Source organism: Pinus tabuliformis, chromosome 7 (assembly GCF_031772625.1).
Source record: "Pinus tabuliformis cultivar Carrire ecotype Pingquan chromosome 7, CPIR1, whole genome shotgun sequence".
NCBI lineage: Eukaryota > Viridiplantae > Streptophyta > Pinopsida > Pinales > Pinaceae > Pinus > Pinus tabuliformis.
This window is the reverse complement of record NC_142293.1, coordinates 817,665,557-817,737,645: the sequence shown is the minus strand read 5'-3', so window position 1 is coordinate 817,737,645 and position 72,089 is coordinate 817,665,557. Positions and strand designations below refer to the sequence as shown.

Genomic DNA, 72,089 nt, shown 5'->3' with positions numbered 1-72,089 from the left:
GGTAGGGAGTAGAGTCTTACCCAGACAAGCACCGAGGTAAAAGTCTCTCTCTGGCACAAAATTCATCATCCATGGCCGCATATAGAGGCTCGTTGCTACATAGAAGTAGGGTCCTCCTTCAAACACTCTGTCTTTATCCTCAATATTGGTGAAGACCACAGTGAAGAAACCCTTTGATTAATCAAGCAACTGGTCTCACCAATGTAGGGAGTCCCACAAACGCAAGGGATAACATGAAACATGATATAGATCATAGAAACATAAATTCAATAAATATAGTTGAATATCATTTATGATACTCAATGCTAAATAGTACCTTATAGAAAAGACATTAAAATTTTAAAAAGTGAACCAAAAAGATTTGAAAATACACTATTCTAATTTATAAAATAATATGCACAAAATCCTCCACATAAAACTAAAAATAATATTTTAAATACAAATTTTAAGTGACAAAAAATTAACATATACAATCATATCCAATATTTTTATTTTTATTTTTATTTTTTACTAAAATAATTTTAACATAAATTAAACACATACATCATCATACATCATTGAAATAAGGAGTCCCCGTTGAAAGTGGTTGAAGACGCACCATGTGAATCAAACTATATTTTTCTCCTTTTCAATCTCATTATTTGAATTTAAAGACGCATGGACATTGCTTTCGCTTTAATGAGTTGCTGGTTTGAAACGCATCAATAGTTCTTTACAACCAATGACTCATTGCCCGCACGAGGATGAAGGATTGTTTTGTATTCCAACTCCTGCCTTTATAGGACTTTTCTTTTAAGAATGGACGTTTCGAAATCACCAGACGTTAGACGAAATGGAAGACGATTTGCTTTGAAAATTATAGATTTGAAAAATAATTAAAAAAATTCTTCCCAATTATGTATTGATTTGATTTTTGATTCGGTCGAATTTGGTAACTATGATATATACATGGTAGCTGACTTGTGAATATAATGCTATTTATTTATCCTAATTGCATAACAACATTGCGCTGAGAGTCTCATTCTACAATCCAGTATGAGGGGATGTGTAAGTTTGTCCGTTCGTTTGTGCCCTTTAGAATTTTTTTTTTTTTATTATGTTCTAAATAGAAAAATAATGTCAGATTAATTAACAAAAAAATGAATATGCTCTAACGTAATTAGAAGAAAAAAAATGTGTGAACCAAATGTTTAAATCTTATACTTCGTTTTGTGCTCCTTTAATAAAAATAAAAATAAAAATATTATTCTATAAATAGAAAAACAAGAGATTTGAATAAACTATTTGAAGGTCTATGTTAACTTATTTATGTCCATACCAACTTCGAAAATAAGTTTTTTATGGTTAAAATTTTTATTTGGTCCTATATATCTATTTAGCATTGAAAAATACAATTTAAACAATGAAAAATAAGACATTGTATTTTTTACTCTTAAAAAAGTTTGCACATGAAGAAATTTGATCCCTCTCGTCTCATGTTAAATCCATACTTAAGATGAATCTTTTTACAACCTAGTATGATGGCTATGTGTAAGGTTGTCCATCCATTCATGCTCAACATTTGTGAAGTAAAAATAAACTACTCTCTGAATAGAAAAGTAATGTTAGCTATAATAAAAAACAAAGACTAATATGCTATATATGTTTAGTTAGTTTCCATATGACATAATATAATTTCATCTAAATAAATTAGAAGTAGAAAAATCTGAGTTAGATGTTTAAACGTTATATTTTTCAAAAATATTTGAACACAATATTTTTTTAACTAATTTCAATATCTATGTTAGGTAGTTTATGTGGATATCAAGTTATTTACACATTGTATTTTGTACTCTAAAAGAAGTTTTCACTTGAAGAAATTTAATCCCTCTCATGTTAGATCTAGAGTTAAATGGATCTAAGTTACCTTCTTATTTTCACTCTTCAATGTGCCTTACATATAATTTGACTTTGCTCTACTCGAAGGAGCCTTCCCCTCACGATGAACATTTCCATAATCTTTTTATCATGTGTCAATTTAGGCTTGATAACATCCTATGTAAGTTCACCATTTATCTTTATTATAGATTGCTTTTGGATGGTACATTCTCTTTGTTGGTAAAATTAATATTAATGTTAATTTGGTGAATTTATAATATTTGAGTAAGATGGAAGATGTTTAAAGTTAATATATTTAATAGCTTGTAAACTAGATATATTAACAACATATGATTTAGTAAAAATCAAGATGTTATGTGGGTGGGGTTACTTGGCTTGGCAATGTCAATTGGTCGTTGTCAATTGCATGTTCAACAATCTCATTAACAATATCAACAACAGAAGTTTCATGTTCTTGAGTTGGTAGAACGACCTCCACCTTACTACGAATTTGTTCATGATTATATTGTGTTTCACATACAGTTTAATCATCTTCACCATATAAGTTTCCTTGAGAGAGGGAAATCATATTATCAGTTGCGACCACATCATCTTGTTCATATACTTCTTGAACTTCAACAACTATTTGGGCATGCCCTTCTTCCTGACCATCCACATGAAACGCCTAGCTACAACCAGTATCATGCATAAGAGCATCACAATTCAGTGGCCAGATTCATGTCCTCCTAAAGCCAACCTTTATATTTGATGGTGTCATAGCCCTTTTAAACGCTTTACTTGCAAGCTCTGTTAGCTCGAACCTTTTCACCTCAACCCCTGGATTCTTTGCCATCCATGCAACACGCTCTAACCAGAAATAGATCTTGAAAGGGCCAAACACACTAACATCAAGGGGTTGCAATCTGTGAGTGGTATGAGTGAGCAATGTCAGTAGGTCGATGCCAAAATTGTTTTCTTCCTCAATTGTTTGTACAACCATGTGGCTTCCATGGCCATCTAACATCAATAGGTTTCTGTTATTAGGTGAGACACCACTTGGTATAGATGCAGCAAAGTGACAAAGCCAATTTAAAAACAGCTCTTTAGTCATCCATGCATGGGGATGTGCATCCATCCATGCACCTCATTCACAGTGTTGTATATAGTTTTTCATTATATTTTTACCTTTGAATGGATAAAATCCTGGGATTGAAGTACCAATTGCATTGACAAAACATAAAATAGTTACCCACTGCCTACTCTTAGGAAAGATCTTTGGCACATGTCGGCTCCCTCTCTTAGCAATAACCCACATGCCACAATTCCTCCATGCTTGTAAAACTGTTTCATCACAGTTCCATATATGGTCTGCACCATAAGAATGTTTATCGTAATCACTAGAAAGAGTGTCATAGAACTTACATACAATTGCAAGGCACAAATTTAATGCTATGTCTCTATCAAGGTCCTCAACTATACGTAATACAAGCTCTGGATGCCTTTTTTTAAACCCAAACAACCATCATTTACCAGGAAACCCATCTTTGAATGGGTTTGGCCTCCCTTGATAGATTTGAGCAACTGTTGATTTGAGTTGTATCAACTCTAGCCCATGTCCCAATTGGTCCATCTCTTTAAAACACTCAACCACCCGACCTCCTCCTCTTTAGTCATAACTGTAAGAGGTCCTCTACATTTTGTATGAGTTAGACCATTTATCCAATAATGTATTGATGAGGGATGAATACCATGTTTTTTTGCAGATTCTCGAACTGAGTATCAATTAAAGTCTATGTCATGAATTGCAACTAACATTTCTTCTTTTTTCCATCCTCTTATAGCGCTGATATTTTTACTTGAACTTGCCCCTTAGATTGTTATTGACGGTGGCTCTGTGGATGATGGTGTGACAACAGCAGTTTCAGTCGCATGGTCATCCTCAACAATGTTTCTTGGGGCATTTTTGACAGTCACATCACTTGTCCTGTCCTCATCTGATGATGGGCATCACTATTGGGCACCCCTTGTCACTCTCCTGGCACTTCTCCTTGTACGAGAAACATAACTAAATTGTGCCATAGATGCAACAACCTGCATAATTATTTCATGCATTTAGTTAAGAATATTTGAAAGTTATGCTTTCATACAAGGAAAAAATACTTCTACTTTAATACAACCAATTATCAACATGTATGTTAGTATCCTTGAAAAATCAAATCTACAAATTGAATTTGTTGTATGTCTTCAAAATTATCAGTGATTATTGTTTTGATAACTTGTTTTTACACTTAAAATACCATGACTGTATTTGTACTTGGAAAACTACTTTCGGTTTCTACCTTCTTCTGGTACTATGAGAAGACCCATCTACTTATTGTTGACTCTAATGCTTCATAAACTTCTAAGTCAGGCTTGTTTTATATTGGCGCTATCTTGGTTCCTTTTCTGGTTAAGATGTTGATCTGGTAGTTAATGTTGTTTGAATTAATTTGTTTAGCCTCATGTTTGTGTTTATTGTTATTCATAGTGACCACAAACATCCTAGGTTTGGATTGGGAAGACATGGTAACTCTACAAGTTGTTTGGCTATTGAGGGCAGCCTTAGTTATGCTCTTGGACCTAGTTATAAAGTGCATTGGATTACTGTTTTTTGAATTAAATTTAATCCTTAAATGTTGAAAAATGTAAAGTCTGACACTTTTGGAGACACTCACAGACATCCTAGGAATTTCAACTGTTATTTTATAAACAATTAGTTTAGTTCTTTTTTATAAATTGTTATTTAAATTAAATTGTTTAGCCTCATGTTTGTCAATATTGTTTAGTTTCATTAGGTCTCTATGTACCATGTCTGCCTCTACTCACATATTTTCACGCTTTTAGTATTGAATTTTCCCAAAAGATCGTTTGGGTTTTTACATTATTGTCATCTGAGCAGACCCATCTATTTATTGTTTACTGTAATGCTTCATAAACTTCTACATTTCTTGTTTTGCCTAGGTTTCCACCCTCTTCTAGTACTATGAGAAGACCCCTCTACTTATTGTTGACTGTAATTCTTCAAGTACTTCTGCGTTGCTAGTTTTCTTTGGGGCTATCCTTGAATTCTCATTTTTTTTCTTTGGCAACTTAGAGACCTAATGTCAATACTGTTTTTATTCCTATAGCTAACACTCTTCAGACATGAAGGAAGCTCTAAGAGGAATTTCAGCTATAAAAAGTGTCACTTGGTTCCTTTTCTGGTTAAGATGTTGATCTGGTAATTACTATTGTTTGAATTAATTTGTTTAGATTCATGTTTGTCATTATTGTTATTTATAGTGACTACAGACATCCTAGGTTTGGATTGGGAAGAGATGGTAATTTTGCAAGTTGTTCGGCTGTTAAGGGTAGCCTTAGCTATTTTCTTGGACCTGGTTATAAAGGGCATTGACTTACTATTTTTTGAAATATATTTAATCCTTAAATTTTGAAAACTGTAAAATCTAACACTTTTGGAGACATTCACACACATCCTAGGAATTTGAATTGTTATTTTATAAGCAGTTCGTTCAGTTCTTTTTTATAAACTGTTATTTAAATTAAATTGTTTAGCCTCATGTTTGTCAAGATTGTTTAGTTCATTAGGTCTCTAAGTACCATGTCTGCCTCTACTCACATATTTGCACAGTCTTAGTATTGAATTTTCCCAAAAGATTGTTTGGGTTTTTACATTATTGTCATATGAGAAGATCCACTTATTTATTGTTGACTGTAATGCTTCATAAGCTTCTACATTTCTTGTTTTTCCTAGGATTCCACCTTCTTCTAGTACTATGAGAAGACCCCTCTACTTATTATTGACTGTAATTCTTCAAGTACTTCTGCATTACTTGTTTTCTTTGGGGCTATCCTTGAATTCTCATTTTTTTTCTTTGGTAAATTAGAGACATAATGTCAATACTATTATTATTCCTATAGCTAACACTCTTCAGACATGAAGGAAGCTCTAAGAGGACTTTCAACTATAAAAAATGTCACTTAGTTCCTTTTCTGGTTAAGATGTTGATCTACTAGTTACTATTGTTTGAATTAATTTGTTTAGACTCATGTTTGTCATTATTGTTATTCGTAGTGAATACAGACATCCTAGGTTTGGATTGGGAAGAGATGGTAATTTTGCAAGTTGTTTGGCTACTGAGGGTAGCCTTAGCTATGCTCTTGGACCTAGTTATAAAGTGCATTGGCTTACTATTTTTTGAAATAAATGTAATCCTTAAATGTTGAAAACTGTAGAGTCTGACACTTTTGGAGACATTCACAGACATCCTAGGAATTTCAACTGTTATTTTATAAACAATTAGTTAAGTTCTTTTTTTATAAATTTTTATTTAAATTAAATTGTTTAGCCTCATGTTTGTCAATATTGTTTAGTTTTATTACGTCTCTAAGTACCATGTTTGCATCTACTCACTTATTTACATGCTTTTAGTGTCGAATTTTCCCAAAGGATTATTTGGGTTTCTACATTCTTGTCATCTGAGTAGACCCATCTATTTATTGTTGACTCTAATGCTTCATAAACTTTTGCTTGGCTTGTTTTCCCTAGGTCTCCACCTTTTGGTACTATGAGCAAACCCCTCTACTTATTGTTGATTGTAATTCTTTAAGTAGTTCTCCACTGCTTGTTTTCTTTGGGGCTATCCTTGAATTCTCATTTGTGTTCTTTGGCAACTTAGAGACCTAATGTCAACACTGTTGTTATTCCTATAGCTAACACTCTTCAGACATGAAGGAAGATCTAAGAGGAATTTCAACTATAAAAAGTGTCACCTGGTTGCTTTTTTGGTTAAGATGTTTATATGGTAGTTACTATTATTTGAATTAATTTGTTTAGACTCATGTTTGTCATTATTTTTATTCATAGTGACCACAAACATCCTAGGTTTGGATTGGGAAGAGATGGTAATTTTGCAAGTTGTTTGCATGTTGAGGATAACCTTAGCTGTGTTCTTGGAACTAGTTATAAAGTCAAATGGATTACTGTTGTTTCAATTAAATTTAATGTTGAAAACTGTAAAGTCTGACACTTTTGGAGACACTCACAAACAACCTAGGAATTTCAATTAAACAAAGTGATATTTCTGATTAAGATGTTGATCTGGTTTAGTTCTTTTTTATAAATTGTTTTTTTTTTCCTTGCATATTTGTAAATTTAAACCACATAAACATCCATTTCATTGAAATGAAGTAGCGTTGAAAGTGTCAAACAATGTTCCTAGTGGGAATTTTCCACAGAATTCATTAGATGAAACATCCATATAACCAACACATAAAACTCTTAATTCATACAAAGTTACAAGGTAGTTAGGTAGTTGACCCATTAATCTATTTTTTCTTAAATATAGCAGTTGAAGTTGGGTACATTGGTCCAAAGAAGTTATTAGAATAAGCAAAGAGAAATTCTATAGAAATTGGAAATAATATTTCTAGATATCCACTCAGTGTATTTTCTGACACCTTTAACCTTTGTAAAATAGTACATTTACTTAATGTTGGTGGTAATATCTCAGACAAGTTGTTTTGTTGCAATAATAAATTCCTTGTAGATTTACAATTGCTTAAAGATGAAGGAATATTTCCATTCAACTTGTTTTTGGACAAATCTAACATTTCTAATCCCACACATTGGCCAATATGATCTGGGATTGGTCCCTCTAGATTGTTTTCAGATATATCTAATTGTCGAAGTGAAACCAAATCACAAATACTTTCACGAATGCTCCCAAAAATATTGTTTGAATTCAAAAATAGATTTGTAAGAGAATGAGGTTTTCCTATGCATTTCAGAATTGTAGATGTAACATGATTCTCATTTAGAAAAAGATGTTGAATATGGTTCAAAGTGGCAATGCCCTCCGGTATTTTTCCAATTAGATTGTTTGCCCCTAAATTTAAGGTGGCCATCTGTCTCAATTTTGTTATGGCTTGAGGTATTCTATCAGTAAAGTTATTTTGAGAAAGATTTAGGTAGATGGTCCCAATCAAATTGCCAATAGCTTAAGGTATGGTACCCATCATGGTATTTTCTGCTAGATTTAGGGTAGAGAGGGGATTGGACCAGTGAGATCTATGTATCCAATGGACAACACCTGGAGAGAAGTGTAGTTTTTGAGATACGTTAGAATATTTCCACTAAGATTATTGTTGCTCAGGGGGAGCTGTTTTATTCTTTTTCATCTGTAGCTAGCCATACTAGCCAATACTCTTCATTATGGTTGTGTCATATTTTCCAATCAACTTTAAAATGATTTAGAATATAGAAAAATAGAAAAAATATATATTTTCATGAAAATGAAACTATAAGAACTGAAATAAAAACTGTGAGAAATGAAAATAAAATTGTAAGAAAAATGTGTTGTAATTGAAATAACAAACCTGAATAAACTGTCAAATGTTCTATTGATGATTTGTCTCCAGGGCTGGTGAATAGTTTGAATGTTAAAAATGCAACTTTGACAGTGGTTGAACTTCGTTTATAGTTTTTTGCACTTGAATTTAATTGGTGGTAAGGAAGGACATGGATTGCAATGGCTTCCTTTTGAATGTGTGATCTTTAATTAGATGTGATCTAATGACTGGGAATTTGATTTTTTTTTTATCCATGAGCTTTGATCTGTTTTAATGATCAATGTAATGGGTTGGGTGTCATTTATTGAAGTTATTGGGTTGGGTGTCATTTATTGAACAAAGTGGGTTTAAATGTTATTGGGTTGGGTGTCATTTATTGAACAAAGTGGCTTTAAATATGTAAAAACACAATAGTTATGGCTTACCTACATTCACTTTTATTATTTGTAGGTATGAATATTTATTTGGAATAGATAGCTTCAAATTTTGAACAACACAACAGTTATGGCTGACATACATTCACTTTTATTATGTGCAGTTATGGATATTTATTTGGGATACATAGCTTTAGTTATGATGAGTGGGGGTTGAAGTGATTTCTACTTTGTACTTCTGGAATAGACTATGTTGGAAGGATTTATGGTTTTATCTGTTTTCTAGTTGGGTCGATACGATTTGTACTCTTAAGTATTAAGATACTGTTTATGGATATTTGTGGGCCGAATCAATGTTTTGGGAAATTTTGGACGTAAATTAAAACATATTTTCACTTAATGTTAATTATTTTTGTTTAAATAATGGTTGCACAAGTCTCAATTTCTAGTGATTTGGTGGGACTAGTACTAGATCAATTACTGATCCCACAATATTAAACATCTATCCCTTAGTCAGGTGTGATGTGAATCAAGCTTTGATTTATAAACATAAAAGTAGGAAACTTACTTTTTTTAATTGCAACTCGTAATTATTTTACTAGACAATACCAAATGTTGCATCTAAATAGCGTTTTTTCTTAAACGTCACATCTAAATATTTAAAACCAATTGATGGATAACTAGCAATTGCCCCAAAAGGTGCAAAGAGAGGCCGATAGAAATGTTAAATTGAAAAAATTGTATTTTGGTTGAAAATAATAAATATTACAATAATTCAATCATTCAAACTAAACCTAGTCAAAAAATTGCCCAAAATAAAATAAATCTTTAATCAAAATTATATTTTGATGACCTTAAAAATTCTAGATTTATTAAGACACCATGGGTCTGAGGGTCGAATCTCTCCGGGCTCATATTTTGATGACCTTAACAATTCTAGATTTGTTAAAAAATCTTAATGCCAACAAACATAATATTTCGTCCATTGGGTCTCGGGGTCGAATCTCTCGGGGCTCATATTTTGATGACCTTAACAATTTTAGATTTGTTAAAAAATCTTAATGCAAGCAAACATAATATGTTGTCCACTGGATGTGAAAATTGTAATAATAACATTCCATATGGTTCACATGTGACTGTTGAGAAAATTTGAGCCACTAAATTACAATTTAAGTCCAACATAACCTAGAAATTCAATATAATCCAAACATATTGAATCCAAATATAAACACAGAAATTCAATAGGCTGAGTATATATGCCGCTATTGCGAAAATATGGAAGGGCATCTGGAGACATATAAGCAAGGAGAGGGATCTAAGCTATAGTTAGAGAGCTAGAGAATAGGCAGCAGGACCGGTGAAGTAGTTTTGACTAATCGATTCCCGAATCCAACCCCACCTCCTCAACCTACCCATTCTCAATCTCCCGGGGAGGGAATGAAAATGGTAACGAAATAACCGATATAGGATTTTGGATAATAGGTAGGTTTCAGGCTTCAGCTACGAATGATAAAATAATAAATCACTGAAGAGCGTTGCTGGGCCCTTGGATGTAATATGCTTAACCTAGAAAATATAACACAGTGCATCAATAATTCAGTGCAAAACTAAGATAACTAATGTAGAAACAATCCATTATATTATTATTTAGCGAACCGATAGAATGCTAGGAGAGAAGCAATCTACAAGAAATTTTATGGAAGTACAGTGCAATCTGAAAAATCTCTTCATCACACATGAAGAGAGTCAGTCAACAAAATAGTGTTAGTCAACAAAATGTTTACCTCCGAGGGATGAATCCACATTGACAATCCCTTTTTCCTTGCCCTATGCACTCACTGTATACGAAGGTATAATTACGTCGTTTACTACATCTTTAACATCTCCACTTCCCAGGAATTTCTCCTCCAGAAAAATGCTTCGATGCTAGCCATATTCAACAGTGACATTGGCAAGCCCGGTTTCTCTAGCTTTTTGTGCAATGAGGGATCTATGCTGCCACCTCAGCATGGATGAAGAGGATCTAATTTAAAAAAACAAGAAACCACCTATCAGCATGGATGAAAAGGGTCTAATTCAGAGGAATTAATTTAAAAAGCCAAGAAACATGGATTGAGAGGATCTAATTTATTGTAAACCAAGAAACCCCCTCAGTGTGGATGCACATGATTTAATTAAGGTGTCGAGAGTATCCATGAAGGGATCGCCGAATTGGAATGGGCAGTAAAGAACTCATGTTAAGTGCCATATAGTGCAATCTGAAAAAAAATTCATCACATATAAACCGAGTCAGTCAACAAAATGTTCACCTCCGATGGATGAATCCACATTGGCAATCCCTTTTTCCTTGCCCTATGCACTCATTGTATACCAAAGTGTAATTACGCCATTTACTCCATCTTTAACATCTCCACTTTACAGGAATTTCTAGAACCCGTCTAGAAGTGCAATAGAACTACCTTTCGGAATGGAAAAGAACAAGGGCACCGCTGAAACAGCATCCTCCATTTCACGTCTTCTGCCAATTATAGACATGTTACTATGCGGAGGACATGGATCCTTCAACAGAAAACTGATGCTTTCATTGTTAGCCCTGCCTATGGTCTTCAACGGCCTGTTTAAGGGAACACCTTGCTCAGTTGTACGCTGTTTAGACCCCTGTGTGGGAGGAGCAGGAACGTTACATTTACCTGCAGCAGCAGCAGGAGTAGTAACGGTAGGGAGGTCCTTATTGTTAATATTGTCATTTTCTGAAGATGATTTCTCTCTTTGAGGCTTACTGGCAGTAATTGCCTCTTGTTGAATTGAATCTTGATCCACAGGCCCTAAATCGGCTGCAACATTACTGATGTTGTCGTTCTTATTAGAGTTATTATTGTTATTGTTGCTATCGCTATTAAATTTGTTTTTCTCATTGACAGGGGTGCTGCTGATGTTGATGCTGTCTTGTTTGTCAGACGCCCTCGCTCATCCAATATTTCTCCACGCGGCAGGTGCAAAGCAGCCCACTATTCCAACCAATAGGAGTTGACACTGACCTCACCAGTCTTCTGGCAGGATACAGAATATGGGACAAATGTCAATAGGAGAATGAAAATGTTGACTGATGTAAGTGATTCAATAAGAAGGCCTATCAGCTTAATTATTCATTATCGTATTTTTAGTGACTTAAATTCACGAGATTAATTCAATAATAATAATAATATTAATAATAAAATAAAATAAAATAAATAAATAAATTTATTTTACCCTAGACTAATATTATTAATATTAATTGATAATTAATATTATAATATTATTTTGGAGTTAATCTTATAATATTACTAAAGGTTATCACAATAATATTACTATTGATAACAATATTTTAATAATTTGATGTAAAAGAAAAAAAAAAAAAATACTCTAGTTTATTATTGATAATAATATTCATATTATATTAATATAGTAATATTAGCTTGAAGTTAATATAATAATATTATTAATGGTTAATATAGTAATATTACTGTAAATAAATAGATAAATAAATAATTAAATAATAATTATTATTATAATATATATATATATATATATATATATATATATTATAACCGTTAAGGGTCTTTTTAACCCTTGCATGTTCATATAGCCATGGAAGGACCTGCATGCTCTATTTAATGGATCGCTCAGATTTGTTCCTCAACTTGTCCTGAAGATGAACCACACTAGTTGGTTCGAAACACGTCAACAAATTATTCTCCATGTAATTTCGCTGAAATCATTCTCACAAACTTAATTAAGAATTTTCAATTTAAGTTGTTGGACATTGAATACCTTGTAAATTAACAAAAACAAATTCAAGTTACATATGTTAAATCAGCGCGCGGATGACATTAAAGTAGTGTCGGGTACATTGTTCCATGGATGTTGAAGAACGGTTAAGGTTTATTAAAATTAATAATTTAATATATATAATTATGAAATGGGTAGAAATTTTATATTTAATTAAAATTTTAATGTGTAAGTTTTGGAGTTTTCTAGTTGAAATCTAGTCAAATTTTGATTTGTGTTGTTTAAATTTATTTTTAATTATATATATACATTTAATACTCTTAAAAAAATTTGTGAAAATTTTATTGTGAATAGTTCACTTATTAAACTTGAGATTTCAATAAATCACTATTGAATTTTAGACAAAATAGATTGAAAAATAAATAAACTTTCTAAAAATAGAACTTAAAAACTACTCAATCTTAATATAATTGATGATTATATTAATAACTCAATTAAAAAATTTCGATTTAAATTGCAGAGCAATGAATACTTTGTAAAATTGCAGAGCAATGAATACTTTGTAAATGCACAAAAAATTTCGTACGTGAACAGAAAAAATTGAAGTTTCATATATTAAATCAACCAGGGAAGACATTAAAGTAGTGTCTTAGTAAAAATTTGAAGTTACATATGTTAAATCAACCAGGGAAAGACATTAAAGTAGTGTCTCCTGTAAATTGGGACTGGATGTCCCGTGAAGGTGGAGGAATGGTTAAGGTTTATTAAGATTAATAATTTAATGTATTTTAATTAAAATTTTAATATAATTGATAATTATATGGTATTTTAATAATTTATAATTTGTATGTTGAACAAAATATTATTGTAAAATAAGATTTTATTTTAATTAATTAATGTTCAGTTTTAATTTCTAGTTAATATATTATATTTAAAAAAACTATTTAAAAAATTTAATAATAAAATTTATTTAAGGTAAAAAATTTATAAATATTTTTTATTAAGAAATATTTAGTTGAATAAATTTTTTATTATAAAAAATTTTCTTTAAAAAATTAAATAAATATTTATATTTTATAAATATATAATAAATTCTCAATCTATTATTTAAAGTAAAAATATATTTATAATAAAATGAATTTTGATGTGATTATCGCTAAAAACATGTTTCTAAAATATTATAAAATTATTAATGTTATTTTAATTTTCTCCATTTTTTATTTTTTATTAATTTGAATAAATTTTAAAATAAATATTATTAATTAAAATTATGTTTGAGATAATCTCATTGTCAAATGGGATTATTTTGGGTGATTAGATAGAGTGGTTAATTGATCTTTGCATAGTTTTTTTTTTTTTTAATAATTTTAAATTTTTTAAAGTATTTTTCAATTAAAGTTTTAAAATAAATATAAATAACAAAATATTAACATATGACATGCTTGTAACAAAATTTTAACTATATTATCTAAATTTAAACTAAGCAAGAGTACTAGCTGCTCTATAACTCTTGTTCAAATGTGAGAGTTGGTTCATACTTTTCAAAGTTCAATAATTAAACTAAGCCGCAGGGAACACTAGTTAGTGGATCGTTTTTTTAAGTTTATAGTATATTAAAGCAGAAACTAAAAATAAATAACGATGTCACTTATCAATTGCAATCTTTTCTTTTGTTGTCTTTTACTTTAATAAGTATATAATACAAATTAATCTAACTAGCAACCATTAAAACTATGTAAAATCGAAGACCTTCTAATATAACATGAAATTGATTTGTATAATACATTAAAAAACAATTTGATTGTAACTCAAGCATGCTTGTGTGTTGGAAAAGCTTACAAGTAGCATAGGCCCACCTCAACTTGGAACTTGACTTATTTGGGATAAACATGTATGCAATCATCAAATAACTTGTTATTTTAATTTTAACTTTTATTAATGTAAAGCTATATCTTTGTGAGAGATATAACTTTTGGACTCAATTTTAACTGTATTTAAAGAAAGAAAGGGTGGCCACATTGTAGCCCTTGTTCAAATGTCGAATTTGCTTCATACATTTCAAAGTTCAATATTTAAACCAAGCAACAGGAAGGAACGCTAGCTAGCGACCTTGTTAAATTTAAGAAATTATTATACAATTCACGAGCTTCACTTTATTTTTAAAATTTAACTATGCTGCCCTTTGAAAACTCATTTCAAAGCAGAAGGGATTTGTATCGATATCTACCATTCGTCACAACAGTCATTCCAAAAAAACCGAAAAAGGAAATTTTTGATGGCGCTGGACCCTCCAACATGTCAGGGGATCTTCCAAGTCCCAACTACACCTCAGACCATTTGGTGTAGGAGTCCTAACAGTGGGTCGTATGATATCGCCTTAAACCATGGTTGCACGCACATGCAAGTAAGATATTCCTATTGGTATCAAGGGTGTGACATACACAACAAGCCAAGGAAGGTGTATGAACAGTTCTATCACACGGAGAGTGAGGTGAGTGCGCCCCTAGGAAACCTATAAAAGCACGTGGTTAAGATGGGAACACACAATCAAGGATGCATCACAAACTAGAAGGCAAGTAAGCTGACAATCCAAAGTGACGGTTAGACCAAAAACACATTTCAGTAAGATTCATACATACATACACAGAAAGAGTCTATACACACATGCGTAAGAAAATATATACATATATCATTTACAGTAAACAAGATAGTTGAAATACAATACGAAATTTGCATGAAACATGTTGGTTTTGTTATATTAAGAAGGGAAAGTTCCTATCATACAGTACAGCCATGATCGACCACTAGTCCCAACAGCTTAATGTTACAGTCACTGCCATCTTCTCCTCCAAAGAGATGTACTAGCTCTGCACTATGGAGAAGCTAAGGCTCGTTACAATACTCTCCAAGATTTCTCTAAGATACTCCTATTAGAAGCTTGGCTGACCAAAAGCCTCTACAATGAGTTATGAGGTACTATATATAGCAAAGGGTGTGGTGACCCTTGACATTCCCCTTTGTGACTGTTCACCTACCCTCATGACTCTTCAACTACTCTATGACTGTTAAATTCAACTATCGACACTTGAACTTGCACTTGACAAGATGGTGCATACAATCTACACATGTACCCATGTGAGACAAAATAGGCTTGAGCAAGCCATGCAAGATATCACTAACACTCAGAGAGTTGTGGTAAGACCAACTCTTCGACATCCTTGCAATGATTGATGGTGGCAAATTGATGCCAAGCTTGGTTGTTCGTGGTGGTTTCCCTGCATTCAATGGTGACATCTTTCTGGAAGCGAACTCTTGCTTCCGTTGCATTCAGGTACACTATTATGGCCCCTCTGTCCAACTCATCTGATAATATGCACATCACTGTCTTGAGTGCAGCTAGACCAACAACATACTTATGCATAATGTCCGTGCGGATCTCCAAGTGTGTGCTGGTGACCTTGCATATTAACATGTTGAAATACATCTTCAGCTCTAGTCAAACTTGCTTCTTATCTTTGCCTCGTGAGTGTGCCGAATGGGTGGGATCGCAAGCATGCGCATAATGAGATCAATGCTCCTGAATACCCTTGCATGTGATCGACAACACTTCTCACCCTGTCTGCTCCATGCCGGCTGTTGGATGGGTCCATAACCTGTATGGGAGTAGTTTCATCAGTTTGTGCATGTTGCGCCTCATGTTGTACCTGTTCTTGCTGCAACTTCTTATCTTTTCAATGCAACTCCTATTCTTCTTTGAGTTTCTCCTTCAGCACCTGCAACTCCTTCTCAGTTTCTTTCTCTACCTTCATGTGATCCTCTCGTCGCAATGTAACCTCATATCCTCAATCTCCAAACATGCTTTCATCACAAGTGGATCTGCTTGAGCTTGCAACTTTGTTCTGCCTCTGAACTATCAACAACCTTCCTCTTGCATTTGTCACATATAGGTGTGCTACCTTCCACTGCTACTAATGGTGTTGTTCATTGTGATGCCACTTCCATTTCATCTTGATATCCTTGTCCATGAACAACTTGATGTATTCATAGGTAGGCAAGTTCATAGACACTTGATTGATTGCATCCCTAGTTGTGCTTTAAATGATGTCTTTGACTCTGCTCTCCTGGAAGCCATCATACATCTGCTGCTGAGAGGCAGATGAACACCTGCGATACCTCGAGACATATAAACACTCATGACAAGCAATCTGTCAGTCGCAAACCAAAACAAACTAGAGGACTAACATGCAACATACATGTGTGACTATATCTGGGAGACCGACTGCCAAAACTGCACAAGACACAGTCCGGGCTGCCGAGAGGTTTACTAACTGCTGGAACTGCTTAATGCATAGTCTAGCCTAGCCTGCTGAGGACTGAAATTTCACAATGCACAATTTTAGTCACTAGTGGCATGCAAACCAGAAAACTGCATTGTGCAGTTTCTGGGTCGAACAAGGCACTGCCTCCCAGAATTGTGAAATGCAAGCCTAGAGGTCAGTGTTGGGCCAGAATTTCAGAATTTCTTGAGGGAAGGCAGAGCCTTCACTTCTAGAAATGTGTAACGTTAGCGGGAAAAGGCAAGGTTCGGGCTAAGGTAGCTTAGACCCGCCGACAGGCAACTGAAAACATGCGAAGTTTGAACGCATGGTGATAATGAGTGTAAACAAGAGTGAATTCTCATGCATGTAAATAGTAACTACAGGATTCAAAAAATGGTAAAGCATTCATGTGTCTGAAGTGAGTCGCCGCAACGTGACTGTCAGTGCAAAAACAGTGTCATGCATGTGACAGCAGTGAGATGCAAATGAAAACTAAAACGGTGCTTCTACAAGATAAAATATATCAAAATGGCAGCAAGCACTCACTGAAATCAAGTAGACAACACTCACACAAAGCGAAACACAAAAAGCAACTGAAACGAAGCACAAGACATGAAAATTAGACTTGCCCTGAAACAACTAAGTTGAAAGTGTCGAAGACTCCTGGATGTAATGTGGGATGTCAGAGCTACAAGGTCGATGTGAGGAATGATCTCCACAGCATTGAGTTGATGATTTTTGATAAGATCGAGGTTATGACGAACATGCCACAAATCTAGGAAAAAGTGACACTTGGCGAGAGGTTTCTAAAATGATCTATGCAATTTTAGATCTAAGATTTTTGTGATCCATAATGTAGAAGTAAGTCTTTCGGATTAATCACATTGATCTATGCATGTAACCTCCAACTACTAAAAATAGATCCCTAAATCTAGGGATTCCTTTTGCATGCTACGTTTTGCTATTTCGGGAAGATCATCCCATGCATCCAAATTAGTTTTTCTCGGTCTCGGAGGGAACTAGTCAACCTCAAGGCACATGAATCAGTCTGCAAGCATGGGATGAAAATTTGCGCAGTTCTTGGGCTGAGTTGGCATAGTTGTACTAGAGGGATTGCATAATTTCTAGGATCAGTAGGTGACTGCCTCCTAAAATTGCATAATTTGTGGGCTGAGTAGCAGTGGTGGGTCTGATTGTGCAGATTTGTGGAGGAAGACTACCTAACTACTTTGCGCAATTCTGGAGCCCTGCAGGCTGCCAGGCTGATTTGCGCAATCTCTAGAGGGAAGGTTGGTTTCCCTCTAGAATTGCGCAATTTTATGAGGGAAGCCTTACAAAATGATTTGCACAATTCTTGAGCTTAGTGGTCTAGCCAACTAATTTGCGTAATTTCTTGTGGGAAGGTTGGTTCCCCTCTAGAATTGCACAATTTTTTGGCGGAGCTGCTTGGCCAGCACATGGTCTAAGTCCGGAAAGACAACTTGTGAGGGGGGTGAAGCAAACTATCATGCACAAGCTGAAAATACACAGAGAAACAACTGAAGCCTATATGCTTAACGGTGTAAGACATGCTGCTGAGGATGGTTGGTAGGGAGGCTCCAAAACGAAGCTAGGGCAAAATTTTGGAGGGTGTTTGTAGCCGCTACAACAGAAATATAATAATATCATATAACTTTTGGGAAATAGAAAAAATGGAATACAATAATATCACCAATTTGGGTTTGAAGCATGCTTTAAAATTGTTTTTGTTTGGTTAAGAGGATTTTTTTGGACTTAAGGAAATAGGCTAATGGCCCAAGACCTAGAGACATCTAGAATGAGTGAAAGCTTGCACCTTACGAACCACCAACGGGTTATTCCAGGTGGCATGGTTTTCCTTGAATAAAGGTAATGACTGAGTCTGCATTCGGGAATAACAACCAAAAATAGTTGTTCTCACAGGTGATCTGACAACTAAATTATGATAAATTTTCCCACTATAGAAAAGATAATATCAACAACATTACAAAAGCTACGATGCTTATCCAAATTCGTTGTATAAAGTATATCTAAGTGGTGCTGAGCACTGGTCATGTCATGCAATCATTTTGCAAGTCGAGCGGGACTTGTTTTATCTATTTACACACACTATGGTGCTTATCCAAATTTGTTGTATAAGATATATCTAAGTGGTGCTGAGCGAGGTCGTGTCATGCAATCATTTTGCAAATCGATTGGGACTGGTTTTATCTATTTTTAATACGAAATAGATGACTTATAATGATCAAATGTATTTACATTCATTATATATATTCAACTAGATTTAATACGATTAAATTTAGTAGGGTTGAGTACACAAATATAGTCTTATTTGTTATAAGATCATTAAAATAAAAAATATTTAGGGAAATATTTTAGATAGTAATTATATTAAATATTTTCTTAATTACTTAATATGAATCACAAGAACCTAAATTTAGAAAATAAAAAATATTATCTATTTATAAAAAGAAATAATTATTAATAATAAATTATGTATTGATATTATCTTAATATAATCTATTCATATATTTTATATATTAATTAGCAACTCATAAAATGTAAAATCAATACATGTCTTATACTAAACCAACATATGTCTTATACTATAATAATAATAAGTAAATATAATAATATTATTAGATATCATTTTTTGGGATTCAAGTGCATTAAGTAAGTCATTCACGTATGCCCATTTCCATGAGAGGTAGTCGTAACTAACTAATTTCTCATGATTTGAATAGTTCACTTAGCACTCATTGCATCGGGTGATGCTCACAAGAGTGAAGAAGTGGGATTGAAACTAGTAAAATGAATCACATTACGTGAATCATCACTTCCAGAGCTTGCACGCGGTAACCAGGACTTCCCGAGAAATATAATATTATACATAATATATACATTAATTATGTGTCTTACACTCTATTAATAATAAGTAAATATAATATTATTATATTTATAATATATACATTAATTATGTAATGTTGGTAAAACATTAAGAATTTCAATTAAAAAAAATAATGTAAAAAGATTTTAGTTATATATCTCTATCTATATATATATATTTATATATTTAAATTTACAGCTTTTTTTAATTTTAATTTTTTCCAATATCTTTTTAACAATAAAATAATAATAAACAAAATTTTAATTATTTTTCTAATATTTCCAATATCTATAATAAAAACATAATTAACACAAAAATTATTAACAAATAAATAAATATTTATATTCAAAACATAATTAATACAAAAATTATTAACAAATAAATAAATATTTATATTCAAAACATAATTAATACAAAATCCACTAAAATAGTATTTGCATATTCTAAAAACTAATAATATAAAGAAATCATTATTAAACAAGAAAATCCACTAAAATAGTATTTGCATATTCTAAAAACTAATAATATAAAGAAATCATTATTAAACAAGAAAATGTGAATAATAAATTTGAAGAATATTGGGTTTTCAATATACATTTATACAAGTTTAAATAAAAATATTAAACATATTTTTTTAGTTATTTTTTTTTCTCTACAATTTTTTGGTTTAATTTTTTTTTTTCATTTTATTTATTTAAAATCTAATTTAAATTTGTTTCCGTCCCAAATTTAAACTATAAAATCTATATGTGGCTTAAGAATTTTAAACAATTACATCCATATATTTTTTAAAGAAAAAAACCCATGCTAATTGTTAGTACATTGGTGCTGGTTTCAAATATATATTTTAAAGAAAAATTCACATGCTGGTTTCAAATATATTGTTAGTACATTCGTGCTGGTTTCAAGTGGACACTCTTTATATTTTTTATTGGGTACATTACTACAGAGCGGGTAAGATTGATGTATCTTTTCTTCACTGTAATTTTTGTTGGGTACATTAGTACAAAGAAGGTAAGATTGATGTATCTTTTTTTCATGAGTTTGGACTGTGTTTTAGACACTCCCAGCTATAGCGATAGAAAGCTCAGTAACTCTGCCAATTGGTGGAGTCTTGTGAGGATAAAATTTATAGCAGTAGCGATACTTTAGAGGCTTCATAATGAACGGCTTATCCAATGTATTTTTTTTAGATAGTATACATCACGGTTTATCTAATGTGTTTTTTTAGACAGCATACATAACGCCTTCACTGGAAGACGTGGATGATGTATACCAAATACGTTAAATAATGATCTACACTTTGTATTTATTCATCAACAATCGGAAAATTTAGTTAAAAACAAATTTGCATTTAATAAAGACCAGGTAAATTTGGGAACGAAGAAAAAATGCAGAAGAATTTCAAGTATCATTTAATAAGTTTCTTAGAGTCATGCAATCTTACCTGAATGTTATAGTCTATCTATAATAATTGGAGCTAAATGACTAAGTGGGTTACAATTAAATCGCTTTGGATTGAAAACATACACATATATACCATAGTTATCAAATTTGAATTTGATTTGGTACGGAAAGAAAATTGACTATTCAAAATTCAATACCAAAAAAATTTGGGCATATACATTTCTTTTGTTATTCAAAAAAGTTTCATTAGATTTCCAGGAAAGCATTATTTACATAAATCATCTTGACAATCCCTCTTCTCTCATTCTAACTGGACATGTTGAGATTAGGGACTGAAGGGCCAGAACTAACAACAACATATCAAGGAGGGGGGTTGGGGGGAATTAAGGGGGGGCTGCAAAGTATCCAACACGATCATGCATATGGAAATCTATGTGTTCCACTCACACTTCCAGGTTGCGTAGCTAATCATTTGTGTGGCGATGGTTGTGACGAAGGTTGTCCAATCGCTGAAGAATTACACTTTGATTGTATTGGATGTCGTTAATATAGGCCACAATTTCGTTTCGATCTTCATACCTATGGTCCTTGAGAATTCCCATGTTGAGTTGAATGTTCTGAAGCTACTCAACGATGGACTCCATGGTAGCAGGGGCCACTATGTAACCACGAGAGTGAGATGGAGAGATATCTACAACATCCTTTGTCTTTTGACTGGCCAAATTGTCTGAGGACGAGCTATGGTATGGCTAGGGACACCCTACACAGAAGTGCTACCGCCCCCCCTGGCGAGGTCGACCCTGTTGTCAGGGCCTACTGAGATTGGTACAAAAGAACCACCGAATGAAAGGGAGGGTCACAGAGAAGTCTTCACAGAACCTGCAATTAAAAAAACCAATAGCCAAAACCTATAATCTGATGTCCCAAGTGGGTGCATACCAACATACGTATTCCACAAGAGTGAACATAGGGAGAGTCAGCGATGACCCATACCAAAGAGCTATATCAGGCAGGAGCCTTCCACCATCCAATTACCCCACGGAAACCAACAACACAGACCCAGGAGCACGATGCAATAAAAGTAGTGACACCTATCCCTGATGGGCACCCAGACCACCAGTAGAGATTACTAGAGACCAGGGTAGCACCCCCCCACAAACAAGAGCCAGAGGTAATTCCCAGTAGTGAACCAACAGCAAAGCGATTTGAGACACGAAAAGACAAATCGCCCCTCCTATTATGACAAGCAAAAGAAATTTCCAACATATATACCTAACCCTTCACAACAAGAGGTAGTTCCTGGAGCTTCTGCTTCCGTGTTGTAGGTCTAAGGTAAGCTGGCCTGTGACTCACGTGAAGACAAATAACAATGCCCCGGCCACTCAAGTTCCTAGATCGCAAGGACAAGATAAAAAATCAATTTCGACCCAACCCAAACTAGGACGAACATCCCCTTCGTTGCTCAACCAAGGTCGTGACCCCAGAGAGTCTCCATGGAGCTTGTCTCCCTCTGTTCTCCTCCTGACCAAAATTCATTTCCCAACCGTCCAGACTAGAGCACAACACTCGCTTGCCCATGAATTTAACTGTGCAACGTGGGTGTGAGTTCAACACTGACCTGTATTGAATTTGAGGTCGACATGTAAGTTGGTGTTTAATGAACATGTGGAGGCGGGATGAGCCCCAATGGCCACGCATGTGACAAGTGTGTACCTAATAGGTCACCCCCATTGGGGTGGGAGTATACATCTTATCACTATATAAAAAAATGAATTTTCAAAATTTTAAACTATTGAAATTAACAATTTTGATATTCAAAGCTTCAAAGACTCCTCTAAAATTGTTTTCAATGATGTTATAAAAGTGGCGAATAAAATTAGATATCAATATTAATAGAAAAGACGCCTCCTAGGTGAGTCGATGGAATGAGGGGTCATCCTTTTAGTTGTTGGTCAATCATTAGATAGTAGTTAATGAGGCTATTTCCTAGTAATACACTATGAGGTAATTTCATAACAATTAAGTAACAAAAGAATAAATCAAAGGACATTTGAGTAGAATTGGTCTCAATATTGTCAACATTGTCTTTAAAAACCTAAAACTATGTAATCTCTTTTCCCAACAAAATTTTCAAAAACAAAAAAATGGATTTTTTCCAATCTTATAACAAATACATAATTTTTTGAGACATTTTTTCAGAGATAATCACATTAAAAATTCATTTGCCGATGCGTGTTTCGAACCAAACAGTGTGGTTCATTGTGAGGACAAGATGAAGAGGCACATCATGTCACGCGTATAAATAGAAAGCAACGTAGAGACTCGAATTTAATTAACGGTTATAATAAACGGCTAGTATATAAATAATATATTTTTGTTTTTATAATTTCTATAATAAACGACTAGTTTTTAAATAATAATTTTGTAACGGTTAGTTTATAAATAATTATATTTATAGTTTATGTAAAAAGGACTAGTATATAAAAAATAATTGAAAAGTTAGTTTATAAAAAATTATTTTTCAAACTAATCTAGAGAAGGTTAAATATAAATAAAAAGAACACAAACATTCAAAGTCAAAAGTAAAACAAAGAGCGAACATTCAAAGTCAAAAGTAAAAAACAGAGCGAAGTAAAAAATGACCGAAGGGATGACAATATTAATAAGTAATGGAGCCATGACCTTATTAAAAATATAACCTATACGAAAACAATGCCATAAATAAAATTAAAAGTTAAAAATTAAAATTAATCAAAAATAAAATTAATAAAATTCAAACTCAAAGTAATCAAAGAAAGATTCAAGAAACAAGGTCAAAATAAAGGGGCGCAAGCCCAATAGTAAATACGAGGAATTAATAAAAAAAATTATTGTCTAATCTAAAAAACAAGTTAAGAGGGGCTAAGAAAGATCAAGAAGATAAAATACTCAAAACATGAGAGAAAATTAAAAGCAGAAAAATAAATAAATAAAAAGAAACATATAAAGAAGGAATATTTTTTTTTCTTTAAGAAGACACGATAGAGATCCAACTTTTGCTAATATTTAACCATGGTCTCTATTCAAATTATCTGGGCTCCTTTTTATTTCTAACGCCTTCCTAAATTTACGATGATGGAAATTACTAACCATGACAATGATATGGGCATCCTCAATGAAGATGTGATGCTTATATTTTTCAACATGTTCTACGAAGGTAGAGGAGTGGGTCCTACCATGCTTAATGTCAACGACGTGTTCACGAATTCTTTGATTAATCAAGTGACTGGTCTCACCAATGTAAGGAGTCCCACAAGAGCAAGGGATAATGTAAAACTTTATATAGATCACAAAAGCCTAAATTAAATAAATATATAGTTGAATATAATTTATGATACTCAATTCTGAATAATTCCTTATAAAAAAGATATTAAAATTTTAAAAAGTGAACCAAAAAAATTTGAGAATTCACTATTCTAATTTATAAAATAATGTGCACAAAATCCTCCACATAAAACTAAAAATAATAGTAAATAAAAATTTTAAGTGACAAAAAGTTAACATATACAATCATATCCAATATTTTTATTTTTATTTATTTTTTATTTAATTTTTTATTAAAATAATTTTAACATAAATTAAACACATACATCATCATACATCATTGAAATAAAGAATCCCTGCTGAAGGTGGTTGAAGATGCACCATGTGAATCAAACTATATTTTTCTCCTTCTCAATCTCATTATTTGAATTTAAATACGCATGGATATTGTTTTGGCTTTAATGAGTTGCTGGTTTGAAACTCATCAATAGTTCTCTACAACCAATGACTCATTGTTTGCACGAGATGAAGCATTATTTTGTATTCCAACTTCTTCCCTTAGAGGAATTTTCTTTTAAGAATGGACATTTTAAAATCGCCAGATGCTGGACGAAATGGAGGAGGATTTTCTTTGAAAATTCAAGATTTGAAAAAAAATTTAAAAATTTTCTCCCAACTGTGTATTGAATTGAATTTTGACGTATTATTTGGCCTGATTCGGCCGAATTTTATAACTATGATATATTCACAGTAGCTGACTTGTGAATATAATGCTATTTATTTATCCTAATTGCATAACAACATTGAGCCGAGAGGCTCATTCTACAACCCAGTATGAGGGGATGTGTAAGTTTGTCTGTTTATTTCTACCCAAAATCCCGTTTTCATTTCCAATCCGAGTCCAAAGTTCGAATTGAGAAGGGAAGAAGGAATTAAGGGACCTATTGGACATAATGAACCTCTATTCTCGGCTACACTGCTGATGGTGGGGGCTTCAAGATGATGGAATGTTATGAAACCGACTCACAAAAAGATAGAAAAGATAGATGAACGCCTTAGAAATAAGCCTCTTCGAGGGGGCAACCTCCTTTACATTACACAAATGAACAATTCTTGGATGATACAAATGACAAGACCTCCTTTCTATATATACGAGTCTAAGGGGTCATAATATAATTAGAGCTAACATAACAATAATAATCTAAGGGCACACTAATAACAATAGTGGGTTTCTATGGGGCACAATAATAACAATATGGGGACTGCATGGGCACAACAATATAACAAGGGGGTTGTACTATTAACAATAAGAGGTTACACTAGTAGTATAGGAACCTAACATGCTCCTCTCCTTCAAAAAGTGTTGTCCTCAATGCTTGAGTAGTTCTCGATGCTTCTGTATAAAATTCTTGTCCTCCCATGTGGAATCTTCAGCGAGTAAGTTCTTCCACTTGATGAGATACTCTGAAATTGATCGATTTCGTAGCTGTCGGGTTCTTGTTTCTGTGACTGCTCCAGGTTCCAATATGATTTTCCCTTCATCTTCAAGTTCCGGCAAAATTGTTTGAATTGGGATCTTCTGCAACTTTTGAATGAGTGGCCACACTTCTTCGTCCTTCCTCCATTCATACCTTGTTTCGTTTATCAAATCTGGTTGTATAATAGAAATAGCACAAAATGATGCTTCCACGTCCTCATCCTTTCTTGAGAGTGCATCTACAACAAAATTTTTCTTTCCTTTTCTGTAGATGATGTCAAAATCATAACCCGACATATTTGTGACCCATTGTTTTTGTTCTTATAAAGATAATATTTGTTCTAAAAAGTATTTGAGATTATCATGATCCATTTTTACTTTGAAGTGTCTTCCCATTTGGTAAGGTTGCCATTTCTTAAGTGCATGTAGTATTGCCAACATTTCCTTCTCATAAATAGATTTCTTGAGATGTAGCCATGAAAATACCCAATCACCTACATCAAAACTTTTTTCACTGCGTTGTTGATCTACCTGTTGTTTCATTCGATTCTGCACAAAAGTGGCATTATCCTTTAAAAGTTGGGGAACTTGTTGTTGATGCTCGATGTGATCTCTCACTACTTGAACCTTTTTCTTCTTGATATGTCCTTCTATCTTGAGAGTTTGAGGAGTGGTAATTTCTTCCAATGCTTTACAAGATATGGTCGGATTCATTTCATGATGCTCGATGTGATCTTTCACTTCTTGAACATTTTTCTTCTTGATATGTCCTTCTATCTTGATAGTTTGAGGAGTGGTAATTTTGGCCAATGCATTACAGCTATGATTGGATTCATTTATTCTTTCTCGATGTGATCTTTCACTTCTTGAACCTTTTTCTTCTCGATATGTCCTTCTATATTGAGAGTTTGAGGAGTGGTAATTCTTGCCAATGCTTTACAAGATATGGTCAGATTCATTTCTTCTTTTTATAGGGTTGGGTCCCAGTGTATATCCTCTTCTTTTTATGTTTCTTGATCATTTTCTTCCTCCTCTTCATACTTTATGTAAAATAATTTCTTCTCAGCACACTTATGACCTTTAGTGCATTTTCTATCACAATTGTAACACAACCCTTTTTCTCTTTTTTCATCCAATTGTTGTGGTGTAAACCTTGTAGGTTGTGGAAAGCTAGGAGAAAAAACACTTCCATAATTATAGTCATGAGTGGTGGGATTCCTTGTTTCCATAATTTCGCTTTCAATTTTTCTTGCCAACCTGAATGCCTTCTCCAATGAATCAAGTTCCCAAAGACGAACCTCATGTTGAATGTTATCCTTTAAAGTCCCTATGAAGACATCAATCCTTTTTTCTCTGGAATATCATTTACCCTTATATTCAATGTTTGAAATCCTCAATGTGCTCTGCCATTGAACCATTTTGTTTGAGATCTGTCAATTGGCTAAAGAAGGTGTTACTCTTTGTATCCTCATAATGTGCTATCATTTCTTCCGTGAAAATTGAGCAAGTGACAAGTGCTCTATGAGAACACAACCGTTTATACCATAAAAATTGATCCAATTCTAAATATAAAGATGAAATACATACCTTTTGTAACAGTTTCACCTCATGTAGATCAAAATATTGCTCCATATGTAGTATCTGATTTATCGGATCCTTGCCATCGAAATTTCTCACATTTCCTTTTATTGATTTTAGGAGCTTGATCTTGAAACGACTATAACTTTGTAATTTTGGATCTCCAAGTTCTGAAATTTTGTCATGTAGTAGCCCTCTGAGTCCTCTTTCTAACCCTAAAAGTATGATCAAGATTGGATTTTGTAAGGAAGTGTTATGTCAAATCTCCCATGATTACCTGATTATAGACTGGTTCAATAGATTGAACTTGTACGAAGTTCCTTGTGTCAATGTTTCAACCTTAGGACCTAAAACTGATACAAAGAAAACTACAGCCAGTCTTCTTTCTGCAATTTCTTACGAAATTTCAATTTGATGCTCAGAGACAAAGTTATGAAAATTTTCCCAAGGTCACCTGTTTAGGATGTAATTCGGGAGCCTGCAGAAACCCTAAATGTCTCAACTTATATCTCTGAAAATATAGCAAGACAAGATTTGAAATTCGTGCCCGAGCTTCACCAAGGTTTAAGCTCAAATGGGTTTTAATTTCAAAGTCTGAACCTTCATATAATAAATGTTATAGCGAAACTTCCACAATGACCTGTTTTAGATGAAATTCTGGAGCTTCTAAAAACTCTAACTTCCTTAGATCATATCTCTGAAAATATAGCGAGATAAGATATGAAATTCTAACGCAGGGTTTAGACGATTTCTTCTCAAATGGGTTTTCTTTTTTAGCTTCTGAAACTTCGTTGCGAAAATGTTATAGCAAAAATTCCACGATGACCTATTTGGAGTAGCGAAACCCTAGAATCCAAAGCTCTGATACCAAATGTTATGAAACTAGCTCACAAAGAGATTGAAAAGATAGATGAACGCGTTATAAATAAGCCTCTTCGAGGGGAAAACCTCCTTTACATTACACAAATGAATAATTCTTGGATGATACAAATGACAATACCTCCTTTCCATATATAGAAGTCTAAGGGGTCATAATATAATCGGAGCTGACATAACAATAATAATCTAAGGGCACACTAATAACAATAGCGGGCTTCTATGGGGCACAATAATAATAATATGGGGACTACATGGGCACAAGAATATAATAAGGGGGTTCTACTAATAACAATAAGCGGTTACACTAGTAGTATACGGACCTAACATGGAAGGAGTTGCAGATGGCCCAATCTATTTCCCGCACTCTCTCCATGTATCGACTTAAGAAGTGGAAAATGAACACCTATTGGGAGTCATTGAAACCAGGAGCCCATGGAAGATGTGTAGAGAAAAGAGGCGTCATGGAGGGGAGGTATTTCACTATTTTAAAGTCCTTTGGAATGCTTGCAGAGGCTTCAATTAATAAATACAATTTTGGCAATAAATTCACACTCTAATTACAAGATTCATGAATCATAATAATTAACTGTAAGTGTATCATTTGAGGGAATGATTTGGGATGAACCTAGTGATGGAGTATTATAGGGCAGGGCATAGGTAGAAGCAAGAGATGTCTAGAGAGTAGCCTTTGGAATGTGGTGGTGTTGAGAAATCTCTAGTGCATGTGACGCATAATGTCTAGTACCAAGCAAACACTTGAACCATTATCCTCCTCTTTTATTTGGTGAATAAGGTTGTCAAGAAATAAGACAATCACGTTTTCTGTGACATCATAGAGCTTCGCAATGTCAATGCGAGTATCATTGGAAGGAAGGCCATTGGGGACAGCCACAAAGCAGATCATTGTGTGGTTAGTCAAACTGGTCTTGTTAGCCTCTTCTATGCGAGAATGGTTGTAATCTGTATTCACAAAATTGATAAAGAATCCCTCGTCTGCAAGTTTCAAGGCCACCTACATCATGGGATTTATGTGGCCTTCCGTAGGAAAAGGACTATGAGTCAGTTAATTTTTTGGAAAGGCAGAGGAGACGAAACACAAATTCAAACACAAATATATGAATTGTGACTTTTCTATTGATCACACAAAACTTGATAATACAATGAACCTGGTAAAGGGTATTTAACCTTTTCCAACTAGTGACTTGCCTAAAATCTCTTGACATGCAACCACACATTAAAGGTCATCTATCACTTGACTTGACTCAACAATCCACACTCAATGCTCAACACTTAGTTAATTGACCCTATAATTTTAGCTAACTCCTCATGCGGGAGTAATTACAATTTCTAATACTCCCCCTTAATTACGACTGTATGACTCAACATAACTCAAAGATGAATCAACTATGCTTGTTAGGCTTACAATATAAATTGACTCAATTATTGCTGAAACATGCTTCTTGGTCGATGTCTCAGCTAGGCTTACAATGACTCAAGACTTTCACAATTTTGCATCTTCTTTTTCTTTATTTCCAAATTTTATATCTTTGAAATTGCTTCATTCTCTGTTTTGGGTTCTTGTTGTAGGCTCCATATTTCTTTACTTCTTGATAGTTTGAGGAGTGGTAATTCTGGCCAATGCATTACAAGATATGGTTGGATTCATTTCTTCTTTCTCGATGTGATCTTTCACTTCTTGAACCTTTTTCTTCTTGATATGTCCTTCTATCTTGAGAGTTTGAGGAGTGGTAATTCTTGCCAATGCTTTACAAGATATGATCAGATTCATTTCTTCTTTCTCTGGGGTTGGGTCTTCGTGTATATCCTCTTCCTTTTATGTTTCTTGATCCTTTTCTTCCTTCTCTTCATACTCTATTTAAAATAATTTCTTCTCAGCACACTTATGACTTTTAGTGCATTTTCTATCACAATTGTAACACAACACTTTTTGTCTTTTTTTATTCCAATTTTTGTGGTGTAAACCTTGTAGGCTGTGGAAGGCTAGGACAAAAAACACTTCCATAATTATAGTCATGAGTGGTGGGATTCCTTGTTTCCATAATTCCGCTTTCAATTTTTCTTACCAACATGAATGCCTTCTTCAATGAATCAGGTTCCCAAAGACGAACCTCATGTTTAATGTTATCCTTTAAAGTCCCTATGAAGACATCAATCCTTTTTTTCTCTGGAATATTATTTACCCTTATACTCAATTTTTTGAAATCCTCAATGTGCTCTGCCATTGAACCCTTTTGTTTGAGATTTATCAATTGGCTAAAGAAAGTGTTACTCTTTGTATCCTCATAATGTGCTATCATTTCTTCCGTGAAAATTGACCAAGTGACAAGTGCTCTACGAGAACACAACCCTTTATACCATAAAAATTGATCCGGTTCTAAATATGAAGATGCAATACATACCTTTTGTAACAGTTTCACCTCATGTAGATCAAAATATTGCTCCATCTGTAGTATCCAATTTATCGGATCCTTGCCATCAAACTTCCTCATATTGTCTTTTCTTGATTTTAGGAGCTTGATCTTGAAACAACTGTAACTCTGTAATTTCAGATCTCCAAGTTCTGAAATTTCGTCCTGTAGTAGCCCTCTGAGTCCTCTTTCTAACCCCGAAAGTCTGATCAAGATTGGATTCTGTAAGGAAGCGTTATGTCAAATCTCCCACGATGACCCGATTATAGACTGGTTTAGTAGATCGAACTTGTACGAAGTTCCTCATGTCACTGTTTCAACCTTAGGACCTAAAACCGATACACAGAAAACTACAGTCTGTCCTCTTTCTGCAACTTCTTATGAAATTTCAATTTGATGCTCAGAGAGAAAGTTATGACGATTTTCCCAAGGTCACCTGTTTAGGATGTAATTCAGGAGCCTGCAGAAACCCTAAATGTCTCATATTATATCTCTGAAAATATAGCGAGACAAGATCTGAAATTCGGACCTGAGCTTCACCAAGGTTTCGGTTCAAATGGTTTTTAATTTCAGAGTCTGAACCTTCGTAGAATAAATATTATAGCGAAACTTTCACGATGACCTGTTTTAGATGAAATTCTAGAGCTTCCAAAAACTCTAACTTCCTCAGATCATGTCTCCGAAAATGTAGCGAGGCAAGATATGAAATTTGGACGTGAGATTCAAACCGATTTATTCTAAAATTGGTTTTTTTTAGCTTTTGAAACTTCGTTGCGAAAATGTTATAGCGAAAATTCCACGATGACCTGTTTGAAGCAGCGAAACCCTAGAATCCAAATCTCTGTTACCAAATGTTATGAAACTAGCTCACAAAAAAATAGAAATGATAGATGAATGCCTTAGAAATAAGCCTCTTTGAGGGGGAAACGTCCTTTACATTACACAAATGAAAAATTCTTGGATGATACAAATGACAAGACCTGCTTTCTATATATAAGAGTCTAAGGGGTCATAATATATTCAAAGCCGACATAACAATAATAATCTAAGGGCACACTAATAACAATAGTGGGCTTCTATGGGGCACAATAATAACAATATGTGGACTACATGGGCACAAGAATATAATAAGTGGGTTGTACTAATAACAATAATGGGTTACACTAGTAGTATAGGGACCTAACATGGAAGGAGTTGTAGATGGCCCAATCTATTTCGCGCACTCTCTCCATGTATCGACTTAAGAAGTGGAAAATGAAATCCTGTTGGGAGTCATTGAAACCGGGAGCCCATGGAAGATGTGTAGAGCAAAGAGGCGTCATGGAGGGGAGGTATTTCACCATTTCAAAGTCCTTTGGAATGCTTGCAGAGGCTTCAATTAATAAATATAATTTTGGCAATAAATTCACACTCTAATTACAAGATTCATGAAACATAATAATTAACTGTAAGCGTATCGTTTGAGGGAATGATTTGGGATGAAACTAGGGATGGAATATTATAGAGCAGTGCATAGGTAGAAGCAAGAGATGTCTAGAGAGTGGCATTTGGAATGTGGTGGTGTTGAGAAATCTCTAGTGCCTGTGATGCCATAATGTCTAGTACCAAGCAAACACTTGAACCATTATCCTCCTCTTTGATTTGGTGAATAAGGTTGTCATGAAACGAGACAATCACGTTTTCTATGACATCACAGAGCTTCGCAATGTCAGTGCGAGTATCATTGGAGGGAAGGCCATTGGGGACAGCCACAAAGCAGATCATAGTGTGGTTACTCAAACTGGTCTTGTTAGCCTCTTCTATGCGAGAATGGTTGTAATCTGTATTCACAAAATTGATAAAGAATCCCTCATCTGCAAGTTTCAAGGCCACCTGCATCATGGGATTTGTGTGGCCTTGCGTAGGAAAATGACTCTGAGTTAGTTAATTTGTTGGAAACGCAGAGGAGACGAAACACAAATTCAAACACAAATACATGAGTTGCGACTCTTCTATTGATCACACAAAACTTGATAATTACAATAATCCCGGTAAAGGGTATTTAACCTTTTCCAACTAGCGACTTGCTTAAAATATCTTGACATGCAACCACACCCTAAAAGTCGTCTATCACTTAACTCAACTTGACTCAACAATCCACACTCAATGCTCAACACTTAGTTAATTGACTCTCTAATTTTAGCCAACTCCTCATGCTGGAGTAATTACAATTTCTAATAGTCCCCCTTAATTACGACTGTATGACTCAACATAACTCAAAGATGACTTAACTATGCCTGCTAGGATTACAATAGAATTGACTAAATTATTGTTGAAACATGCCTCTTGGTCTATGTCTCAGCTAGGCTTACAATGACTCAAGACTTTCACAATTTTGCATTTTCTTTTTCTTTTTTTCCAAATTTTATACCTTCAAAATTGCTTCATTCTCTATTGTGGATTCTTGTTGTAGGCTTCATATTTCTTTACTTGTTGTTGTTGCAAATTTTCTTTGACTTTTCTTGAATTTTCATTGAAACACAATTTCATCTTGTCTTCTACACCTTCCTCTTCAAATATTCGTTCAACCATGGACTGCTTCCGCAACATCTGATCTTCAAACTTCCTTCTTTTCTTTTCTTCTTGCGCTTCATATTCCTGAATTTCTTTCTACCATATTTCTTAATAGCATAATCTTATATTTTCTTGACTCCATTGCTGAAAAATGGTTTCAATGCATTCATCATTGTCTTCAGAAACATCCATATCATTATTTTCACTTTCATCATTAGGAACTACTACCTTTTTTCTGTAATCTGCACACTCAAGATCATTATTCACCATTTCATTCAATTCTTTTATTCCAGCCACTGCTTTAAGAATCACTTCAATTTGTTCTATTGGTTTCCAAATCCATTCTTCAATGAGCTTCAAATCTGCATCAAACTTATTAAAAACCTTGTTTTCAACTTTTTCGACCATGCTATTCTGAATACGTTCATATTCAAAAACAATGTTAAAAACATATTTAATATGACTCTCTTTGGTGAGAGCTTCCTATTCTATATTTGCCTTCTTTTCAATTGCATGGAGGTTGTCTTCCACTGTTATGCTATTAGTGGATATTCTCATAAAAAATTCTTCAATCACTTTATCCTATTCTTGATCATCAACTCCTGCTAGATGGCATACTACTTCATGAGCAATTCCAACTTCTTCATATCTTGCTGCTACAGTGGCAGCGTCAACCTTCAATTCTTCATCAAACATTGTGCTTACCATATTGTCAAAATCCATCCTTGTTTCAAAAACAAAACCACACATATCATTAACATAATGTTCATCCACACTATGGTGGGATATCTGAGAATGCATGTGTTCATTGTCAATTTCATTGACAATTTCAACTTCACTAAATCCATTAGCTGCGGTTGGATTCACCAATTCACATCTAACTTTGCAGTCATCATCCACATGTGTCTCATCACAGTGGGATTCACCATCATCTGCATCATCCACATTACAGTGGAGTCCGTGAGCATTTATTTGTTCTTGCTCTGCTTCACACACAGAGGCTGTTGCTTCTCTTTCTGCAATCTTTGTTGCATCTTCTTCATCCATATGCATGCTTTCATAATGGGTTTCAATTGTATGGTCTTGACAACCATCATCCAATTGTAAGTAGGATTCTCCAAGTTCTATTTTCCTTTCAGAGTCTTGCTCATCTACTCTCAGATCTGTGGCTGACTTCCTTTCTTGTGACATAACCTGTTATTTCATGTCACTCTCTTTTGTGCCAAACTCTACTTCCAAGATCTTCCATGCTTCCTTGGAAGTTGTAGCTTTTTCTACCTTGCACAAACGTTTCTCATCCAATGTCTATTTTATAAAATTCAATGTTAAAGCAACACATACTTTATCATATGGGTTATTAGACTTGTACAAAATTAACTCTTTAGCTTGAAGAAAAGTTAAAATCTTGATAACCCAATGATCAAAATATTTACCTGTAAACATAGGAGGTGGTAGCAGATTGAAGCTACACCAATCACCCTTGATTTCTTCTTTGTTTTCTGCTAGACTTCTCATTTCCTCAGCTACCACCTGAACCTCTCTAACTACGGAAATCATCTTTGCCTCTTCTTTTCGATTTATTTTCTTAATATGCTTCAGTCGCGCTTTGCGACTCATGACTACGGTCTTTTCCTCTGTTTTATAGTTTCTTTTATGATTGCATGAGGCTATTTTCCATATCGCCCCCGAAATAAAATATGATTTTCAATATGCCCCCTATAAAGCACAATCTTCACCCAAAAAACTGTAATGCTTAACAAAATGCCAAAATATTTTTGTAAACTAATAAACTTTACAAATCCCTAAATTCTCTTCCAAAAACCCTTCCAAACAAAATATTTATACCATGTATCTTTGTTTTTTTTCATATAAAAAAACCTTTAAAAAATTATCTTCCTTCCGCAGAAAACCCTCTTGCTGCAATTTGTTTTTTTTCATATAAAAAAACCTTTAAAAAATTATCTTCCTTCCGCACAAAACCCTCTTGCTGCAATTAATGCTTTCTAATAATTCAAACATTTTTTTCAAGAGTTTTCAAACTGGAATAACGAGGCCTCTTACTTTTCAAACCATCTCTTTTAAATTCCACTTTGACCTTTTAAAAGCACCATTTTTTTAATATTCCACCACTATAAAAAAAAAATCGAACATCATGAACTCTATATGCAACGTGCCTCCAAATAATTTTGTTTTAATACCTTTCAACAATTAATAAAACTCGGCATTTTAAATTAAAAAAATTAATGATGTCACTCACGGCGCTGCTTTGACTTTCTAGAAAACGAATTACTTCCGAATTCTTCAACAGACTGACATTGCTGCTTCTTTGAATTCCCAAAAAACGAATTACTTATGAATTCTTCAACAGGCTGACGGTGCTGGTTCATGGCGGCTGTATTATTGCATCGACTCCTCTGCCTCACGGTTGCACGAGAGGCTCTCCGAAATGGAAGCTCCTTAAACACTTAGCGGTTGTAGCTTTATACTGATATTCTCCGTGGATGGTGGCTGGACCTTTCTTACAGCTCGATGCTGCAGCGACTTTGCACTCTCACGGCGACTCTGCACAGTGACTTATCGCTCACGCATAGGATTGGCGATGTCTATTGCATATGTCGTAGAATATTTAAAAAATTTAATCAATGTGAATATGGTTTAATTTTAACAATGTTGGTTAAAATTATGGAATATTTTAAAATTTGCAATTTAATTTTTTAACTTTGCTTATAATATATAAATATGATTTCTGTTTTTTATTATTAATTTTTCTAAATTTAAATATATTTTAATTGTAAATTCTAAAATATTTTAAAAATATATTTTATATAATCAAAATCAAATCATTGATTTCACTTAATATTAATTAGATTTCCTAAAAATTAAAAAATCTATAAAGTTATCTGTTTCTAACCTTTTGAGCATTAAATCGATTATTAATTTTTCACGAATTAATAATATCCCATGCACATTCGTGATAGTGTTTTTCTTAAATAAAGACAAACCAATTTTGAGGTAGACAAGTGTATAATTCTGTTTCAGAGATTGATCTCCATAACTAAAATAACAAATAACAAAATACAGTAATTTTTTTGGATTGTATATTGACTTGATTTATGATTTTAAAATTATATTATTATTATTAAAATTATAATATTTTGTTTTTTATTATATTAAAATATATTAAATTTTAAAATTGGTTTTTAATTTTGAATTTTATTTAATGAATTATTAAGTTATATGGGATGTAAGGTTTTGTTTTACGCTATACTTTTAAACATTTTATCTCCATCAAATTAAATAAAATTAAAAATAAAATAATAATTATAATTATTAGTAAAACATTTTGATTCTATCCAATTACATACTAAAAAAAATAAATATATATATTAATAATTATTATAATTAATAATTAAATTAGTCTAGATCCATCTTAATCCTAAATTTACCAAGGTGCAAACTTCTTTTAAAATGAAAAAATATTTGATCTCTCTAGAAGTTTGGTAGATCCAAATTTCTTGAGATACAAACCTCTTTTAAATTGGATAAATTGGAAAGAAATTTGATCCCTATAAAAACTTGATAAATCCAAAATTAGTATGTTATATATGTATAAAAATTTAGCTTTTTTTATTTATTAAGAATTTAGTTTCTAAATGTTTTATATATGTATTTTTAAATTTGTTTCTTATTTGTTACATTTATTTATTTTTTAGATTTTTTTTTTTTTGAAATTTTTTGTATTTAATTTTATTATTATTTTTGTTTTAATTTATTTTTATTTTTATTTTTGAATAATAATTTAATAACTTAATTTAAATTTTATATCAGTGATTCTATGAATCGTTAAAGATACCATTTCCATTAATTCATAGTTTTAATTTGAAAACGAACTTATTTCCATTAAAAGGACGTTCTTGTTTTATTATTAACACAATTGCAAATATGTTAAAATTTTTCTATCATAAAAATGTTATTATTACGAATCACATTTATTTATTTATTTGGGAATTGAATTTCATATTCTTTTTTAAATAAAATAAGTCTAAGTATATATATTATTATTTTTTTCTGAATATGCTTAATTCTATTTATCGTACAAGTCAAAAATACAAAATAGTGTACAAAGGGCAAGGCTAAGAGAATTTGCCTGTCAGCCCTTGCCTTGCCCTGTCATCAGCTCCAAAATTGAAAGGATTCAAAATTGGAATTGTAGCTGGAACATTGCCGACACAGAGACATAACATAAAGTGACTGAAACGACTCCAAGACACCAGGGCCTTGGATTGACACATACATGGATGGACAAAGACAAACAGACATGTGGACCCATAGCCAAAGACACTTGAACCATTACGGTTAACACCTGAACATTTACAATCGACACATTGACAAATATAATGCCGCCTCATAGCCGAGAAACACATCAAGATCCCAACAAAAAGAACAGAGAATACCGAGGCGAGTTCAGTCATCCTCAGTAGTCTGGGGCTCCTCTGCAATTCGACACCCAAAACAGAGCACATCCTCTGAATCTGAAAGCTGGTTGACCGCATCATGGCTACCCTCACGGGCTGGGCTGCTCGGACCAGCATGTTCAGCTTGCGTGGAAGGGCCAGCATCCGGTGCATGGTTGATAGTAGGGCGCTCAAGATCCAGCACGCGGTCACGCCCAGACGCCATCCAACTCGGCCCGGGATCTCGACCATAAGTCGACCAACCTGCTCCTGTTCCAACCGGCGGGCATGCAATGGGGGATTGCTCCCTGCTGGAGCGCTGCCCTTCCGGCAGAGGCTCAATCTCCACATTTTGCGTGACTCCAGGCTCGACAGCAATCGAAACGACCAAAGTAGAATTGACTTGCGGGCAGGGGAGCCTATACCTGAGCATGGGGAGCTCCCGCTGCCCCTCTTCAGAATTTGGGCTGCTGCCATGCTGCCCCCTCTCTTCCTCAATGCTGCCCTGAAGTCTTTGTGGCCGCGAAGTGACCTCGAGGGAGGAAGAGGGCGAATAGTAATCATCCTGCGGGGGAGCCCTGCCCTGAATTCCCCCTCTTTGGCAACCCATTCGTGGTCTTGCTCTCGACATGACTGCGCCCTTTCCAGCACAAACACTCTGAACTTCTACAGCTACCAGAATTGAAACCAGCACTATGAACCCGCACCAGCGCCCCGTTCCGACCCCAACGCCCAGAATCGACACCAGTGGCACGAACCAACTCCAGCACCAATAATTCACAACAGGCTTGCAAACCAGCGGCTCTCCTCTCAAATCGTCATTCCCAGTTCTGTCTGAGCGGAGCAAGGTTTCATTGTTGTGCTCCCTCATACTCTTTTGCACCTCCATCTTACGCAGCTTTAACCTCATCGCTGCATCGAAGTCCAAGACCTTCCCTCGAGCCGAATGGACAGGCAATGATGCCTTAATTCCTCTGCCTGCAAGCGGAATAAAGTCCCGCTTCGCGTGGTACCACCGTCTTCCGTGAGCGAGCCACCTGCCCACGTGATGGCGCGTGCCATTCACCGAGCCCCTATGCACCCGCATCCGGGATGTTGAAATCCTTCTTCGCCAGTGAGATGCAGTCATTGTTGAGCTTGTCATCTTCTGAGTTGTCCAGAGAGCCTACAAAGTAAGGTATGCTCTGGGAAGCACCTTGGTTGGCTAATCTATCAGCCACCTTATTCGCTGTTCTTCGTACATGCATGAATGTTATACTTTGGGGAGTATGTAGCATTTCCTCCATTAATTCCATCCTGCTTAATAGTCGCCAGCTTGCGGCTACCTTGATGGCCGACGTACCCGCCTGGATTCTTTGGGCAGCGCTGATAAGGATTAAGGAGTCTCCTTCTACTTCCAAAGGGAAGTAATTATTCTGCTCTGCAAGGCATAAGCCTCTCCATAAGCCTTCCAATTCAGCTACATTATTCGTATCTTTACCTAGCGAGCCATAGAAGATCTGAAGAATTTCCCCTGTGTGATTTCGGAAGAGTCCTCCATAACCTGCGAGCCCCGGATTACCTTTGGCTGCCCCATCAAAGTTTAACTTGAAGGAAGCATAAGCTGGAGGGGACCAGCTTGAAGGAGAGGCGCTGCTGTTGGAAGATCGTGTGCCTTCTTTCTTTATCACTGAGAGGTTTAAGTTCCAGGACTTCAGGATCCGACATTCTAAAGGGGAATCTGGCATATCCTCATCTGTCCAGGATTTGAGAGCTAGAGTTTCTTGCAGCTGTTTGATGAGGATTAGCCATAATGTTTCAGTGGGCCGGGAGGAGTTGTTGAAGATTCTGTGGTTTCTTTCTTTCCAGAGAATCCAGTATATGAATCCTGGTAAGAGTCTCCACAGAAAGTTGAGAAGCTGACTTTTGAAAGGGGAGGGAGCCCATTTCCTTAAGTTTTCCGCTATGTCTTCTGTTCTGGTCTCTGATCTCATGTTACAACTCTCAGCTTTCCTCCAAATTTGCTCAGCGAGTGGGCAAGTTTCCATGAGATGCCCAATTGTCTCAGAGTTAATGTTGCAGTTCGGGCATCTAGAAGGCCCCACGAATCCACGCTTTAGCAGGTTGTCCCAAGTGAGCACTCTTCTCTTACTGAGCAGCCATAGGAAAGTGGAGATTTTGGGCCATATTCCTGGTTGCCATATCTTTTCCCAGATCCTGTCCTTGTTGAGCTGGTCTCCAGTGTATCTGAGCTGATGGGCTTCTTTAGTAGTAAATGTGCCTTTATGCTGATGGCCCCATCTGAGGCGATCCTGTAGAGCAGAGTGTCGAATTTTCCTGAATGATAATTCTCTCTCTATGTCCTCATATGTCTCTCCTTGCCAATTACTTTGCCAGAGATTGGCTTTTTTCCAGATTCTGAAGTCGGTGTTTGCCGTCGGTTGCCAAAATTGATTGACTTGAGTGAGCTGTGCATGCTTCATCTGCTCTTGCCAGAGAGGCTTGTGAAAAACTGTGGCCAGCTTGGGGAGCTGCTGCCACGAGTCCTCCCAAAATCTTGCTGTAGTACCTGAGTGAATCTCCCAGAAGCTATGCTCTTGAATGAATTTGCTGTGAGGTTTGGCTGCGTTCCACATAGGTGATCCCTGAGTGGTGGAGTTGATTCTGATTAGATCATTCCATTGGCTGCCCGGAGCATATTTTGCCTGCCATAGTTTGGCCCATGGAACATTGGGCTTAGTGATCCAATTCCACCACATGCGTGCGCCCATAGTATTATTGCTCTGCAAAGGGTCTCGTAGGCCCAGTCCCCCTTCAGATTTGGGTTTGCAAACATCTTTCCAGTTTACGAGCGCCCATTTTCTGTTCAGGCCTGAAGACCCCCAGAGGAAATTTCGCTGGAGATTGCGAATAGATTTAAGTACCCATTTAGGGGCGGCCAGAAGAGAAAAAAGATACAATGGCATTGCTTGAAGAACCGCTTTGATCAGGACAAGCCGGCTGGCGATGTTGAGAGCGCGGAAGGTCCAAAGTGTGAGCTTGGATTCAAGCTTATCTAAAAGAGACTGCCAGGAGGAATGTTTGATGGCCACAGCAGCCAGAGGAGCCCCTAAGTAGGTCGACGGAAGTTTGGCAATAGTAAACTGCAAAATTCGAGCTATGTTCCTTTGAGTGGAGAGGGGAGTATTAAAGAAATATAGCTGGGATTTCGACGCATTGATGGAGGTGCCTGACGCTTTGGAAAAAATGGAAAGCAGAGACTTGAAGACGGAGGCTTCTTGCGAGGATGGGTGTCCAAAGAGCATGGTGTCGTCAACAAATTGTTGGTGGGATTGGGGAGGAAGGCCATGAACAGAGATGCCTTTGAGCATTTGAGAAGAGACGGCAGCCTTCAACAGTCTGCCTAGCCCCTCTGCCATAAGAACGAAGAGGAAAGGCGACAGGGGGTCCCCTTGTCTTATACCCCTTGAAGGCCTAAAAGGAAGAGATGGAGAACCATTTAACAAAACAGAAAAGCTGGGAGAGGAGATTAAGTTGTAAATCCATCTTGTCCAAGTGTGACTAAAGCCAAAAGCTATGAGCATTTTTTGAATATAATTCCAACTGAGCTTGTCAAAAGCTTTGGATAGATCTAGTTTTAGAAGCATACCTGGCTTTTTTAGTATCTTGAGAGAGTGAATCACCTCATTTGATAAGACGATGCCATCCATAATCTGCCTCCCTTCCACATAACCTGTTTGTTCCGGTGAAATGAGCAAGGGTAAGAGTGGTTTAAGCCGGTTTGCGATGACCTTAGAGATAAGCTTGTATATGACATTGCATAAAGCAATGGGTCGAAAGCTTTCCGGCTTGCTTGGTTCCGCACATTTGGGAACTAGAGCAATGAAAGTGGTATTGAGGGCTGGCAGAATCCAGTGCATGCTTCTTGATTCTTCCACCAACTCCCATACTTCTTCTTTAATTAACTCCCAGAATTCATGGTAGAAATTGGCAGTAAAGCCGTCTGGCCCCGGGGCTTTGCCGTCCTTGAGCTGGTTCATTGCTTCCTCAATTTCTTTCAGGGAGGTGGGCTGAAGTAATTTGATATTGTGCTCATCTGTTACTATTCTGGGAATATGCTGTGTGATAGCTCTGATTTCTGCTTCCTTGTTTCCTTCCGGCTCTTTGAGGATGTCTTGAAAGTAATGTGTGAATTCCTTTTCCATGTCTTCATGGGCTTCAATTCGCTCTCCTTGAGGGTTGTTGATAAATGTGATGTTATTATGCATGCGCCTTTGTATAGCTGTTCTATGAAAAAATTTTGTATTCTTTTCACCCTCTTTCAACCAGCTGATTCGTGATTTCTGTCGCCAAAGTATTTCTTCTTGCTTTCTCCGTTCTTCTAATCTATTCCAGAGTGTTTGCTCATTTTGGGATTGCTCCTCCGTGCGTCCTTCTTTGATGATTTCTTGCTGTAGAGCTTCCATTTGCTTTTCCAACCTTTGTCGATCCTCATGAATGTTGCCAAATTGAGTTTTGTTCCAGTTCTTGAGTACTTGCTTTAGGTTTTTCAGCTTTAGCTGGAATTGATACATTTTGGCTCCTGCGGATGGCCTATAAGACTTCCATGCCTCCTCAACAACCTGCCTGAACTTTGCGTTGGTAAACCAAAACGCTTCAAAGCGGAAGGGCCTATTACTTCTTGTACCGGGCCGAGACCAATGAAGCACGATGGGCCAATGGTCCGAACCTCCGTGGGGCAGAATTGAAGCATTGAAGTCGCCGCCTAGATGTATTGCGTTGTCTGAGAGTAGGAACCTGTCAAGCCGAGAGGCAATATGATTGACCCCATTGCGCTTGTTAGTCCAGGTGAAAATCCCATTGGTGGTCGGAATATCCATTAAGTGGTTGTCCTGTATAAAGTTACTGAGTCCTTTGCTGTCGTTTTCTAGTCTTGTTCTTCCCCCTGTTTTCTCCTCCAGTGACTGAATGATGTTGAAGTCACCTCCACTAATCCAGAGCGGGAATTCTCGGTGCTCATTTAAACTAGAAATCGTGTTTAGCAGATCTAATTTTTGCTGAATGCTTTGTGGAAAGTAAACATTGGAAAGATGCCCGTGGATGTTGGTTCCAATGAGATGAAAGGAGGCTTGAATGAGAAAATGGGTGGCATGGAAGTCGTAAAGATTGAGAATCTGTGGGTTCCACAGAATAGAAAGACCTCCAGAGGCCCCTGAAGAGTCTACTGACATTGAGCTGCTACCAGCCCATATCTTATTTCTTACTTTGTCCATGGCTATTGTGCTTTTTTTGGTTTCTTGAAGAAAAACGATAGAGGGTTTTTCTTGTTGAATCAAGTTCTTGATCATCCTAATTTTTGAGGGGCTGTTGAGCCCTCTCACATTCCAGGAGATGAGCTTCATGGTAAGTGGGATGCAGGTTTGTAAAACTTGGTCAGCTTGGGGAATCTTCCTGATTCCACCAGCAATTCCCCTACTGCAATGGTCCTCTGCAGGTCAGTTTTGCGCCCTCTCCTCTTGTTTTCTTTGAGACTTTTTTTGATATCCCATGGACTGCCTCCCTGTATGCCTAGATGCTTGTTGTGTTGTACCTTGGCTAGGACTCCTTCCAGCCGGTCTATTTGCCATGGAGGAATAATATTGTAATCTTTTTGCTTGCAGGCGACTTCAAGTTTGAAAATGTCTAATCCCTCTAGGATGATGTTCTCCGGATCCTGTTCCATGTTGCTAGGGGCATTTTGTTCCTCTTCCGCTATGGTATTTTGTAAGCTAAGTGCTAATGCTGCATCCATATCCATGTCAGATGCCAGTTGAGTGGGATCTAATTTGGATTTCCCTTTGTCAGCGGATGAATCAATGATATCAGAAACTGCCTTTGGAATATCTTCAGAAGGAGAGAGGGGAGATTGAACAGCGCTGGGTTTGACTGGGGGCTTAGGAGCGTGGAGTTTAAGGGATGAAGATGGCTGAGAGTCAGAGTCGAGAGGCGCTCCACTGGAAGGATCTTGGTTGGCCAGAGGTGAAAACTGGTTCCGAGAGTCTAATCTTACAGAGAAATCAGGGACAGCCTGATTCTTCTTAGAATGCCGGCGGCGGTTGGGGATGAAGGTGAAACCTTCCGAGTCAGTCTGAGTTTCTGAAGTAAAGGCTTTGGTTTGTTGATTAAGAGGGCAATCCCTAAACAGGTGTCCATGAGCATGGCATTTACGACAACGAAAAGGAATGTGCTCATAATCAAGGGTTTGTTCCCATTCAAAATCCTCATGAAAGAGACTTACCGATTCTGCCAGAGTCTTGGCAAGGTGCATTTTGACGCAGATCCGTGCATAGGAAGTATATTTGCGCTTCTTTGTTTCTTCAGCAACTTTGATGAAGGTTCCCAGTCGGTTTCCAATGTCTGCGAGCGTTTCTTCCTTCCAGTATTCCACAGGGAGCCCGTACATTCTGATCCATACTGGAGCCCAACTGAAATCTTCTCTGTTTGGGTCAAATCGTGGCTTCCATTCTGTGAGGTACAGTCCTGATGAGTTGAAAAAATATGGGCCTCCCTCGAATACCTTGGTTTTGTCCTCCAGGCAGTTAAATATGGCTGTGAAGAAGCCTTTTGGGCCCAGTTGCAGTGTGACTTGGCCCTTTGGTTTCCACTTTGATTCAATCCATCCATTCAGAGCTTTTTCTGTCGGCCAGAAACCCAAGAATTTGCCTATCAGTGCATGGTCCTGCATGTACTGTATTTCGCCATTGATTCGATGACTAGGCAGTTCGATCCTGATGCGCTCCGTCGACTTGGGGATGCATGTAGCCGAGGTCGCCTTTGGCTGTGACGAAGAGGCATTTTGCCCCTTTTCATTTGCTGTGTCTGTAGCTGCAGTCTGATCTGCAGGAGTCTCCTGCTCAGTGGTCTTCTGTACTTCGTGCTCATTTTCACTGTTCGTGTCAGGATTAGGCAGCGGAATACTGTTCTTTTTTCCACCAGCGGCGGCAGAGTCTTTCAAAGGAGGGGGGGCAGAGCCCACCCCTCCTGCAGGCGGCATCATGGAGAGCCTTCAGTAGGATACTGACGGCTTGACGGTCTCTGCCAAAGGCGAGCAGGTAGTAGGGTTCAGAGATGGCGGCAGGCGCTCAGTCATTCGTAGGGTTGCAGAGCGTTTTTCGTTAAGAATCAGGTCTATCTAAGTATATATATTATTAAGAAGTTACGAGTTTAAATTTTTGGACACTCTACACTCTCGAGGTTTAGTAAGTCTAGGTATATTTATTATTAAAAAGTTACGAGTTCAAATTTTTGGACACTCTACACTCTTGAGGTTAGGTTCTATGGTTGAGCCGTTGGATATTGTTGAAATTAATGGAGAAATGTATTATTGGAGAGACTCCATTTATTAGTTATGTGTGAGATTTAGATTAGGAATTAGTCCCTACATTCTAGGTGGTTGTTCTAACCCTCCTACTTGCATGCAAATTATTTATTCATGATGATTAATGATGAATGTGTAGAGCATTCTGCTAGAGGCAGTGTCCACGTGAAGCTCCTCACCTATGAGATGCTCAGTTTGATGAATATATTTAATGTCTTCCATTTTTAACATGGTATCAGAGCATTAGGGTTGAGTTGAGTCAAAGCCAATGTGATTTGGTGATTGAGCAGGTGCCTAACCGGAGAAGTGTGGCCCTTAGTGGCTAATACGAAGGAGGCCTCGTGGCGAGGAGGTGAAGTGTTGAGGTATAGGGCGAGAGATATTTTTCTTCTCTGAGGATAAACAGATCAGCGTGTTGTTTGCTTTAACAGATGTGTTGCCCTATGTTGTGATCAATGCATGATTATGAGGGAAAAACGTGTTGTTCAGTCATTCCTTACACCAATTCCCCGCAACGCGAGCCATCAACGCGGAATTAAACGGAGAAGAAGCGTTGCTCTGTGTCCACATGGAGGCTGGCTACATGTTGAGTTGGCCCATTGACCGCGCGTTCTTGGCATGGTGGATGTGAATCTGTGGCGTCAGTGAGCATCGTGGCTCGTAGCAGCATCGATCATCCAGGAGAATTAGAGCGACATGTGTAGAGCGGCTTGCATCAGTGAAGTCTGTTGCTCTTCGGTGGATCTGTGGATATAACACGTCCTCTACAACTTGGATTGTGAGAGATCTTATCAGCTTGGAGAAGTCCAATGCATGAACTTAGATCGTGAGAGATCACTGAGGTAAATCCCCGGCAAAGTCCGTTCAACTGAGAGCAACAGAAACATGGATGGATGCCATGGTGTAACAGTGGTGGTGTGACTGTTGGGATCCAAGCGCAGAAAAAAGTGCTTTTTTTGAAGGCTGATTGGTGGCCCGACATGGAGGAGGATTGACTCCAATGGAAAAATTGGTGCTGAAAACCTGGATCAAGCATCAACGAGATTGAGCTACATATATGTTGGAGAAACGGTGCTTTGTTATCATGTTTTCCCTGGACGTTGAGTTGTGATCTTAACCTGGATCTGGAGATTGGAGTAGAGGGGTTTCAACGTAGCAGATCGGTGCAACAAAGGTTGAGGGCTGGACTGCTGAGCAGGTCGTAGCAATAGATAGGTCGAGCCGACGACGTTGGTAGGCGTTGTTGCTGCTTCGTTGGCAGCAATTTCAGCCCTCAAAACATCCCACAAGTTCTGTGGCCGCGTTTGTTTCCTCTGAGCAACACTTAATGGAGCAGAAGCCTTGAGGCATCTATGTTGAGAAGAGGAGGCATTAAAACTGAAGGTATTGTTGGAATCGTTTTTTTTTTTATTTTAGTGTTTTTTTTAAGGGAAAAGAGGGTTCTGTGTCTCTTTTGGGGCTCCCATATGAAAGGGGCTCATACAAAAAAAAGGCGTTTCTATATCCTTAAAAAGGATTTGTGCATTTGGATCTGGACATAGATCCGTTTTTTTGCTAGAGGATGAAAGTATTTTGAGGTAGATCTGTCAAGATGAATAATCAGATGGCAGAGGCATACTTGAATGAGAGAAATAAGCTCAATGGATCCAATTATTATAATTGGAAATCCAAGTTGTAGACCCCGCTTGAGGGGAGAAACGCATGGGCGATTGCAAATGATGATGAATTGAAGCCGACCATAGCTACAGGCAGAACAACAACAACAATCCAGGACTGAGAAAAGAGGGAGAATAAAGAAAAAGTGTTGTTAAAATTGTCAGTGAAAGATTGTATTATCCCTCACATCCGAGAATGTAAATCAACAAATGACATCTGGACAACTCTCAAGGACCTGTACAAGATCAAAAACACAAATCGCTTGTTGTTTCTAAAGAGCAAGATTCTCTCCATTAAAATGGAGGAGAATGAATGAGTGGTTGTGTTCATCTCTCAAATCAAGGAGCTCAGAGATAAGCTGGACAACATAGGGGAGACAATGTCAAACACTAATCTCGTCATGATTATCATAGGCTTGAATGCGCGAGAGAAAGCCCTCAAATTTGAAGAATTGACAGGGATACTGATGCAAGAGGAAGAAAGGTGGATAACTCTGAAACCCTAGAGTTCAGATCTTGCTTTAATGGCGAAGAAGAAGCTCTTGGAAATATTGAGAGGGGGGGTGAATCAGTGTTTCCTATTAATTGTTCTTTTTATCACCAAGACATATATATATGGAACACAGAAATGGATAGTTGAAATAATTGCTTTTATGAACACAAATAGTGAAATGAAATAAATACAATATATAACTGGTTGTAATCAGTTGCCAAGCACCAACTTGGACTTTTGTGAGGCTCCAACCTCCAGAGCACCAACTCTGTTCTTCCAAGGCAATAGTTCTGCACTTAGGAGCACCAACTCCCAAGGATTCCAGTCCTTTCAGTTCTGAGGCTCCAACCCTGTGGGCTCCAACCCAAACCTGGTATAAACTGGTTTTCTGTAGTTCTCTAGTCCCAAACCTCTTGAGCTTCCGCTTCACTCCTGTCCTCCTGCTTCTCTTGTCTCTCCTGCCTCTGCTCCCTCTGCCTCCACTTCAGCTTCCTCTCAAACTCATTATTCACACACACACTTCCTTGTTTTTCTGTGTTTGTATTCGTGATGCCTCTGACTATTCGTTTCCACTTCCCACTGACTCTTCAACTTCTTCCATGCTTGCTTCAGCTTCCTCTGCGCTGGCTTGTCCTTTGGCTTCCCTCTTCTCCATTGATTTGGCTTTTCGGTTTCCTCTGCGCTCGCTTTCCATTCATCTTCTTGGCTTTTCAGTCGCTATGTTTTAAAACTGTAATAGAGCCTCGTTTTTTCAATGATAACAAGCACACACAGAGGCAACATTGTTTAACGGACATGCCATGTCCCAATTGCAATTGCAATCAACTTTAGTTTAGCCTCCAGAACTATCAGGAGCATTCCTTAATGTATTTTTTCCTCCAAACCCCGTGCACGACAAATATTCAATTACATAGGAAATATGAGAAAAAATGCGACGGAAACTCTAAAGGGCGGACTTCAAATATATTTCACCCGCAACTATTCCTGTATCGGATCTGCTACATAAATCGCAATCGGCGATCAAGGCTTCCGGGGCTTTTCCTTTGTATTTTGGTCTTTACATTGAAACCTGCCAATACATTGAAAAAGCTTTATGCACGGAACTCAAGGTTTATACAGTCGGGTTTATAAAACCCATTGGGTCCAGCTGTGCAATCGCAATCAGCAAAGCGAGGCTTCTGGGGATCCTTTATATATTGACCCCATGACATCGTCGATGGCCGACGGGCCGATCCTCCTACCGATGCGATATATAATTGAGTTATGTTACAATCGGACCATCAGGTCCATGACATACATCGCAGTCGGCGCTCGGGGGAGTGACAGCCCTTTGTGTATTATTGCGATGGGCGGATGCGATATAGCATTAAGCCATAGCACAATGTTGCAGCAGGTTCGCATGTATTGCAGTTGTATAATATACATATAGATATCGCAGTCGGGGGTTTGGGGTAATGGCACATAGCCGAACCACCGATTATCACATTGTTGATACATATGTATATATGCACCTATATACATAACCTTCTCCTCTCCGATAGTGTATTTGCCATATAACTAAGTCTTTCTGCCCCCAATAGTGTTAAGAGCGCATATATAGGGTTTATGCCTCCGATAGTGATAATGCATCCTTTGCTCCTTTGATAGCTCCCGATAGTGTAATCTATGGCATATATGGCTCCCGATAGCTCATTTGCATGCATATGACCCTTTTGTGGCATACATTGCTCCGATAGCTCCCGATAGCTCTGTTTACTTCCTCCATTGCTCCGATGGCTCTGTTTGCTTCCTATGGCTCCTCGAATATTGCCATATTTACATTAATGAAAATTTGTGTCAACAATCTCCCCCTTTGTTGTTGATGGCAATATTCTTCCGCTCTCCCCCTTTGACATCAATGGCAAAGGAATGCACACGGACTCCCACTGTCGAACTGCTCCCCCTGTAGAACTGCTCCCCCTATCCTGCAACCTCTTTATGAATGAACTTGAGTGATATTAAAGAGATAACCCCCATCTTTTGACGCAGATGTTCAAATGCCTCTCTAGGAAGAGGTTTTGTGAAAATATCAGCTATCTGCTCCTTAGTACTGATATATTCCAAGACGATGTTTTGTTCAACTACTTGTTCACGAAGGAAATGATACTTGATTGGTATATGTTTGGTCCTTGAGTGCATCACTGGATTTTTGCTGAGACTGATAGCACTTGTGTTGTCACAATAGATGGTAATCGGTTGATCTGTACCTATGTTGACATCTTTTATAGCTTCCTTCATCCATAGTATTTGAGTACAACAGTCTGTTGCAGCTATATAACCGCTTTGGCTGTGGATAATGATATGGATGACCGTTTTTTGCTAAGGCAGGATACTAAACAGACTCCTAGGAAGAACGCATTTCCACTAGTACTTTTCTAATCATCTACACTTCCAGCCCAATCAGCATCGGTGTATGCAGTTACAGTCAGTGTTGAGCTCTTAGGGTACCAAAGACAGAAATTAGGAGTTCCTTTCAGATATCTGAGAATTCCTTTTACAGCTAATAAGTGGGATTGTTTGGGAGCAGATTGAAATCTTCCCACCATTCCTACTGCCTGCATTATGTCGGGTCTTGTAGTTGTTAAGTATAGAAGGGCTCCAATTATTGACTTGTAATGAGTTGCATCTACTGGAGGGGAGTCATCATCTTTGCTCAATTTGCAATTTGTGGTCATAGGTGTGCTCATGGGTGCACAGTGTTCCATTCCATATCTTTTAAGCATGTCTTTAAGACATCTGGCTTGAGATATAAACAATCCTGCTCTAGTTTGACATACTTGCAATCCAAGGAAGTGAGATAACTCTCCTATCATTGACATCTCGAATTCTCTTGACATGTTTTGAGAAAATTCATGGCTCATTTCAGCATTATTGCTAGCAAAAATCAGATTCATCAACATAAACAAGTGTGACTAGTAGCTTACCTTCACCCGTCTTTATGTAGAGATTACTCCCTGCCACTCCCTTCTTGAAGCCTTGTTGTTGAAGATAGTGATCCAATATTGATACCAAGTTTTAGGAGCTTGTTTCAACCCATATAATGCCTTTTTCAACTTACAGACTAAGTCTTTTCCTTCCGTTAGATGGTTGCTCCATGTAGACTTCTTCCTTGAGTTCCCCATTCAGAAATGCTGATTTTACATTCGTTTGATAGATTTTGAATCCTTTTGAGCAAGCAAATGCTAAGAACATCTTGATAGCTTCCATACGAGCTACTGGTGCAAATGTCTCTTCAAAGTCAATTCCTTGAATTTGTGAATAGCCTTTGCAGACAAGCCTTGCCTTGTTTCTGATAACTTGTCCTTCTTCATTAATTTTATTTTTGAACACCCATTTGGTTCCTATTATATTTTTTTCCTTTGGACAAGGTACCATCTCCCATGTCTCGTTCTTCTCAATTTCGGACATTTCTTCTTCCATGGCTTTTACACAATGAGGATCCTTACTTGCTTGTGCAAATGTTTCTGGTTCTATCATGGATAGAAGAGCAATAACATTTCTCTTTTGTGTAATTATCGTCCTTCTTCGGGTTTGCATCCCTTCATCTCTATTGCCAATAATCTGCTCTTCTGGATGATATTTTTGGAGAAAATTCATCTTTGAAGGGGTATGAGGTGGTTCTTTTTCCTCTTCTTCTTCTTCCTGATCTATTTCTTCTTCTTTAGGTTCTTCTTCTTCGATGAGAAGATCATCTTCATGTTCTTCAGTTTCTTTTTCAGGAAGGTCTTCATCAATATTTACATCAATGCTTTCCACTATTTTCTTTAGAATTGTAGCACTTGTAGGCTTTGCTCTGTGTAGAGTATCCAAGGAATATCCCTTCATCAACCCGAGAATCAAACTTTCCTAGTGAGCCATCATTGACTTTTATGAAGCACTTGCTTCCAAAGATCTTGAAGTACTTTACTGAAGCAGGTCTTCCTTTCCACAATTCATAAGAAGTTTTTTCACAATTTGGTCTTAATTGAGTTCGATTCAAGGTATAGACAGTTGTCCTGACAACTTCTCTCCAGAATTTTGGCTGCAAGTCTGCTGCTAATAACATTGTTCTTGCCATTTCTTGAACTGTCCGGTTTCTTCTTTCAACTACCCCATTTTTCTGGGGTGTTCTGGTAGCAGAGAATTCTCTTTTAATTCCATGTATGTTACATAACTCATTAAATTCTTTTGATGTCAATTCTCCCCCTCTATCTATTCTGTAGCACTTAAATTTTTGAGTCCTTTTCATTTTCTACAAGTGCTTTTAGATTCTCAAAACACTCAAACGTTTTAGATTTATATTTTATAAAATATCCACATCATTCTAGTACAGTCATCAACAAATAAAACAAAGTACCTTTCTCCTTGGAGTGTCTGATTTCTAGTTGGTCCACATAAATCAGCATGGATGATCTCCAAGGGATTTGATGTAGAGAGATCCTTGATCTTATGGTTGGTTCTGGTTTGCTTTCCATGTTGACGAGGACCACATACTCCTTGATTTGGTTTGAATAGCCTTGGGATGTCTCGTACAGCTTTAATCTTGCTGATATTGATCAGATTTTTGAAGCTTGTATGTCCAAGTCTCTTGTGCCACAACCAACTTTCATCTGTCTGACTCAGGTAGCATTTATTTTCTTGAATATTTTTCAGAATGTAAATGTTGTCTGGTGTTCTCACCCCTTTCGCCACTAGTTCCCCTGAGAAGGAGTTCCTTATTTCACATTCTTTGGTGCTAAAGACAACATTATGTCCTTGATCACAGATTTGGCTGACACTCAGAAGGTTGTGTTTGAGCCCATCTACTAGCAGAGCATATTGAGATTTTCCTTTTCCATTGATGAGGGTAACAGTTACTTTTCCCGCAATTCTGCTAGATCCACTTCCAAAGGACACATTTCCTTCCTTTTTGCTCAATGAGACAAACTTCCTTTTATCCCCTGTCGTGTGTCTGGAGCACCCACTATCCACAAACCAATGATTTTCATTATTTTGAGCATATAGAGCTAGGCCACATTTATCCATGTTGGGATTCTCACTACTTTCTTTTCTCCTTTTGAGTGGGCAGTTTTGTTCATAGTGTCCATTATTGTAGCATACTGAGTAAATTAGATCAAATTTGGTCAAGGGATCAAACGAATTGAAGGTTTTGATTTGTCCCTGCCTTTTGGGGACATATGGTTTGATTATTTGATCCTTTAGCTGTGGTGTTTCACTCTTGCGAGCCATGCAATGTCTGGCTTGATGACCAAAGTTCTTACAATGAAAACAATGACCAAGAAAGATAGTTTTGTACCTGTTGTAGTAGCCACGGTTTGAGTCAATTTCCTTCCTTGGAATTACTCCCGCTTCATTCTTTGGATTTGAGATGGGCCTTTGATGGAATACTGGTTTGTGTTTGCTATAGTATCCATGATTCGAATCCATATTCTTCTTTGGAGTTATTCTCTCTTCATTCTTTGAATTTAGAATGCACCTTTGATGACATATTTTTTCTTCATTTGGGTTGCTGGAAAGTGCATCAGCATAGCTTTTCGCACTGTTCTTAGTGCTTTATGATTCTCCTTTAAAGCTTGTTCCAGACTTGTCATGTTGAGGTTTTTGACTTTTCAGGATAGTCTCAAGTATTTGAGAGCTTTTCCAACCCTTTTTGACTTGCTCCAATTCCTTCCTCAGAGATACTATTTCAGCTTCACGTTCTTCGCAAGTCTCTTCTTTTTCTTTTAGCTTTGTTTCTAAGAGATCTTCTCTTCTTCTTGTTTCCTCGTTTTCTACCTTGAGAGAAATGATTTTATTCCGTAATTTCTCATTTTCTTCAATGGCACTTATTAACAGTTCGTCTACATTTCCTTCTAGCCCTGAGTCATCTTCATTTGTGAATGCCATGAATAATGTTTCTTGGCTTTCAACATGGTCACTTTCCTCATCTGATTTCCTTTTGATGACTACAAATTCATCCTCATTAGACTCATCTTTCTTAGAGAAGAAGTTCTTCTTACTGATCCCTTTCTTTTTGTATACCCTTCTTTTAGAATTTCCTTCATCATCATTGTCATGTTTATGAGGACATTTTGCAGCATAATGACCTATTTTTCGACATTTGTAACAGATAAGAGTGTACTTACCTTTTAGCTTAGATCCTCTCTTCAGCTTTTGTACAAATTGAGCCAATTCGGATTCCACATCAGAGTCATCACTACAGTCATTCCTTTCTTTCCCCTTCTTTGATTTTGAAGCCTTGAATGTTGCATCTTTGGAGCCTGGGCCATCTTTCCTCATCTCATAGGCAGTGAGGATTCCATGGAGTTCATCCATCTTGAGAGTATCTAGATCCTTTGCTTCTTCTATGGCGCTTATTTTGGAGTCAAATTTGTCTCGAAGAGATCTTAATACCTTTTGAAAAATGGTACTTTCTCCAATCTTTTCATCCAATTCTTTAAGGGAGTTGACCACTTCAGCTACTCGGAGGAAGTATGATGAAATATCTTCTTCATCTTCCATCTTCAAACTTTCAAATTGCCTTCTATGAGTATGAAGCTTTCCCTTCTTGGCTTTTGAGTCTCCATCATATAAGCCAACTAGCTTATCCCACATTTCTTTGGCAGAGTTACAATTCATAACTTTTCTGAACTCAGAATCAGTGATTCCACTAGTGATGGAGTTCAAGGCTTTGGCATTTGCAATGTAGGTTTTCCTCTCGTCTTGATCTGTTGGAAGAGTGGGAGGAATTTGGTACTCATTTTGAACGAAATTCCATACTTCAGGTCCAAGGGACATTAAGTAGTAGGTCATTCTCTTTTTCCAGAAACCAAAATTAGTGCCATCGAACAGAGGAGGTCTTCCTAATTCTTCGTGATTTCTCATCATGGCTATGAATCCTTCTTCAAGTTGTTAGGCTAATATGAAGAAGCCTGCTTTGATACCAATTGTTGGAAATACTGAGAGGGGGGTGAATCAATGTTTCTTATTAATTGTTCTTTTTATCACCAAGACATATATATATGGAACACAGAAATGGATAGCTGAAATAATTGCTTTTATTAACACAAACAGTGCAATGAAATAAATACAATATATAACTGGTTGTAATCAGTTGCCAAGCACCAACTTGGACTTTTGTGAGGCTCCAACCTCCAGAGCACCAACTTTGTTCTTCCAAGGTAATAGCTCTGCACTTAGGAGCAGCAACTCCCAAGGATTCCAGTACTTTCAGTTCTGAGGCTCCAACCCCGTGGGCTCCAACCCAAACCTAGTATAAACTGGTTTGTTGTAGTTCTCTGCTCCCAAACCTACTGAGCTTCTACTTCACTCCTGTCCTCCTACTTCTCTTGTCTCTCCTGCCTCTACTCCCTTTGCCTCCACTTCAGCTTCTTCTCACACATTATTTGCACACACACTTCCTTATTTTTTCTGTTTTTGTATTCCTGATGCCTCTGACTGTTTGTTTCCACTTCCCACTGACTCTTCGGCTTCTTCCATGCTTGCTTCAGCTTCCTCTGCGCTGGCTTGTCCTTTGGCTTCCCTCTTCTCCATTGATTTGGCTTTTCGGTTTCCTCTGTGCTGGCTTTCCATTCAACTTCCTGACTTTTCAGTCGTTGTGTGTTAAAACTATAATAGAGCCCCGTTTTTCAATGATAACAAGCATACACAGAGGCAGCATTGTTTAACAGACATGCCACGTCCCAATCGCAATCGCAATCGGCTTTAGTTCAGCCTCCAGAACTATCGGGAGCATTCCTTAATGTATTTTTGCCTCCAAACCCCGTGCACGACAAATATTCAATTACACAGGAAATATGAGAAAAAATGTGATGGAAACTCTAAAGGGCAGACTTCAAATATATTTCACCCGCAACTATTCCTGTATCGGATCCACTACATAAATTGCAATCGGCGATCAAGGCTTCCGGGGCTTCTCCTTTGTATTTCGGTCTTTACACTGAAACTCGCCAATACATTGAAAAACCTTTATGTGCGGAACTCAAGGTTTATACAGTCGGGTTTATAAAACCCATCGGGTCCGGCTGTGCAATCGCAATCAGCAAAGCGAGGCTTCCGGGGTCCTTTATATATTGACCCCATGACATCGCCGATGGCCGACGGGCCGATCCTCCTGCGGATGCGATATAGCATTGAGTTGTGTTACAATCAGACCATCGGGTCTGTGACATACATCGTAGTCGACGCTCGGGAGAGTGACAGCCCTTTGTGTATTATTGCGATGGGCAGATGCGATATAGCATTAAGCCATAGCACAATGTTGTAGCGGGTCTGCATGTATTGCAGTTGTATAATATACATATAGATATCGCAGTCGGGGGTTTGGGGTGATGGCACATAGTTGAACCGCCGATTATCACATCGCCGATACATATGTATATATGTGCCTATATACATAACCTTCTCCGCTCCGATAGTGCATTTGCCATATAACTAAGTCTTTCTTCCCTCGATAGTGTATTTGCCAAATATGTAAGTCTTTCTGCCCCCGACAGTGTTAAGCGCGCATCTATATCTGGGTTCATGCCTCCGATAGTGTTAATGCATCCTTTGCTCCTTTGATAGCTCTCGATAGTGTAATCTATGGCATATATGGCTCTCGATAGCTCATTTGCATGCATATGACCATTTTGTGGCATACATTGCTCTAATAGCTCCCGATAGCTGTGTCTGCTTCCACCATTGCTCCGATGGCTCTGTTTGCTTCCTCTAGCTCCTCGAATATTGCCATGTTGACATCAATGAAAATCTGTGTCAACAGAAGCCCTTCAGAGGGAAAGAAAGTGTAGGACAGAAATGCAGAGGTACCCCACAAAGAAAGCCACCTCAAGGCATGTCTTCGAACATAAGTGATTCAGGAACCAAATGTTTTTACTGCGGTAGAGCTGGTCATATTGCTAAGTATTGTTATAAGAAGAGGCTTGATGAAACTCGACATAGACATAAGAAGCATGCAGGGCATTTTGCTGATGACAATTAGAATCAGAATCTCACATTGTTTGTATCTAATTCTGCATTCTCTACTAAGGATGATGAAACAGAAACTTGGTTTGTGGACTCAAAAGCTTCCACTCACATGACAGATAACAAACATTGGTTTGAAAATTTCAAAGAAACCAACTTACCTTTGTATGAAAGGAACAAACCAAGATGAAAATGACAATAGGCCACCTTCTACGACTCATATCCACTATTCCACCCTTTCCATATCCTTAGAACTCAACATTTTCTCGACCCTGAATGCTGGCGGACTTTGATGAAGGGAACACTCGTTGAGGTTCTATGATTGGGAAATATACCTACTTTGTTGTTTCCATATTTCTCTTCCTTTTGTCTTCAACAACAACTCTGTGATGATGAAGTCAAATCATACCTACTTTGTCGTTTCCATAATCCTCTTCCTTCCATCTTCAAAGGCAACTCTGTGATGATCAAGTCGAACTTGTTATCATAGAATTATCATTATTTGAATGAGATGTGCTGAAAGTTAAAAAAGTCTTTCCAGACAGTTCACAGGCTTCACTTTACATTGATGCTTCCGGTTGAAAATTCATTTCATTAAATTTTGGTGAAAAACATTATAATATATTTAAGTTGCAGAGTCGAAGATAAAAAGATCACCCAAGGCATATGCCATTTGTCACACTGTGCAATTATTTAATTAAATTTAGGTGAGAACATTATAATATATTTGTTACAAAGTTGAAGACGAAGAGATCACCCAAAGCATATGCCCTTTGTTCAGTGGCCCCAAATTTTACTATTGTGTAGTGAGTTTCGTTTTTTCCATCTACATTCATGATGTCCCACCACAACTTTTTGTAGTCTGAAAAGTTGTAAATGGTATCCAGGAAGATAATGCTTGGATTACCCTGTGGCCACATTTCTGGAATTTCGTACCATCCTGGCCATCTGGTCTGATTTATGGCAAGATATTTGTGGAAGATTATCCTCTGGTTGCTTCCTTCTGTCCATATCACAGTGATATCTCTAAAATTTTGGCTTAGGGATTCTTCAGCAAAATGTGTGGCCATCATACTCCTCTGATACACCATGTTGTGTATCCATTTGCTACCTTTGGGGTAGACTTTCCTTTCAGGTACTAAGTGTTGAATATCTGAATGAGGTTGCAAATTTGCATCGAGCACTTTTGTGTTTCTTAGCTGCCATGTTGATTTCCATTTGGAACAATATTCTTCCCAGTTCTGTGTTTCAGAAATACTTCTTAGAGTCTCTGTATGTTGGGAAGGGTCCCATTCTGTTACTATCACCATGGCAATGTCTTTCTGATTTAAATATTCTCTGCTTAGGAAGTTAGGCAGATAATTCTTTTCGCCTTTCATGTGTTCGACCTCAAAGTCAAACTTTGCAAATAGAGCCTGCCACCTTGCGAACTTAGCTTCTCATGCTTTCTTTATAGCTTTACTAAGGAATTTCTTTAGTGCAGAGGCATCTATTCTTAAGAGAAACTTTTTGTGTATCAGGTGGATATCAAATTTATCAATGCAGTTCCATGCTGCTTTGACCTCTTTTTCTATAGTAGAATAGTTTTTCTCAGCTCGGCTCCAATTCCCTAAGACAAACTAAACTATTTGTTCTTTTCCTTCTTTATTTTACTTCAAAATTCCTCCCCACCCTTCATTGTTGGCATCTGTTTCAACAATTTTGAAAGAATCTTCATCAACGATATGAAGAATAGGAAGAGTTTTTACCTTCATTTTAATTCTTCTGACAACTTCATTGTGGGCCTGAGACAAAGGTTCTGGATGTTTTTGCAGTCTTTTGTTGAGTAATAATCTATCTTTGGCGAAATCTTTGTAATAGTTTAAACATCCCAAGAATCTCTGTAACTGAGTTTTGTTAGTGATAATATCTGGAAATTTGTCAGCAAATTCTAGAGCATGTTTTTGCAGAGTGATTTGCCCATTTTCAATTGTATGGCCAAGAAACTTAATACTTGTTCGAAATAATTCAATCTTTTTCTTGCTAAGAACCAATACATTGGTTTTGACAAGTTGTACAAATTTATGGATATGTTTAAAGTGATCATGGACGTTTTTAGAAAATATAAGTATATCATCAATGTATACTAGTAACCAATCAAAATATGGCTTGAAAATATTATCCATAACCTTTTGGAATTTGGAGGGGGCATGCTTTAGTTCGAAAGACATGACGTCCCATTCATAGTGTCCTGCTGGGACACTGAAAGAAGTCTTAAACTTATCATCTTCATTAATTGCCACCCGCCAAAATCCTGATTTCATATCAAATTTAGAAAATACTTTAGCCCCTGCTATTATTGCTAAAAGACTTCCTTTGTGAGGAATGCGGTAAGTATCATCTGAGAGGACAATATTCAGAGGTTTATAGTTTATGATGAGTCTTGGGATACCTCTTAACTTTTCTGAATGTTTATTAACATAAAAACCATAGAAATTCCAAGGACTATTGGATTCTCTAATCAATCTTCTTTCGAGGAGGTTTTCTATCTCTTTTTTATGGATATCTCTATATTCTTTGTTCATAGGGATTGCTCTGCTCTTGCAGGGTTTCCCTTCATACTTATCTTTGTAGGGCAATTCTACACAGTGTTGTTTTCTATGCCAAAACACATTTGGTTCTTCAGCACAACATTCTTTTCCTATCTGTGATCTCAAAGTTGAGATCCTTTGTTTAATTATAGGAGTCTGAATATAGTCTCAGATAAGATTTCCAGGGGCCACACCCTTGGGCGACTAATGGTTCTCATGAGCTTGTCCTTAAAGCATCCATAATGTAATAATGATGTCTAGTCACAAGACTGAATGTGACCAGTTTTATCATGGGCTTTTCTGTTTAAAAGCATCCACTATGTAAAATTTATTTATAGTACAATGTTTTCCGTGGGATTTGTTCAAATCTTCCACAGTGTATCAGAGCAAGTAACGTCTGGTTCATTACTGTTAGTACTCAAAATCTATAAGTCTATAAAATGGATAATTCTAGAAGATCAGTGTCTTTTAGAGAGCTTGAAGCCGAAGAGCAAGCTGAAGAAAACCCATTAAGAGATATGTTTTCTTCATCATCTAAAAGGGTTATAAATTCCATAGAACTTGAATATTTTGAAAGTTAGCCTGCACCTAAGTGGTGTCTTCCTAGTATCTCCTCTTCAAAAGTATATGATGACTTATCTATGTTCCATCTTAAAGCTGTAACTAGAATACCTATCAAAGAAAGTATTAGTCAAATACAAGAGAACTCAGATTCTATATAAACACTTTCTCTTCTTAACACTAAGAAACTTCAGGCTGAAGCCAAAAGATAGGGAACCAAATATTTACATAAGGGGTGCATAAGGGTAGGGATCAATCCCTTAGTCAATAGAGGACTGAATACTTTTGTTCTTGTCACAGTCAGAGATCTGACACATAACAAGAATTCAGATTCATTGAAAGGAGGAATGGTTGCTCCATTATCAAATGGACCAGTATACTTTGATTTCTATCCCAACATTTCTATATATACATTTGATGAGCACATCAAGGATATTTTACAACTACATATTCAAACAACAGTGTTTGATATGAAGAAAAAGAGAAATAATATTGCCATTCAAATTTGTGGTTGTTTTAGACACATAAATACCCTCTATCTTGCAGTTCTCCATGCTCCCAGAAAAGAATCCAAATCTAGTGTGGTTGTTCTAATAGATACCCAAAATCAAAAGATAGAACATCGGATTATTAAATGGGAGGACCTAAGTTTCCCAGAACAGTGGGTTATTGATAACCCAAAACCTCCAACATTGCAAAATATTACTTCTACTGATATACAAGAAGGACCATCATCTGTTGTAGTATCCTTTCCTAGAAGATCTACAATAGATCGCAGAAGAATCAATTTAGCTTGCAAAGCATCATCCATGTATATTGATCCACAAGTAGTAGATACTGCCAGTTCTTTTACACCATCTGTAAATTTCCCTCATATAGATCTATTTGAATATGCCCAGATTGTAAATTTTTCATCCCTGCAAGTCATTTGCCCAAGCTGCAATCAAAAGATAAATCTCAGTAGCCTTGCTGATTTTGTCATACATCAGAACCACCATCCAAGGACAGGAGTATCTCCTCCTACAACTTCTGTCACTTCGTGTCCAAATCCTAAGTGTTCTGAAATACCTTTCCCTCATGATACTAATCATGTATTAATGATTCATGAGCTTCCATCTTTGGAAAATGAAGACCCCCGCCTCAAAGACATGTTTAGCAAAATGCGTCCTACTGGTATGCCTCGCTATGGTCTAGGATATCTGGAACAACTTGATGAAATAATCCCTCAATCCAGATTTGACAACTTTGTGGCTTCTGATTGTAAGAATCCATCAAAACCAGAAACACACAAGTTCTTTTGGGTTATGGAAGGATGTAGGAAGCATACAATTGATAATCAATGGATGAAAAATATGCTTAATTGGAATTTATACACTCATCCTGAGGCTGAAAGTTTTGACCTTACCACTCCATACCCAGAAAAAATCAAATTATCCCATGAATGGAAAACATACATGCAAAAGAACAATGTTTGGTTGTCTTTTTATGAATGGAAGAGGAAGCAAGAAAATACAGATGTAAAAATGGCAGATGCTAAATCATCCTTAGCAAAACATTCTTGGACTGCCATAGAGGGCAGTAAAATTGAAACTCCTACCACCTTCCCTCCTTACAAAGGCATTGTATTAGGAGAATCACAGAATAGTGTTAAAGCCATTCTGCTAGTCATAAAAGATGACAGTGCCCTTGGCATTGATGGTAGGATACAGAAAGCCAGTGAACATATAAACTAGAAAAATACAACAGTTAAAGGGCTAGAAATGAATTGTGCAAAGTCTATTGAAGTTAAAAAATATTTTGACAGTATGCAAGTATCTGTAAATAGTATTAACAGAACTCTGAACGGTGTGAACTATTCCACTGCTCTATTGAAAGGTTTTGTTAAATAATCCTTAACAAGGATAGAAGATGTTGAAAGGAAAGTAGATATGAGAAAACAATCTACTCGAGAATCTATTAAAGAACTGTCTGAAAAATTTGATAAACTTCATATAGCCCCCAAAGACAAACCAATTTCTGTTTTTTCTCTATTCAAGAGATCTGTAAATATTCAACATCCTGTTAAGCCTGTTGATAGATTTCCTTCTTTCTTCCCTAAAGAAATGACTGAATAAAAATCTGAGCCAATGACTATCTCCTCACTGTTTAAAGAAGTAGAGCAACATGAATGCTTAGAACCACATTTGTTCCCTATCTATGAGCCTCTCCAAAGTCAATATACCAGGTATCCAGCACCTGATCTCAGTGGAAAAGGGAAACTTCCAGAAACACATAACTTCCATCCTGAATCACACAGAGAATGGAATATTGACAATCTGAGTGTTGCTCAGATTCGAAAAATGATAGATCTTATGTTTACAGAATATAAGCTCATGTGCCTAAGGGGAAAAAATGAAATAGAAGCTTGTAAATCTATTGTTCAGTGCTTTACTGTAACTTTGTTGAGATGGTGGGAAACAGAGTCATCTCCAGCAATAGCGGAAAAAATGGAAAATGAAATCTTGAAAGATGAAGCGGGAGATATCATTCATAATTCCGATGGAGGTCCACAAAGCAATATCATTGGGGCACTAACTTCATTCATTTTAGAACATTGGTGTGGAGAAGAACTTGAACTTGCCAATAAGCATGAGATAATTCTCATGAATATTAAATGTAATAAAATGTCTCATTATGAAGCTTTTCATAGAGACTCGATTCATAGAATATATAATAATATTGTCTAACTTTTAATATTGTGTAATTGGGAATTATTATCGGATAAGAGATATGAATAAGACATTTAATATTGTGCGGTTGTATCCCTATTTCTATAATTTTAAATAACAATGGTAAAATATTTTCAAAGGATAAATATATTATTATTAGAAAAGATTGAAATTGAAAATTGTTTATATTATGGAGTTGTAGGTTTTATTTGAATTTATTTATTTTCTTTATTTATATGGTATTGTTTTTGTCTTAGTCATAAAAGTTTCACCAACCAAATTAATTCTCTTTACTTAGGGTTTGCCTATAACTATGCTTTAAGCTATAACTTGTTAAATTTGAAATTAAACTTTACAAACAATATAAGGGATAGTCGAAATCTGTCTTTCAAACATCTAAAACTTTAACACTTAGCCAATATTCTTCAATACTTAGTCATTCAAAATAATGCAAGAATAGTGACATTTAACAATGTAAAGGGACCACAACGTAAAAGTACATGGGTTACACCCAATGTGGATGCCTTAACTTATTAATCTAAGAAATGTTACAAGAGTACAACAAGAAAGTTGTACCACTATCTATGACTCATTTCACAAAGGTACAATACATAACTACCTATTGCCACAATACTTGCATATTCTAACTCTTGAAGCATCCATGAAATTCCCTTTCCTCACTAATAACTCAATTTTAGTCCAACTTTGTCATGTCTTAAACACTTGCTAATTTGTCCAATTCCATTATATAGAGTCCCTAAGACTTTGCCAACATTTGGGTTGTTCATTGTATTAAAATCCATACTTAGCACCTAAAAACTCCATATCCACTTGATGAATCACGATTCTTTTGTAAATTAATGCCTTTGCACTTACTTGCATCCTCTTTAAAGGTGGAATATGACTTGTTTTTTTCCTTCTTTTGAGGTGCCTTTCATTGTGCCCAAGGTCAAAGTGGACCAAAACATGCAATAAATTCCATGAGCATCCACTAATTTAGTCTACATTGGATCATGTATTATTATCCAACATTTCCTAGTCTCATGCATCCAACAACTCCAACAATCCCACTTAAACAATTCCCAAGGCATTCTTACGGTTCCATTGAACTTTCCACCCTCTTCATTTGTCATCTAAGATCTTGAATTCCTTGCTTGCACAAGCAATCATCCACCACTTTGGCCACTATTATCACTATCGAGTCCATTATGGCTTCAATCTCAACAAACTTCTCTTCCAACGCCCTCATTGAACCGCTATCATGGAAGGTTGCAAAAGACTCCCTCTTAAAGCTCCATCTATTGATCTTCCATCAAGTCCAAAATCTCTGAGTCCTCTTGGTATGGATACCAAGCAAGAGAAACATTAGAGAATCGGGGGATATTAGTGTTTCCAAGTATTAGAGTATTAAATAAGTAGTTAGATTTTAATATTAAGTAAAGAGGATGGCATGTCAAATTTAATCATTTCCATTTTGAATTTTCCTATAAAAGAATGCTCTTTCTATGCAAGAAACTTATACTCGATTTAATATAATATTTGCTTTTGCATTCTCCTTATTTATACCTCACTCGGTATTAGAGCAACATTCTTATAAGAAGTTTTAGATCTTTACAGTCTACTAGCTTCTGCAATCATCATAAGTAATTTGTTCCCTTATTCTATAGAATTTCATAGCCTACTAGATACTATGTTACCAAAAAAGGAGAAACACGAAATGACAACAAGACAAGAAACAACATTTAAAAGTTTCACATTCAAGAAATAAAGAGAAACAAAAAACTAAAAAAAATATGAGAAACACAAAACAAAACATTCAACATCAACCTCCATTATTTACATAGATGAAATTGTAATGATCACATTTAACCATAATAGATTAGTGAAAAAAAATATAATATTTCTTTTGCTATGGCATTTAGCCCGAACCTTAACACCATCAAACCTCAACCTTATTTATTTTATATATAGAAAGATAAACACTAAATTTAGACGCATACCATTACCATTAGCATTGCATGTTGATATTGTGGACGGAGGAGCATCTTTTTTCTAATTTTGATTCTCTTTCTTAATTACATTCTAACTATTCAACAATCTTAGCCATGCAAATCCATTGAAGGTTCTCCATGAGTTGGACGTACTTGATGGTATTGCATTGACTTATATGGTTTGCAACTTAGCATGGCAGACATATGTAAAATGATATATTTGTCATGGGTGGATGTGGCCTGATGTGATGGTGTGTTACAAAACATTTGTTGAGTAACCAATACATTCAAGTACAAATGAGTTGAATAATGTGTCTGCCATGGTCCCTTATCCCACTAATTAAAAGGACACCAGTAAAGATGCTCATGATCATAGTGTGGCACATTTAATCTGGTGGACATGATTATTGTGAGTATGCTGCTCTGCACACATACCACCTTGACTGTAGCTATTTCTTATCGGGCTGTAGCATCCTGCTCTTAACACTCTATTAATTTGGTGACGATGTCCACTCAAATTCAGTTTCGACCATAGTGAGCACCATAACCTGTGCATACATTTCTTGATGATGATTCCTTTTTATAGGAAAGCACCTTCTGATTCCCTTTGTTCACTGGTCATGGCTTTTACCACGGGTTCCAACTCCTACAAATACCGAAAATCATCTCGGCTTTTCCCAAAAGTAGTAAACTTGGAATTTCCCCAAAAGTAGCTGTTGTAGCTCACTTGTGCGCATGTTTGACCAAGCATTTACTACATAATGGAGACAACTAGGGTTTCTTTGATCCACACGGATAACCAAAGTGCATTCAATGATATAACATCCCCATATAATTCTTTCATGTCATCAAGATTTTCCTGTGTGAGCAGTTACCATACCGAAAGAGCTTTTTCCTACTATAGAACATCATGTGTGGAGCAAGCAATGTTATGTACACAATGGGGCCATCTATGGTGCAATCGTTAACAACCTTGCTTATGCAAGTCAGTTTGATAGTGTCCGAAGATCTGCTTGAATGTATGAAAAGGGGACATTGCAAAGTTTTGATGCTCTCTTCCTTGACTTGATCAAAATATCTACACATAAAGGTAGCTAAAGATTAAAAATGTTTAACAAGGAGATTATTGAAACCTTAATTCCATTTGTCAGAAGCAAAGCTATTCAACATATTATTACAATTCCATTTGTCAGAAGCAAAGCTATTCAACATATTATTGCACTGAGATCGTAGTTGTTCCCAGAAGCGAATGCTACCAGCACTCAGCAACGTCAATCAATTAGTTTTCTACGGTTTTCATTGCAGTAGCGAAGTTGCGGAAATTTGTGTCAGATGAACCACCTTCCTTAACTGCAGCAATCGCATTCTCCCTCAAGTTCATCACTCTTCTCTTCATCTCTGCAATCATTATCAAGAAACGGGACAATCACGTTTTCTGTGACATCACATAGCTTGGCAATGTCGGTGCGAGGATCATTGGAAGGACGACCACAGAGCGGATCATCGTGTGGTTACTCAAACTGGTTTTGTTAGCCTCTGCTATGCGAGAATGGTTGTAGTCTGTATTCACAAATCTGATAAAGAATCCCTCGTCCACAAGCTTCAAAGCCACCTGCATCATGGGATTTATGTGGCCTTGCGCAGGAAAAGGAACCAGAACCGCATGGTGTCGCTGCTTGCTGCAACTGAAATCCATTATTGCTTCCTTTCTCAATGCCTGTCTCTAACACACCACTTTCTTTGCCCTGAATTTTCCCAAAGTTTGAAGAAGTGAAGCCGTAGTCGCTTTTATTATTGTTAGATAGAATAATAAAAATTATTTACTTTCTGTCTCCTACACAGAGATCCATAGTCATACTTTCTGTCTCTTACACAGATATCCTCTCGCCCTCGCGACGCACTCAAAACACGTTAGCAAACTATTTTCATTATTCGAATGAATGTGGCTGATGTGATTAAGAAATTATTATACAGTTTACGGGCTTCATGACTTTATTTTTTAAATTTAATTATGCTACCCTTTGAAAACTTATACTTCTCTTTGAAAACTCATTTCAAAGCAGAAGGGATCTGCCTCAGTGTCTACCATTCCTCACTGCTCTTTGAAAACTCATTTCAAAGCGGAAGGGATCTGTCTCAGTATATACCATCGTCACAATCAGTCGTTTCAAGGAAAACCGAAGGAAATATAATAATATCGTATAATTTTGGGAAAATACCAAAAATGAATATAACCAGGGTTAATCAGTCGTTTCAAGGAAAACCGAAGGAAATATAATAATATCGTATAATTTTGGGAAAATACCAAAAATGAATATAACCAGGGTTATATAGCGGTTAATTCTTACTACTTAGTTAAAATATGGTTAAATTGAAGTAAAAATCAATAAAAATATAAAAATTATTATTTTTTAAATGTTATAATTAGATTAATTATAGATTGTTATCAAATCTATTATTAAATTATGTAAATTAACATTATTTGTATTGCAATATAAAAATAATTATTAATAGTTTATTTTTGGCTTTTTATAGTTTGCCAATATGATTTTTTGAAAATCTTATTATTGGACCTTGGTATAGAGGTCCTAAAATAAATTTATATTATACTTTAGTTTGTGAATATGAGAAATTTTATATTTATTCTTATTCGAAACATCTTATTATTTTGAGCATAATTCATTCATTAATAGTCTAAGATCTACCATATATAGTTAAGTTTGCACAAAAGCCTAATTGATGCAATATAATATAAAATAAAAATTTATTTGTCACATACCATTAATAAATTGTTTTAAATTACATATGTGATTTTAAATAATAGTTTTAATTACCTATGTGATTTTAAATAATATATTTTTATTCGATTATATTAATCATTAACCATTTTTATAAATAGAAATATACAATGACTATACTCTTATAAAAAATATTATTACTTTCCCTAAACAAATTATAATAGTAAAAAATATAAAATTACCATAATTTTATAACTTTCTCAAAAAATCGTAAAAAAATCATAATATAAAATTTTAATGTTGCTAGATTATTTTGTAATAAAAATATAACATAAAATTTCAATAATATTATCACCTTCCTAAAATAATTGTAAAACAAACATAATATACATTTCCAATACTACTCAATTATTTCAACCGACCATAATCCTCACATTTAATGACTATTTTGCCATCTTCAACACAGATTTTATACTATAAATATAATTTAAGATTTCACACTGCTAAATTATTTTCATACATAAAAATAAAAGTTCAACTCAGAATTACAATCAAAACAAATTGAAATTTAGAAAATTATTATTTGCTCGTTAATATAATGACCACATAATCATTTCTCAAGTCAGAACGTATAATCGGTCACATGGTATGGGGTCCATACACACAACATTAATTTTAGAGATAGCATGAGTATAACGAAAAAACTCTCGAGCGAATGAACATCATGTCTATGTGATTTCAGGAAATTTTCACTGAAGTTGATGTGACTTTAAACGTTGTGATGGTGAGGAGGCATTATGCATCATAAATGCTCAACCTAAATATCCAGTTTGTGCATTGATGTTATTTTTGTATTTTTTGATTAATTAATAGAGGTAATGGGCACATTAACAGAGGCAATGTACAATAACATGTTTAATTTGATAGCGAATCAATTTCAACATAAATAGATTAAATTATCTAAAAAAATCATATTTCAATGTGTAATGTTATACTATAGAATTTTTTGCAATTTTTTGGTTAAACCCAAACTAATAGGGGTTTGACCAAAAACCCAATGCAATATCCGTTGCCTTGCAACATGGATAATAATATCACGAACTTTTAATCCATGAGACATTGATTAGTGGTGTTACAAAACCTATGGTGATTATCCAAATTCGTTGTATAAAGTATATCTAAGCGTTGTTGAGTGGTAGTCATGTTATGCAATCATTTTGCAAGTCCAGTGCGACTGTTTTTTATTAGAGTTGAAGACTTGACTCAGAGCTTGATAATTGCATTTAAGTTATTGAAATTTATACATCAATTTAGTCGAAGAATCTACAGGGATTGCATTGACTATATTTATTATCTATCTAAACCTTGTCGACTCCCGCTCACTATTAATTCCTCGCTATCTCACATCGACCACTCCTCGTCATGTGAACATGGACGGATGACTTCTTGATTTTATAAGACCTCCCCTTAATCATGACCTATACTTTAACTTGCCTGTCGGTCTCTGTCTTAGCTAGGCTTACAACAATACATAAAAAATTGATAACAAAGCTTTCATTTTTTCCTTCTTGCTAAAGGGTCCATGCTTGTTCATTTTTTGGTGTAGTTTCATCTTCACCTTTCCTGCTTTCCTTATGAGCTCCTTCAAATGCTCTTTTCTTACGTACTAAACATCCTAAACAATGAAAACAAGGTAATCCAATTCATGCTCTTCCCACTTTCCATGAGAAGGAGCCTTATAAAGTATGCGACCAAGTGGCACAAACTGACCGATTGGATCATCTTCTACAACAATGCCTAGTTCATCATGCAACTTCCTTTGGGTTGCATTTCTGACCGAAATATTGTTCTCCTCAATGAGCTAAGACTCCCTGTAGAGAGGATGGATGCAACAAGTATTTTTCCATACTAAAGGGAATGTTACATTTGTTGCACAACATCGTTGAAGAAGCAATTTATATTGTGTATTGAATAGAAACACACTGAAAGCTTTATGCAATAGATTCTCTGACTCTATTTTCTCCATCAACTGACAATTGTATTTTGAGTCATGGCTAATGACATGATCCTCTTCATCCACCAAAATGCACTCATCTTCGAACATGAGTGACCTTTGAACAACATCCATGATCATATCCTTCACTGTCACAATGATCTTAGAAATAGATCCAATCAAATTTCTAACAATTGGGTTTTGGTAGAAGTAAGTTCTGCCCTCACTGATTGCAATAACATGTAGAATAGATTGCACCTCCTGATATTCATGCTCACCAATAAAACCATTTTTTTATCGAATAATTCTTCTGAATAAAAAATACTACGTGGATCAAATTACCCGACCTAAAAATACTTCCTAGTAGAGGATGATCAAAAATATCAATGTAAAAAATGCTCGAGAAAATATTTATCCCACTCATTGAACTCATTGACCGAACCTGCATTCCAACGTGGCCACTTACACCACGAGAACAAATCAATAAAATATTTATCCCACTCATTGAACTCATTGACCGAACCTGCATTCCAACGTGGCCACTTACACCACGAGAACAACTCAATAACACAAAGGATGCATTTCAACGTGGCTACTTACACCACAAAAACAACTCAACAAAGAAAAGGAGACCTGCAATGCTTCACACATTTCACTGCAGCTGCTCCTTTACACTCCATATTGGATTCAACATATCGATGCCTTCATCGACGCACTTCAGCTCAACCGACACTACAGTCGAAAGCGACACATCACAAGGCTCACTACGCCTCTTATAAACCATAAACTAATCCTCAGTCAACTGCACAATGCACCCACAACTTCGTTCCAACACCACTGTGCCTTCTCCACATGCGTGGCTCGAACAGGCTGAAGCAAGCTTCCCACAACTCAACCAAAGGATTTAAACGCTCCTCAAGAATGTTCCACATACGGACAGACACTCATCTCATGCACGTTGCCCATAGGTCTATTCCATGCAGGCTGTGGCAGAGTAGAATTGAAACTGCCACCAGGTTTGGCCGATTGGAACATACCTCTCTACAGTCTCAACACGACGAACACAAATCGAAGACGGACCATCAATCCTTCTCCAGAGCACACAACTGTTCTCTAGGTGCACAGGTTAGTGATTAGGCACTGTCACACACCTCTCCGGTCAACTTCGTCAACAGATGGTCCACTACTCTTCCAAAGTCGCAATACAATACATAGGCCTGGACTCTTCTGGATACATAGGCTTTCGGCTCACCAGGTTTCAATTAGGCTCAAACCTCGCACAACACTCCATGACTTGTCCAACATCAAGACAATTATAAGTTTTGATACCACAACTCTAGCAGTAATACACACATGATCAACTCGAGCGTTACTGCACTTATTTCTTTCACACATCACTTCTGAACAACGACCACATAGGTAGTTGATCGGCTTTAATACGCCTCTTCCACTGTCACTCTGCAACACAACTCAACGCTGAGACATGCAACACACATCAAATGTAAAAAATAAACTTCTCTTACTCTTCACAACTCGATTCCACACATGCTGGGCTCACTCACACCAGCTCCACATGCCCTTGGCTTATTGCAATAGACTCACCGCTCACTATATCACTTCCAGAATCTGAAATTATACCCTCCAGACCTTGTAAGGCACTACCTCGCAACCAGGATGGGTCGTCGTTGCTTCCACTAATGAACTCTTACAAATTCAATTCGGTGGCACTCTCTGCCCAAACACTCACAACAACTACACCCTCGGCTAACAACAACAACCACACGATGATCCGCTCATAGATCATAGAAAGGCTTGGCCTCCACCGACAATGATCTTCACTTGTATCACACAGAATTGGCACTTTAATATTCCATCAATGCAAGAGCTCCTCCACATAAGCTTGACATCAATAGACAATGCCGCTCAATGCAAGCTCTTCAGCAACTAACAATCGACTCTCAGTGATGGTGCTCTCCAACAAAGCCAAATAGGACATGGGAAATGAATCTGTTGGTAGCTCAATCTCTGCATAACATGATCTCCACACAATGGGCTCTCTCATAACTCTTCACACCATCGAGCCCACAAATCTTCATACCACTGAGCCTACAACTCTCGCTCTGATACCATTTTAGAGTTGATGACGCAACTCAGAGCTTGATAATTGCATTTCAATCATTGAAATTTATACATCAATTATTCTGGAGAATCTACCGGGATTACACCAACTATATTTATTATCTACCTAGACCTTGCCGACTCCCCGATTCCCGCCGACTGTTAAGTCGTAGCCGACCGACACCAACGACTCACTGTCATATGAATAGGGATAGACGACTTCATGATTAATATTCTAACATTTTTATCTATTTTTGAGACAAAATAGATGGCTTATAAGGATCAAATGTATTCAAATCCATTATACATATTCAACTAGATTTAATATTCAACTAGATTTAATATGATTAAATTTAATAGGATTAAGTACACAAGTAAATAGTTTTAGGAACTGGTTTTATCTATTTAGATGACTTATGAGGATGAAATGTATTCAAATCCATTATATATATTCAACTATATTTAATATGATTAAATTTAATAGGATTAAGTACACAAATAAGTAGTCTTATTTGTTATAAGATAATTAAAATAAAAACATGTTATTTATTCATGAAATTTGTAAAGAAGAATAATTATTAATAGTAAATTTGGTATTGACATTATCTTAATATAATGCATTCATATCATTTTTTATATATTAGTTAACAACTTGTAAAATGAGCCATGAGTGCATGGTTCGCGGGGTGGGGGCTGTCTGTTTTCTCGCACCCCACCTGCGATCGATCCTCGTTGATGTGGCGCTGTGCAGCTTCACAGTGCAGCTATATCCGAGTAAATATGTGATTGATGTGATGTGTTTGATGTATATGTAATATATTGTACATTCAGGCCTTATAATAAAGCTTCTTCCAGAGGACTTAGCCCCCCTTTTTAAAACAACTTGTAAAATGTAAAATCAATATATGTCCTATAGATGTAATATGATTAAATTTAATAGGATTAAGTACACAAATAAATAGTCTTATTTGTTATAAGATAATTAAAATAAAAACATGTTATTTATTCATGAAATTTGTAAAGAAGAATAATTATTAATAGTAAATTTGGTATTGACATTATCTTAATATAATGCATTCATATCATTTTTTATATATTAGTTAACAACTTGTAAAATGAACCATGAGTGCATGGTTCGCGCGGTGGGGGCTGTCGGCTTTCTCGCACCCCACCCGCGATCGATCCCCGTTGATGTGGCACTGTGCGGCTTCACAGTGCAGCTATATCCGAGTAAATATGTGCCCCACCCGT

At 36.3% G+C, this 72,089-nt stretch overlaps 1 protein-coding gene and 1 pseudogene across 1 annotated transcript; both read right to left on the bottom strand.

Moving 5' to 3' along the window:
• Positions 1-37,703: 37,703 nt before the first annotated feature.
• On the bottom strand, positions 37,704-42,945 carry LOC149250102 (uncharacterized). Its single transcript, XM_089453552.1, has 2 exons — positions 38,775-42,945; positions 37,704-38,671 (listed from the first exon to the last, which is right to left on the bottom strand). The coding sequence occupies exons 1-2, from the start codon at positions 42,943-42,945 to the stop codon at positions 37,704-37,706; spliced, it is 5,139 nt and encodes a 1,712-aa protein (XP_089309678.1).
• A 25,448-nt stretch (positions 42,946-68,393) lies between these two features.
• LOC149250101 (isopentenyl-diphosphate Delta-isomerase I pseudogene) lies at positions 68,394-68,855 on the bottom strand (annotated as a pseudogene).
• Positions 68,856-72,089: the final 3,234 nt, after the last annotated feature.

Coding starts and splice junctions, on each gene's coding strand:
- LOC149250102 (XM_089453552.1), bottom strand. CDS start 42,945: ATGGACAAAGTAAGAAATAAGATATGGGCTGGTAGCAGCTCAATGTCA. Junction 38,672..38,774: donor TTTCAACATCCCGGATGCGG/GTGCATAGGGGC, acceptor TTCCGCTTGCAG/GCAGAGGAATTAAGGCATCA.